Raw genomic sequence first — 72,089 nt, 5'->3', positions numbered from 1 at the left:
AGCTATGCAATGGAATTCCTTCTTTACAGCATTTCTCCAACTTACAAGCTGACCTCAATGCACTGTTTCATTGGGCAACTATGTGGCAAATGAGGTTTAGTGTTGATAAATGTAAAGTTATGCACTTGGGGGCTAAGACTATGCATGCATCATACATACTAGGTGGAGTAGAACTGGGGGAAACCATAGCGGAGAAGGATCTGGGTGTTCTGGTAGATCCTAAGCTTAATAATAGCATGCAATGCCAAGCTGCGATTTCCACAGCAAGCAGAGTCGTTTCTTGTATTAGGAGAGGCATGGACTCTAGAGAGAGAGAGATATAATTTTGCCCCTGTACAAATCATTAGTAAGACCTCATCTGGAATATGCAGTTCCGTTTTGGGCACCAGTTCTTAAAAAGGATATAGGGGAACTGGAGAAAGTGCAGAGAAGGACAACCAAACTGATAAGAAGCATGGAGGAGCTCAGCTATGAGGAAAGATTAGAGGAACTGAATTTATTCTCTCTTGAGAAGAGGAGATTAAGGGGGGATATGATCAACATGTATAAATACATAAGGGGTCCATATAGTGAACTTGGTGTTGAGTTGTTCACTTTAAGGTCAACACAGAGCACAAGGGGGCAATCTTCACGTCTAGAGGAAATCAGATTTCGTCTCCAAATACGGAAAGGTTTCTTCACCGTAAGAGCTGTGAAAATGTGGAATAGACTCCCTCCAGAGGTGGTTCTGGCCAGCTCACTAGATTGCTTTAAAAAAGGCCTGGATTCTTTCCTAGGTGTACATAATATAAATGGGTACTAAAATTTTATAAGGTAAAGTTGATCCAGGGAATATCAGATTGCCTCTAGGGGGATCAGGAAGGAAATTTTTTCCCCTGCTGTAGCAAATTGGATCATGCTTTGCTGGGGTTTTTTCGCCTTCCTCTGGATCAACTGCAGGTATAGGATTGTGTATATGGGATTTTATGGTTGGGTTTTCAATACTGTTTTTTTTTTTTTGTCGTTGGTTGAACGGAATGGACTTGTGTCTTTTTTCAATCTGGCTAACTATGTAAAACTATGTAAAAGGGCAAGCGGAGACCGTAATAAATGGCGGGGGCAAGCGTGGGTGCGAGGAGCGCCTGTACTGGGGGTGTGTGGAGGCATTCAGGTGGAAGCACAGACACCCGAATGCCTCAACCCGACAGCCAGGGTCTGCCTGTTAGTTTTACACACAATCCTGGTGTATACCAAAAATTTGGAGGCTTTAAAAACCCTTACATCATATGGACCACACAGCAGGGGGTTTCACACATAAACGGTCACTGCAACGGGATCAGTGCTGCCTATCAGTGCAGCGCCATCAGTGCCCATCAGTGCTTCCTCATCAGTGCCTATCAGTGCCACCTATCAGTGCCCATCAGTGCCGCCTCATCAGTGCCCATCAGTGCTGCCTATCAGTGCCCATCAGTGCCGCCTCATCAGTGCACATCAGTTAAAGTGAAAAATTACCTGTTTGCTAATTTTTGAAAGTATGAAAAATTGGGTTTTTTAAAAAATGTTCAGTCTTTTTTCATTTGTTTAACAAAAAAATTATTTTGTTGAATAAATACCACTAAAAGAAAACTCTATTTGTGGGGAAAAAATTATAAAAATCTCATATGGGTACAGCGTTGCATAACCGTGCAATTGTCATTGTGACAGCACTGAAAGCTGAAAATTGGCCTGGGCAGGAAGGGGGTAAAAGTGCCCTGTAGACAAGTCGTTAATAACAGTACATATATCCAGTGTACAAACAGGTAATATCAGCAAGGGCTCAACTAGAGTCCTGGTGGAGTTGTGCACATATACTCAGGTATTTATGGGTATTAGTAAAGCTACCTCTAAAGGAATGTTGCTGAAATGTCCACTAGAAGGGGCCCCTGAGGATGATGGTGATGTGGCGTTCGTCTTAGTGTTGGGGACCTGAAAGTAAGATCTGCCTTGATGATGAGACCCTCCAGCCATTGTCCAACCAGCCTGGAATGCAGCTTCTCACTAACAAACTGTATTGTGGACCTGGAACTCATTGTCAGCCTACTCTGCACTTAGTCCATAGCAACGTCTAACCTGTCATACAGCCGGACCTCTAACTACTAGAGTTGAGCGGACACCTGGATGTCCGTGTTCGGCGGGTTCGGCCGAACTTGAAAAAAAAGTCCGGGTCCGTGTCCCGGACTTTTTTCGAACTTTACCCGGACACCGAACCCCATTGAAGCCAATGGGGACCCGAACTTTCAGGCACTAAAATGGCTCTAAAAAATGTAGTTAAGAGCATGGCAAGTGCTCTTAAAAAAAATTCCCCTTTAAATTTGTAATTTTTAAATAGCAGATTAGAACAGCAATCTGTAGTAAAATATAGCTGAACGCTGCACACAACAGACTGATAAAAATATATTTGTTTCTCCCTCCTCCTCCTCCTCCTCAGTGGGCTCAAGTGAGGGCAAAAAGATCGTTCACTGCACCACCCCCCACACAGCAAAATCGATGTAGATCGCTAACGGACGATTGTTCTGTCCTGTGTTTCCTAATCTCTCCCTGCCTAATCTCTCCAGCCTGTCCCTAAAATGCTCAAATATCTTTCCCTGCCTACACTCCGACCTGTCCCTGCATTCTTTTCAGCACAATGTTGTTTTTCCCTGTCTGTCCCTAATCAGCAGCAGCCAGCACCGTTATGATGTGTGCTCTCTCCCTACACTACAGCAAACTGACGCACCGCGCTGTGTCTCTAGCTTATAAAGACCTGGGTCACATGCTTCAGCTGGCCAATCACAGCTCCTAATACATTACAATGGCTGTGATGGCGCACATCAGTTAAACGCTTGTTGAATGGCTGTTGAAAGCCCGCCATTAAAAGCGCGCTATTACATACAAAACAGGAAATAAAATTACCGAACACGGATTTTAAACCCGAACATACAGTAAAGTTTTCGGGTCCGTGTCCGGGTAACAAAAATCCAATTATCCGGTACGGACCCAAATAATACAGTCCGTGTTCGCTCAACACTACTAGCTACCAGAAGTGGCTTTCGGATGCCTAACCTGGCTCTAGCCTATGCTGGTTAATGAGCACTAAGTTAAACCAGCTATAGAATCCCAGACCAGTAGGCAGCTGCATATAAACTCTATTGCAATAAAGAGGTTCACCTACTAACATACAGGACGTGACCACTACACACACACAGTGTGTCACAGACCTATCTGGCATAGTACGTGTGGTGTGGGATAACAATGCCTGGAGTTTGCATGTTCTCCCTGTGCCTGTGTGGGTTTCCTCTGAGTACTCTGGTTTCCTCCCACACTCCTCCCAAAGACATGCTGGTAGGTTCATTGGCTCCTGTCTAAATTGGCCCTAGTATGTGTATGTATGAATTTAAGCTATTGAAAGAAGAATTCCAGGGCCAATCCTATCAACACCACATCCCAGATGAAATATCAGAACACAAAAAAAAGGGGGAAGCGGGACTTAATAGGTGTTGAGCTCCCCTGCCAGGTACTAATGGATCGCAACTGTATATATATATATATATATATATATATATATATATATATATATATATATATATATATTTTTTTTTATGAATAAAGATTAAAAAGGCTCCAATCAATGGAGACATAACATAGGGTAAAAGAACAATCTATGACACTAAATCACATTGAATAGAGAATATAACCCATCACACAGCCCCCCCCCCCCCCAACAAAAGGGGAACTTGGGGGTACCACCACAATAACCATCAGCCAGGACAAGCGAATAGCCAATGACTCAGGGGACAGGACTTCACTGACGCGTTTCGCCTTGTGGCTTCTTCAGGGTGTGTTTATATAAGGGCTTCAAATGTGTTAAAGTGAGTAGATAATATTGTAGTCTGTTATAGGAAAATCAATGGGGCTCACAGCGAGCAGATGGAAAGGACACTTGCAGCCAAAGTATATGACCGGGGCAAAGCAAGTCCCAACATAGAGGTATGGAGGCCCACCTCCCAGATGTCCAAAGGCACGGTGGAGGGTGAAGAGGAGACCACAGCCTTTCCCGTTAAGTTGGATATCACACAGCTTTCAATCGCTAATGTCTGAATTAAAAAAAGATTAGGGGAGAGTCCATACATACAAGATGAGGCATCAATTGATAGGGGGAGGCTAGAGGTGTTAATATCCAATGGAGTACACCTCAATATAATAATGCTGGTCCACCCCAAAGAGAGAAAACGGGTTCTGTGCTGGCAAAAATCCTCTTGTATTGATTTTCCTATAGCAGACTGCAATATTATCTACTCACTTTAACCCATTTGAAGCCCTTATGTATACACCCCTGAAGAAGCCACAAGACGAAACGCATTGGAAGGAGTCCCGTCCCCTGAGTCATTGGCTATTCAGTTGTCCTGGCTGATGGTTATTGGGGCGGTATCCCCAATTCCCCTTTTTGTTTGGGGGGGCTGTGTGATGGGTTATATTCTCTATTCAATGTGATTTGATGTCATACATTCTTTTATTCTATGCTATGTCTCCATTGATTGGAGACTTTTTAATCTTTATTCAATAAAATTATATTTTTATATATACAGTTGTGATTCAGTAGTACCTGGCGAGGGAGCTCAACACCTATTAAGTCCCACTTCCCCCTTTTATTTGTTTTATGAATTTAAGTTAGGGACCCTAAATTGTAAGCTCCTTGAGGGAAGGGACTGATATGAATATGAATGTACAATATACTGTATATGTAAAGTGCTGCGTAAATTGATGGCGCTATATAAGTACCTAAAATAAATAAATAAGGGAACAGATATACTTCTGTCAACAGTCATTAATACACAAATATACACCCAGAAGCTATAGGCAACCGTACTAAACTATTAACATAGGCACTTGCCACATAATCCCTGCTTCTGATCTGGAAGCAACAGTTCTTTGATGGAGACATGTGATCTCAACACCTCTATCTATCTCTTTCTCGCTCCACTTGATCCCTCTGGGGTTTCCAAGCCAGCCTCCCAGAGACAGGAGGTGATGATAAATAATTATATGTAACTCTGTGATAGCTAAGTTATTCATTAAAAATATCAGTAGAGGGCAGCAGATCTCTACAATTATATTCTTAATTTTTTTTGTATTCTTTGTGAGCAGGAACACATAACAAACATGTAGTTGGGGGATTCTTAAATTTGGCTGCAAAAGTGGAAATATGAACCACATGATGTAACACTGCAAAACCACCAATAGATGTCAGTGCAGCATCAATTATCAGGTAATAATATTATTTTTTACCACTAGAGGGCTGGAATGAAGAACCATGCAGCAAATCCCGAGAAACATACACAGGATTCAGGAGGGTCACACAGCGGAATACATATATTAACCCCTTTACACCTAGGGGTAAAAAAAAAAAAAAAAGGTTATGGTAGTAGCAGAAAAATATACAGTTACATTATTATTTATTTATTTTTACTATTTTAGGCCACTTTTTCTTTGATAATATCTATAAAAAAAAAAAAAAAATCAAGAGACATCCATTACCAATTCGTCCTGAAAAACGCGCCTTATAATCCACCTGGATGCACAAAGTAGGTGTGGTGATATCAACAGGCTTACTAACACATGTCAAAGTTGAAAAATTGGGCTTAGGCATTAAGATTTTTTAAATTTTTTTACCCCTAGGTGCAAAGGGGTTAATATATGTATTCAGCTGTGTGACCCTCCTGAATCCTGTGTATGTTTCTAGGATTTGCTCCATGGTTCTTTTTACCAGCCCTCTAGTGGTAAAAAGAATAATACTATTACCTGATAATTGATGCTGCACTGACATCTAGTGGTGGACTAGTCCCGGCAGACTAAATTACACGGGACAGGGTCCTACTTGCTGGGATTGTCCCGCCAAAAACGGGACAGTTGGAAAGTATGCTCTTTATACATGTACATGCAAATATGGACAACACTTTGTGAACACCTGACCATTACACCTCTATAAGCTTTTGGACATCCCGTTCCAAAACCATTTAGAGGGCTGTCCACAAACTTTACATAACCTGATCCCTATGTAAGCTGCTGTCTTCTGGGTCCGGTGCCAATCTGCTGCTTGCCTGCATATCAACCACAGAAAGTCACCTGCTAGGCACTGCATCTACCATCCAAACCCTTGATAAAGTCACATGTTTTGTGATGCAGCGCGTCGGGAGGAGCTGGGTGACGTCACTTCCTGTCTATGGTCGAGACCGGAAGTTCAGTGTTTGATAAGCTGTTCATTACGGGGACCCCTCGGTCCTATCTGGGAATACCAGCCCCTGTATCTGTGAACTCTTATGGAAGTTCTCTATGTTTTTTATTAAATTAGTTTTTATATACTACACTATAGAGCAGTGATGGCGAACTTGGCACTCCAGATGTTTTGGAACTACATTTCCCATGGTGCTCATGCACTCTGCAGTGTGGTTGAGCATCATGGGAAATTTAGTTCCAAAACATCTGGGGTGCCAAGGTTCTCCATCACTGCTATAGAGTATTCATCTGTCTTTTCATTAGCTGACTACTACTTGCCATGGAGTTATTAAGATTGCCATTTATGGATACATAATAATATTTCCAACCTATTTGATGATCGTTGCCACGGAGTGAATCCCATGATTAACCACTTAAGCCCCGGAAGATTTTACCCCCTTCCTGACCAGGGCCTATTTTGCTATTTGGCACTGCGTGACTTTAACGGACAATTGCGCGGTCGGGCGTGTGTACCTAAGTGAATTTTCCCACAAACAGAGCTTTCTTTTGGTGGTATTTGATCACCTGTGCGATTTTTTGATCATGCGCTATAAACTAAAAAAGAGCGTAAATTCTGCAAAAATAACAATATTTTTCACATTTTTTATATGAAATTCCCCAAAAAAATGTAAAAATCAAAATTTTTTAACATTTTAGGCCAATTTGTTCTCTGCTACATATGTTTGGTAAAAAAATCGCAAAAAAGCGTATTTTGATTGGTTTGCGCAAAAGTTATTGCGTTTACTAACTAAGGGAAAGATTTTTCTCATTTTTGTTGGGGTTTTTTTTAACAAGTAATGGCTGCGATCTGCGATTTTTTTTTGCTGGACTGCGACATTGCGGCAGACAGATCGGACCCTTGACTGACATTTTTGACACTTTTGGGGGTACCAGTGACATTACTGCAGTAATCAGTGCTATACATATGCACTGTTACTGTAAAAATGACACTGGCAGTGAAGGGGTTAACTTTTTTTTTTAGAGGGAGGGGTTAAGTGTGTCCCTAGGGGCATGATTCTAACTGTGATTGGATGTGGCTTGAGGTGTAAGAACAGAGATCAACGGTCCTACATAGTAGAACCGTGTGATCTCCATTCTTACACAGGGGAGAATGGCAGGCGGCTTTGTTTACATTAGCCGCCTGCCTTTCTCCCGGTGTAACAGAAGATCGCGAGTGCCCGGCACACGCGCAGGGAGGTCCGTGACCGAGCGGGAGCGTGCCTCCGGCGGCGCGCGCTCGCTCCCTAGTGCCTCACAGGCTAGCGACGTAGACCTACATCGCTTTGCCTGTGAGGGGCTGACTGCCACAGTAAATAGTCGTGCGGCGGTCGGCAAGTGGTTAAGATTACTTTATATAAAAACGCTTTATTTTTAACCGGTTGCCGACCGCCGCAAGTACATATACTGCGGCGGTCAGCCCCGGCCAGGCAAAGTGACGTATGGGTATGTCACTAGCCTGTCACTGGCTTGTGAGCCAATAGCAGGCGAGCGCGCGCCCGCGGAGGCACGCGCCCGCCCTGGCTCATTCCCTAAGAAGTCAATGCGTGTGACCGGCGGACCCGATGTACGCCGGTCACTCGCGATCGTGCGCTGTGAAGGGAGAAAGGCAGGCGGCTAATGTAAACAAAGCCGCCTGTCATTCTTCCCTGTGTAAAAACGGAGATCAAACGGTTCTACTATGTAGGACCATTGATCTCTGATCTTACACCAGTAGCCATGTCCAATGACAGTTAGAAACACGCCCCTAGGGACATACTTAACCCCTCCTTCCCCAATAAAGTTAACCCCTTCCCTGCCAGTGTCATTTTTACAGTAACAGTGCATATGTATAGCACTGATTACTGCAGTAATGTCACTGGTACCCCCAAAAGTGTCAAAAATGTCAGTCAAGGGTCCGATCTGTCCGCCGCAATGTCGCAGTCCCGCAAAAAAAAAAAAATCGCAGATTGCCGCCATTACTCGTTAAAAAAAAAAAAAAAAAACAACAAAAATGACAAAAATCTTTCCCTTAGTTTAGGTACAGCGTCGCACAACCGCGCAATTGTCCGTTAAAGTCACGCAGTGCCGAATCGCAAAATACCCCCTGATCGGAATGGGGGTAAAATCTTCCGGGGCTTAAGTGGTTATGGTGAGCAGCCATTGCACTTCATGGTGGATAGTGTTTGTTGGGATTCCACACTGGTGACACCCTTATCATCGGACGTTATTATTCACGTCTTTCTGGGTTTTCGGTCATTTTTTCACCATTTTGATTCACCTAATTTATAGACTTTCATAACACATTTATTTTTTAGATACCAGTTAAATGTTTTAGTGATTTCTATTATATTGTATTACATGTTGGGATTAGTCCATCACTGTGTTCATTTTGCATGATATGCACTTTTTGACTTTTATATTCATTTATAATTTGTAGTTTACACTAATTTGTATATTTATATATATTTATTTATAAGTATATTTATTTAAATATGTATGTATTATATTCTCACATTATTTTCATGCCTTAGCGCCTATTATTTTTTATTTATTACCTGCTAGGCACTGCTGCCATTCACAGTCATTTTCAATGACTACAAGGTGTTGTCTGACTGGGCAAGGTGAATATTTTAATGCCAAATTCCCACCTCTTCACCTCCTCCAATCAGAGAATAGTTTGTATTCATTGAAAAAAACACAAGGATATCTCTGAATGAGGCAGTGTCGAGCAAGCAACCTCCAGTGATTATTCCAGATAAGCAGAATGTAAGTACTTATGTTTGGTTTCAGGCAGGATCAGCATATAATACAAAACTTTGGGAGCCGAATCCAAACCCTATTGAAATCAAATATTACAATTCAGTTCTGGACATTTCCATGCTAATAGGCAAGGGATTGTCAAACAAATGTCATGGGGTCTGGGCAGTGTCCTGGGGAAAATGTACCAAAGCAAAAAGCATATTTGGTCAATGACATCACAAGGATTACCATGAGGTCATTGATCCAAAACAGTCAAGTCCATATTTGGTCAATGACCTCACACTTAGGACCTGCACCTTTTTTTATATCACCTGTCACTTTCCAAGGCTGTCATTTACGGATGTGTAGTTGATGGGATCATAGGTGTCAGCAGGTTTTTTCTTTCGGTTGGTTGGCAGGCATCATTCATTGTGATGGACATGACCTGAAGGGCTTGGTATGAATTATGGGGAACCCCACATCGTTTGGCCATATCTGCCATTTTGATTACATAGCTGGGGATTTTTTGGCAAGTAAATGAATGGGACCGACGATGTGCCAGATTGCTAAGAATGATTGTCTGTTTCCTTTAAAGCAGGCATGTCCAACCTGCGGCCCTGGGGCCACATGCGGCCCGGAACCCCAGGCAATGCGGCCCACTGCCCCCTGACAATTATTTTTTTTTGCTGGGGAGGAAGGAAGTTGGGTTGGGGGCATGGCCACAGCGGCTTCCAACTAAAGGTAGGCAGAGGCTGTCTCGGAGGGGGGGGGGGGATGTGTGAGCATGCACAGTGTTTCCTGACTCCTTCCATGACTCCTACCACCATGACCACTTCAAATCACTGAAGTGGTCATGGTGGTTAGAGTGTTCCTTTATTATCTCTCAGAAGAAGTAAACCTCTGTATACTGATTCCATTTAATTTGATCATCCTCTAGTTGTGTTAAATTAGTGTGGGGGGTGCGGCCGCGCGGGAAGGGCGCGGCGGCATTTTATTACTTGTATACCTTAACTATAGTATATATTTTATATGCAGCCCGAGAAAACTTCTCTACACTCAATGTGGCCCAGAGAAGCCAAAAGGTTGGACACCCATGCTTTAAAGGGTGAGAAGTGGACAACCAAAAAAAGACAATTACCCTCTGTGCTCTTCTTTCATCAACCCCCCCCCCCCCCCCCTTCTTATCTGCTTCCTCCTCTTTTGCTGCTTTGTATAATCTGTATGGCTTGATATAGTTATGTTTTTCTTTAACAAACTGTGCACAGCACATTGCGATTACTGCATTTAAATCAATTTTATTTATTCAAAATTAACAATGGAACTCAATTTAAAGGACATTTACAATTGTATAATGGTTTAAATCCCAGAAAAAGATACTCATGAAAATCTGCTTCAATAGTCTTTATTGGTTTTTCAACAGAACAATATCATAAAGAGTTACAAAATAGCAAAATGACTGTAATATCGTTGTTTACATCCAAAAGCACCCTATAATTGTTACAGGTAAGCAGCGGAAAGCGTACGCCAAGTATCAAAAAATGGGTCGAAGGTATACATTGTTTTAAGCTTATTGATAATGCAATGGTCAACAGATAAAAGGAAAACAATAGACATAAAACATGCTAAAGAAACATAAAGTCTAATAGGAGCAGCAAACCATAACACCAGACTCCAGATAGGGAAGCCACTTGCATAAAACGACCAATATAAGATGTACCTAAAATGAGGATATTCATCCATCAAAAGGTGAAACGATAGGACTACACGATATGAAGCATTGTTGGTAAATAAAAATAAAGGGGAAAAAGAGAAGAGTTAGACCGCGTTCACACTGGGGCGACCTGTCAGGCGACCTGGTCGCCTGACAGGTCGCCATAGGTCGCCTGCCATAGAGAAGCTGTGGACCCGTTCTAATAGGAGCGACACAAGTCGCTCCGACTTAGAAAAAGGGTCCGGAGCTTCTTTGGGGCGACCCGGAGCGACCTGCATTGACTTCAATCATATGAAGTCCGTGCCGGCCGCTCCGAGGTCGCGGTGCGAGCTGCGCACCGCGACCTATGAGGTCGCCCCGGCAAGTAGCGTTGCCCCAGTGTGAACGGGGTCTGAAGGGAGAAAAAAAGTGAAAGGGGAGAGGAGGAAAGAGAAGTGAAACAGAAAAGAAAAGAATCCTGTCTATCCAGAAGCTCCCCACCGACCACATATCCAATTGCCATTAAACATTCAGTATTTGTAAATTAGAAATCCAGGGCTTCCATATCCTATCAAAAAGTGCTTGTTTATCCGGTAGGAGGCTGACAATTTTTTTTATTAAAGCGTAACTCCACTTTTTTTGAAAAAAAAGCATTCCCCTCTGGGTGATCTGTGAACATTACAAGGATTGTAACAAACTTTGTTGCAGATTCCTACCTTTTGTTATTCTGAAGAAATCATTGTTTGTTCCTCTGTGCTAAGTGGGTCAAATGGGAGTGGTTTCATAATTATCTATCAGCTGTAGCAGCTGCAGGGCTCTGATGAGGAAATCTGCTGGGCCTGCATCCCTTTAGACATGTTCCTATTGGGAGTATATAACCAAATATGACATTTTTGTTGCAGGGGATGCCAGAAATCTGACTTGTATCTTAGTGCAGACTTCTAGGAAAATTGGTGAGCCAATCACACAAGCAGGAAATGATGTTTCTGGGGGTGTGGTCAGTATACATTCTGTGTACAGAACAGCTCCAGGCGGCCATATTACATTTTCAGAAAATTACAACAGCTGCAGATTAAAAAAGGAAAGGTCATTTTTAATAACATTCAATTACAATATGATTTGTTTTGCAATTGTATACACTATATTGTTTTTTTCTTTATTTGCTATTTTTTTTTCCCCCTTAAAGCTTAATCCAGGTCAACTTGCACTTCAACAGGGCCAAGTGGACTACAGGGCTCTTCCAAGCCTTTGCAATGGCTATCTTGGCCGCTAAAAATATAAAGACAATTAGATTCCGTGTATGTCTCGGGATGCTATCTACTTGTATGTTCACCAGCACAATCAGAGTGTCCCTAACAATATTAAAGCGGAGTTCCGGCCTCAAATACCTTTTTTAACTAAAAATACCCCTATAATACTAATCCATCGCCCTTTACAGAATCGCTATTCTCATACTTACAAGGTCTACAGTATTGGATTTTAGTCAAAATCTTACTTTTAACCTCCCTGGTGGTATGATTATGTCAGGAATTCTGTACCAAAAGCGGTACAATTCTTTTCATGGAAATTTGGCGTTATGTATTATAGGCCTACAATTCTTAGTAATTACTGACTTAAACCTGACCAAAACAAGAGTCTAGTAGACATCCCAGATGTGATAAATTTGAAACACGTGAATTATAATCGAATCAATAATATTATTTTATTATTTAATATATAATATATATAATAAAATTATATTATTGATTAGATTATAATTCATGCATTATATATTATATATAGATATATGTGTGTGTGTGTATATATATATATATATATATATATATATATATATATATATATATATATATATATATATATATATATGCGCATATATATATATAAATATACACACCGGTATATATATATATGCATATATATATATATATATATATATATATATATATATATATATGCATATATATATATACCGGTGTGTATATTTATATATATATATGCGCATATATATATATATATATATATATGCGCATATATATATATATATATATATATATATATATATATATATATGCATGCATATATATATATATATATATATATATATATATATATATATATATATATATATATATATATGCATGTATATATATATATATATATATATATATATATATGCATATATATATATATATATATATATATATATATATGCATATATATATATATATATATATATATATATATATATATATATATATATATATGCATATATATATATATATATATATATGCATATATATATATATATATATATATATATATATATATATATATATATATATATATATATATATATATATATATATGCATATATATATATATATATGCATATATATATATATATGCATATATATATATATATATATATGCATATATATATAATATAAAATGTGTTTTGTGTAACGTTTTTTGTTTTTTTTTTTAAATTTCCCTCCCTAGTTCCGCTCCCATGCAGCATTGCTGCTGCAGGGAACGGAACTAGGAAGTGATCAGAGTGACGGAGACCGACGGAGGAGCGGCGGGACTCTCGGCTGGCGGTCACAGCAATGAGAGATCATCGCTGGATCGCCAGGATAAGGTAAGAGAACACCGCTGCGCTCTCTGCAATCCACCCCGAGCGTGACTCGGGGTTACCGCTCCTGATATGAAAAACCAACCCCGAGTCACGCTCGGGATTACCGCTAAGGAGGTTAAAAACGCTGTCTGGGCGCGGCCATCTTGGATGTGGGCATCTGAAGCCGCAGTGTAATCTGCTGTGTCCTTCTTCCTGATTCCAGGGAGTGTTCTGGGAGTTCTTCCTGATTCCAGCCTCCTGGGAGTGATGACAAACAGCTCCCAGGATGCAATGCAAAGGCAGAAGTGATGTCGGTGGCCGCGGCCACAGAGGGGGGAGAAGGAGAAAGTACAATCAAAAATGCCCTGAAAATAAGGTAAGGGACCCCCGAAAAAAAATGAAAATGCCCAATTGTTGATCAGCATAGCGAGCACTCCAGGAATCACTAAAGTTGCAAAATAGGCCAGAACTCCGCTTTAAACAATGTAACAGAATATATCAAATAGTGGACACATCCCCAGAACAGTCTAACCTTAGGGCATGTCCACCAAATATGAAGGGGTGTCCCCACTGTCCACAACCACGAAAGTGTGAGGAACCTGGAAACAGTTTTGAGAGGCTTCTGGAACGGTATACCACCTAGAGTAAACCCTATGAAAATCTATTTTTGCTATCAAGCAAATGCGATTGTACATTCAATTTGCGATTAAATAGTATAATGAAACATTTTGGCAAAAATATACAGCTGAGAAGACCAGCACCTGAGGCCAATATGGCAAAGACCTCAACAACCACCATGTATTTCCCTTTAGTACTGAGATAGGCAGGGATCGTGGCAATCCAGACACTGAAGAACACCAGCATACTAAAGGTGATGTACTTGGCCTCATTAAAACTGTCTGGTAATGTCCTCACCAGGAAAGCAAGGACAAAGCTTATAGCTGCCAGAAACCCCATATAACCCAACACAGAGTAGAACCCAATAACTGATCCTTCATTACACTGAATGATGATCTTGTCCTGATAGGAGTGAGTGTCCATTTCTTTAAAGGGGCAAGAAGAGGACAACCAAATAAGACATATTATCACTTGAACAGAGGAACACATGGATACTATGGAACCCGGAAGTTTGCTTCCAATCCATTTCCTCCAGTAGCTGCCAGGTTTGGTGGCTTTGAAAGCAATGTAAACCATGATTGTTTTAGCAAGAAGAGAGGAGACAGCGATGGAGAAGGTGACTCCAAATGTCATGACACGGAGTGTACAGGTTATATCCAAAGGCTGACCAATGAACACAAACACACAGAGGAAGCTCAACAAGATGGAGACAAGGAGAACAAAACTCAGATTTCTGTTATTAGCTTTGACAATGGGGGTGTTCAAATAGCATATAAAAATCCCCATTACTAATACAGTCACAATACAGAGTAAAGCAGAAAGTGTTAGAAATGCTTTAGAAATGCCATCAGTGTAGGAGAGAAATTCCACCAGTTTTGGAATACATTGATCCTTCTTCTCATTAGGCCATTCATCCTCTCTGCACTTCATACAGTTCTCACTGTCTGCCAACAGCAAAAGATATTATTATTATTATACAGAATTTATATACAGGCGGTCCCCAGGTTTCAAACAAGATAGGGACTGTAGGTTTGTTCTGAGGTCGAAATTGTTTGTAAGTCGGAACGGGTACATTTTTTAAGAGTAACTCCAGCCAAAAGAATAATTCTTACGTTTTTTGGATAGCATAGGTAATGTTTGTTTCGCTATCTGTACCCCTGTTCAGAAGATTTTACCTCACCTTCTGTCCCTATAATAACTGGATTTAGAAAATTTTGGGGTTGTTGTGGAAACAAGGATTGGTGATAAAGCTTCAGTGGAGACCCCTTTTTCCCATGAGAACTCTTACAGGAGCGAATTTCCCTTCCTAGGGATATATTTCCTCTCACTTCCTGTTGTCACCCTCCGTTTGTAAGTAGGAGTGGTTTGTAAGTCGGATGTTTGTAACCCGGGAACCGCCTTTAGTGGCAACAGTTTGCGTGGCACTTTACAACATGAGGGCAGACAGTAAAGTTACAATACAATGCAAAACAGGAGGAATCAGAGGGCCCTGCTCGTTAGAGCTTACAATCTAAGAGGGAGGGTCAAGTGATTCAAAAGGTAATAACTGTGGGGGTGGGGGGGGGTGAGCTAATAGAGAAAATAAATGTACAATTGTTAGGTGGAGGCAGGACAGGTTAGGCGTCTCTAAAGAGAAGGGTTTTCAGGGATCACTTACAATTGGATAGAGTAGAAGATAGCTGGACAGATTGGGGTTGGAAGTTTCAGACGATACGAGAGGCTCGGGAGAAGTCCAGGAGGTGAGCATGGGAGGAGGTGACGAGGAAACTAGAGAGTAGGAGGTCTTGGGAGGAACAAAAGGAAGGAGTAGGTTGGTATTTTGAGACTAGGTTAGTGATGTAGCTGGGGGCAGAGTTGTGAATGGCTTTGTAAGTTATTAGAATTTCTAATTTAACCACTTTTGCGCAAACCAATCAAAATACGCTTTTTGCGATTTTTTTTTACCAAACATAGGTAGCATAAAACAAATTGGCCGAAAATGTTAAAAAATTTAGATTTTTACATTTTTTTGGGGGGGAATTTCATATAAAAAAAATGTGAAAAATATTGCTATTTTTGCAAAATTGACGCTCTTTTTTTGTTAATAGCGCATGATCAAAAAATCGCACAGGTGATCAAATACCACCAAAAGAAAGCTCTGTTTGTGGGAAAAAAAGGACGCCAAATTCGTTTAGATACAGCGTCGCACGACCGCGCAATTGTCCATTAAAGTCACACAGTGCCGAATCACAAAATACCCCCTGGTCAGGAAGGGGGTAAAATCTTCCGGGGCTTAAGTGGTTAATTGGTTGGGTGAGTGGAAGCCAGTTGAGGGATTGACAGAGAGGGGTAGCAGACACTGAGTGGTTGGTAAGGTGGAAGAGCCTGGCAGCAGCACTCATGATGGGCTGAAGGGGGGATGGCCAATGTAAAGGTAATCCCGTGAGGGGGGAGTTGCAGTAGTCGAGGTGAGGGATGACCAGGGAGTGAACCAGGAGCTTTGTGGTGTCATTGGTTAGGAAGGGGCGTATTCTGGAGATGTTGTGGAGGTTGAGGCGGCATGATTTGGACAGTGATTGGACATAGGACCAAAAGGATAGATCAGAGACAAGGATTACACCTAGAACCTTGGTATGCGAGGTTGGCCTAATAGTGGTGCTATCGATCTTGACCAAGAAATCAGGGGAAGAGGCAAATGTGGGATAAAAATTAATGAGCTTGGTTTTGGATAGATTGAGTTTGAGGGAGTGGTGTGACATCCAGGCTGATATGTCTGTTAGTAAATAATTGATACGTGAGGAGACTGAAGGAGTGAGCTTAGGGGTAGAGAAATAGATTTGGGTGTCTTTAGCACAGAGATATAAAAATATAACATTTATTTCCATGTGATTAAACAGCCATTTATAGAAGAACTAATGTTTTAATTTCCAATACTACTATGTTTTTTGCCATAGTTTCAGCAAGGATTCAATTTGGGCATGGTTGGTGTTTCTCAGTACTAGACTAGACCATTTACAACAGGGCCTCATCAAACATCCTTTGAAGACCCTGGTTAGGTAAAGTATATGGCTTCTCTATACTCCTAAACTGATCTGTTTTTGTAAAATGTCCCCTTGTCCTTTTCGCTAAAAAATTCCTGGTGATGCGTTATTGCAAAATGTATTGAGGTCCAGTGCAGCGACATCATTTCCGGTTTCGTCACGTCTGACCCGGTGGAACGCAGGTGGAATGCACGCAGAAGCGTTTCAAATTATCCAGACCTATTGAGTGCTTGCCGTTGTGAGGCATAGGCAAATGTGAGTTTTTATGATTTGGTTTTAAACTTTTTAACCACTTGCCCACTGCTCACATTGCTGCTACTGCAGCAATGTGGCTCGTTATCGTCCAGCGACGTAGACCTGGACTCCTCCCCCTGTAGGCGACGCTCGCGCGCCGCTGGAGGCGCGCTCCTGCTGTTTTCAGTCACAGCGGGAGTCGGGCCAGGGGAGGAGCGGCGGCGATCACCGCTGCTCTTCCCCGATCGTCGGGGAATCGAGTGAGTAGATCCGCCCGCTTGTGTAAACAGAGCGGGCGGATCTCCTAAGTGACAGGCAGGGACAGATAGCATGGTTCAGCATAGCTGAACATCCGATCTGTCCCTGACTCACTCAGTCACCTCCCTCCCCCCCACACGTCAGTAAGCACCAGGCATACATTAACCCCTCCCTCTCCAATAAAATTAACCCTTTCCCTGCCAGTGTCATTTTTACAGTAACAGTGCATATATATAGCACTGATTACTGCAGTAATGTCACTGGTACCCCCAAAAGTGTCAAAAATGTCAGTCAAGGGTCCGATCTGTCCGCCGCAATGTCGCAGTCCCGCAAAAAAATCGCAGATCGCCGCCATTACGCGTTAAAAAAAACACCAAAAATGACAGAAATCTTTCCCTTAGTTAGTAAACGCAATAACTTTTGCGCAAACCAATCAAAATACGCTTATCGTGATTTTTTTTACCAAACATAGGTATCAGAAAACAAATTGGCCAAAAATTAGATTTTTACATTTTTTTGGGGGGGAATTTCATATAAAAAAATGTTAAAAATATTGTTATTTTTTTCAAAATAAATGCTCTTCTTTTGTTTATAGCGCAAAAAGTAACAATCGCACAGGTGATCAAATACCACCAAAAGAAAGCTCTGTTTGTGGAAAAAAAAGGACGTAAATTTTGTTTGGGTACGGCGTCGCACGACCGCGCAATTGTCAGTTAAAATCGCACAGCGCCGAATCGCAAAAAGTGGCCTGGACTTAAGAGAGCAAAATCATCCGGTGGTAAAGTGGTTAAGGAAGGCTGCTCCAGGTGTTGCCTAATGGTTGTTGGTATGAAATTTCTACCATCTCTCTTCTATATTACCCCTGATGGAAGGATTGAACTCTTCCTGAAATGTGTCGGGTTGAAGAGGAAACACTTTCATACCTTGCCTATATCTGTATATTAAGTACTTTGCTGTTATCATTCTAAACCTCTTTTTAATCATTTGTCATTGTTGTATATTTTAGATGATGTAATAAAATGTGTTGCTTTTACGTAATCCATATCGTATAGTTGTCAGTGGCCTTTAACCGCTTCAATACCCGACACTTTCACCCTCTTCCTGCCCAGGCCAATTTTCAGCTTTCAGCACTGTCGCATTTTGAATGTCAATTGTGCGGTCATGCAATGCTGTACCAAATTAAATTTGTATCATTTTTTTGGAGACAGATAGAGCTTTCTTTTAGTGGTATTTAACACTAGGGTTTGTATTTTTTTGCTAAATAAATGAAAAAAGACCGAAAATTGAGAAAAAAAAAAAGGTTTTTCTTCGTTTCTGTTATAACATTTTGTAAATAAGTAATTTTACTCCTTCACTGAGGTGCGCTCATGAGGCTGCACTGATGGGCACTGATGAGGCAGAACTGAAGGTTACTGATAAGGTGGAACTGATGAGGAGGCATTAATATGCAGCACTGAGGGGCACTGATAGGTGGCACTGATATGCAGCACTGATGAGCACCGATAGGCAGCACTGATAGGCGGCATTTATAGGCACTGATAGGCAGCACTGATGGGCACTGATTGGTGGCACTGCTGGGCAGCACCAATGGGCACTGATTGGTGGCACTGATGGGCACTAATGAGCAGGCATGGATGGGCACTGATAGGCGGCACGTATGGGCACTGATAGGTGGCACTGATATGCAGCACTGATAAGCACTGATAGGCAGCACTGGTGGGCACTAATAGGCGGCACTGATGGGCACTGATAGGCAGCACTTATGGGCACTGACTGCCATTGATGGGCGGCACTGATGGGCACTGATTGGTGGCATTGATGGGCACTACTGATAGGCAGCACTGATGAGCAGGCACTGATGGGCATTGAAAGGCAGCACTGACTGGCATCACTGATAAGCACTGATAGGTGGCACTGATGAGCAGGCACTCATTGGCACTGATAGGTGGCACTTATGGGCACTGATAGGTGGTACTTTTGGGCCTTGATAGGCAGCACTGATGGGCACTGATTGACATCACTGCTGGACTCTGTTGGTGCTGCATTGATGATCAGTGCCCTGATTATCTGGGCAGATCTCCCCTGTGAGGAATTGTTGCTGATCAGCTCTCCTCTCGCGAGGAGAGCCGATAAACTGGCATTTCCTTGTTTACATGTGATCAGCTGTGATTGGGTAAAGGGCCTTGTCAATGGCCCTTTACTGAGATCAGGGATAGGCTGTGTCCCCGGCAAGCGTGGCATCAAATGACATCATCCCAGAACAAGAGAGCCACCTTGCATCCATCATTTTACTATAGGGAAGGCGGGAGGTGGTTAAAGTACCAATTTTTTTTTTTTTTTTTTTGGGGGGGGTAATCCCTTGTTTCTATATTGTGTTTTTGTGCAATAAAATACATTAAACTGTATTTTTCCCCAAAAAATTGCATTTGAAAAAACAGCTTTACAAATATCACGTGACATAAAAAATTGCAGCACCAACTATTTTATTCATACAAAATATGTAATGTTTCGGGGTTCTAAGTGATTTTCTAGCAGAAAATACTGATTTTTTACTTTAAACAAAAAAGTGTCGGAAAAAGGAATGGGAAGCTAAATTTCATCTTTTACCACTTAAGCCCGCACGGAGGTGTCCGTGAACGAGCCGAGGCGGGACCCCCCCCCCTTCGGTGGCGCGCGAGCTCGCCCGCTATTGGCTCCCAGGCTAGTGACGTACCGGTACGTCACTTTGCCTGGCCGGGGCTGACCGCCGCAGTATATGTACTTGCGGCGGTCGGCAACCGGTTAAGGATGTATTACATGTAATAAACAGACTTTAGTAAAAGTTCTAAATCTTAGTGCTGGATATTTTCCTGATAAGACGCTGGTGAACTGTCTGTAGTTGGTTTGATCCCTTATCTCTTTATACAAGATGGTTTCCTTCCATGTTCCAAAAACGTGCATGCTAAAAATACTAGTATTGCATTTTCCCGTATGTCATTTCATACCCCATAGATTATCTATTCGAGAATGATTATAAAGTGCTCTCATTTATGCTGCAGCTTTCCCACATCTGTTAATCTCAGTGCAAAAACAAAACCGTTCATTGATTAGAACTCTGCATAAAAGAATTAGGTATACCGGTCTTATTGGATATCTCCCCTTCTGAACATGGGATGCAGTCATAGCAGCAAGAGTGGCTTGAAGACTGTAACTTCTTTCTGTATCCAGTCAAACAAACATCTGAGCACCGGGATTCCAACTTCTAAAAGGAAGCAGAGAAATAAAAAAAAAACTTTACTTATGTGAAAGATAAGAGATACAGTAAGCGGGTCTGGGACAAGGTATGGGCAAGAGGGTAGGTGGGCCTGGGTGCTGTGGTATCATGTGAAGTGGAGGGGCACCACAAGGAGAATGATTTCCAATGAAAGAGGGAATTTGAGGGGGAGGGGCGGTAGGGGGTATGTATTGTTCTGGGTGGGGAAATTTGGGAGGGGGGGCGGGCATGCTGGGAGTAGCGATTAAGGGGGATTTGTGTTGGGAGTAAGTAGAGGGGAAAAAGATTCATGCTAGGAGGGGAGATTTAGGGGGAATTTGTGCTCGGAGGGGGGATTTAAAGTGTGGAGGGGGAGCATATGTACTAGGAGGGGAAATTTTAGGGGTAGAGGTTTTGCTGTAGGATGAGTGATTGTTTTATGCTTAGGAGTAAGCTAGCAGATTAGTGCTCAGTGTTTTTGTGGGGGATTTTTGTTGACATATAATGCTCATACATAGTTACATAGTTTGTGAGGTCGATAAAAGACATCAGTCCATCCAGTTCAACCTATGATGTGTGTGTGTTTGCTGTTAACCGTACATTGTATACCCATTTAGAGTCGGTTCACACTAAGGCGACACGACTCTGTACTACTTCGGGGGCGACTTGTGCATTGCCATGCACCACGACTTCGGAGAGACTTGCATGGACTTCACATAATGGAAGTCTATGCAGGTCGCTCCGAGGTCGCCCCGAAGTAGCACAGGACCCTTTTTCTAAGTCGGAGCGACTTGTGTCACTCCTATTAGAACGGGTCCTGTAGCGGTCAATGGACAGCGAGGGAGCGTGACTTGTCAGGCTGACAAGTCGCGCTAGTGTGGATCGACTCTTAGGATATATACATCTTATACATCCTATACATCTTAGGGGGGGGGAGGGGGGCATAGTTTGGTATGTTTGCCCTGGGCTGTAGATGACCTTGTTCTGTTACTGACAGTAAGAGTGTGTTAAAAAATAATACTGCATTTCCTCATCCATTGCTTGAGGGTCCAGTTGGCTTGCAAGCCCCTTACAAAAAAGATCGGTCTTAACCAATCTAACCAATCTAAAAATCTCCAAATAATAGGATGATTGCCACACAGATGCCCCATAGTTATCTATGTATAGTATGAGGAGAGATTCCCACCAACTCCCACATATCATCCCCTACACTGGGAAAATCCATGCCATCTCCGGCTCCAACCCTCAGCTGAAATATAATTCTAGTCTTTGGTCATTGACTTATAATATGTTATGTTTCCCTACAACATAAAGACTGATTGATATGAAGACCAAGAAACAAACTAGGACAGCTAAGTAGACTATTTGAGATAACACAGTTGGTTAGTTTGTTTTGGATAGGGTGGAGAGGGATTAGAACCACTCTCAGGTATTTATTGCTGTCTTTGGCCTTGTTTGGGCAGATTTACCCTCTATGTTCTTCTTGTTACCGCTATCACCAAAAGCGAAAAAAAATCCCAAATTTTTGGGTTGTCACCAGAACAGAATTAGAGGGGAAATCTTCCAATGAGGACACCTATTCTAGAGACCCTGTTGACAATCAGGTATTTCCTCACCTTGGAGGGACTTCTTCCTACCTCCTACTTTGGCTATGGGACAGAAAGTGAAGGTAAATCTCCCCAAACTGGGCACAGATGGCAAGAAAAAAAAAAAACTGTCAGGAGTTATAACCCTCTGTGCTCTATCCAAAATGAAAAGAAAAGCAAGTTTTGCCTTTGTGTTCGACCATTTTTTTGTTGTGATTTACATATAATTTGAATCTTTTTATCCTGGAGGACAGGAGTAATTCACCATTGAGAACCTCATAATCTCTATTACATGAATATGAGAAGAAGAAATGATCCTTAAAACATTTTTTTTTTTTTTATTTCTTTCTTTACTTACTTATGACTTATTTAAGGGAAGAAAAGGCTAATATAACATGTGAAGCAATATACAGTAGTTTATAGGTAACATTAGGAAATGTCATTGCTTGGCTATACTGTAACTTTAAGCATCTGTTGTAAAAACTGGTAAATGGGCAGCCAATGTCATCAAAATATTACATGTGGTTCTCCTCACCGTGTTTTGGTATTCATTCCATTTAATTTTTGTAGAGTTAATAAGAAGTTGGTCTTCTTCTTTAGCCCATGGTGTGTACAAACCAACATCAGTAAAACTTATTTTAAAGCTCCTAGACTTTATCAAATTTACGATTTTGTAGTGGAAGGGAAATTCACCATTTTCATCAAAAAAGGTCTTTCTATCCGTCATCTTAAATGGATTTTTTATTTGTTTCATATATTTATACAACTGGAGGACAAAAATAAAACTTCAAGCAAGGTAAAGCCAGAGATGTATAGTAACTAAGTAGAACTACTTCACTACTGTACTTAAGTACGGAAAGGCGGTATCTGTACTTTCCTAGAGTAGAATTTTTTTCTCCTACTTCCACTTTTACTTCACTACATTTTTTCGATGATTTCAATACTTCTACTCCGATATTTCTTTTTTGTGCTGCATAGTTACTCGTTACTATTATAAAAATTACCACTGCCAGAACAGTAGATGGCAGGTTTCATGAAGCTCAAAACATGTGTATTATCAGCGCATACGAAAATAAATGCTACTGTATGTATAAATAAAAGCTGCATTTGAAATAATAAAAAACAATATGATGTTCAAACTTTTGACTTCTTTCTTTAATAACTACATAACACAGTTCTTGTACTTTTACTTTCAGTACTTGAGTAGCAACATTTTAAAAAAAAACTACTTGCAATACTTAAGTACAAAAAATGTTGAATACTTTAGTACTTCTACTCAAGTCACTTTTTGATTGAGCACTTGTACTTTTACTCAAGTATGGGTTTCGAGTACTTTATACAACTCTGGGTAAAGCTGAAGTCATCATAAGGTCTGATGAACCCCAAACTGTGGAAGGAATGGGGGATTAGTACTGACCCCCCCCCCCCACTCTTATTTTCCCGAGAATTCCCAAGATGGTAACAAAAAGTATTCACAAGTCGGCAACATAAATGGTCGGATTTAAATCTCATGTTTGTGGTGGGTCCTTAGAGAAGACATTAGATAAACCAGAGTACACCTTGAAGCACATTTAACAGAACATAGGACAGTAACGAAGAAATGCAGAATTATCATAAGCCTCCACTAGCAAGGTCATGAGACAGGGTTTGCAACAGTGCAGGGTTCACTACGAACTGGCAGTCTGTGAATGGGCCAAAACATTGGACCTGTTTGCCCACCCAAAACTCCTGCTAGAAGCATGAGAAAGTATTTTTTTTATTGAGTTATTACTACTGCCAGTGGGTTGCTAAGACACTAACAAACACACACAGTCATTGGTTTCTAAGCTGTCAACAGCCTCTGGTGTCTAAACCACCTCCATCCCACTACCTTTTGCCTGGAAAACAAGCTGGTGGGCATTCCAATTGCTCAATGATATGAGCCAGCTTTCACTGCTACTGTTTACATCCAGCTGCGGGTTAGGGGCTGTCATTTCAGGAGGCCACCAGGAGAAGATTGTGGAACATGGCCAGCGTTTTTCTATTGGTGGGTCAAGGGGATCAACATTCATTGCGATCAACATGGATCCACATCACTGGATGTCAAAGGAAAAGAAACACATCACAAAGCAGACCCATGTGCATGAAATTAGATGAATGGCATCCTCAGCTTAGATGCGTGGCCTAGCTGGAGTCCAGGCTGAGGCTGCCATTCATCTCACTTCATGCACATGGGTCTGCTTCATGATGTGCAGCTTATGGACCTTTCCTTTGACATTGCTGCAGCTTGGAACTAGGATGAGCTCCCTGTCACTGTTTGCACTCCGGGCGGTTTAGTTGGGCTATACCTCTCTACACGAGTCTTTATGGGTCACATCCCTGGATGACATGATTGATGATGAATTTACACCATGGGACTTTTTTTTTTTTAAAGGACTCATCTTCTTGCCCTAGTGGATGTGAGGGTCTGTTGAAATCTGTGGGAGTTATTAAAATCTGGAAACCCCCTTTTAAAATAAGGTGACCCCTAGATCTAGATATTTGGTCACTCTACACATCTGAGAAATGGGTACATAGTAACTATGGTTACCTATTCACAAATAAACCCAGACACCAGACATTTGAAAAAAAAAAACAAGTCCCAAGGTGTAAATGTCAATAACGATATCCAGCAATGTAGATCCATCATCAATTACAATGAACAATGACCCTTCCAACCCATTGAAAAAAAAAAAAACATAACGGAAAGGGATCCTGCGCAAGGAAGATGCCATTTTGCTTGTTTGAGGAGTTAAAACAATGGGTACACGAAACGCTGATGAATGATAAGCTAATGGCGATACTCACGGATACTCAGGACAAATTATTACGCACATGGCAGCCCTGGTTGGACCAGTTTCCATTGTTGTGCCCACTTATGCATTTTTTGGACTCATACAATGCTTGTGCTCTGCTGCCTTAGCCATGGACTCCCCATAGGTGAAGGGGGTCCCATCAACTCCCTCACCCTCATCCTCCCCTCCTTCTTCTTGCTTCTATCTCCTTTTTTCCTTTCCTTTTCTTCTTCTAATGACACATTTTGATCAATATTATCTGTTGCTCTCATGGCGGACCAACCTTTTAAGCACTGGCCATTACTTAGGAGAACTCCCATGATAGCCCAACTAATTCTTGGCTTGTCCTTTAGGCCATTGGGGTATACATGCCGACCACAGGTGGTGTCGTGATCGCCATTTTTACTGTGTTTTAAATTTTTTTTTTTTGCAATGCCTATTTTTTATTGTTTAAAACTGTATCTCTATTCATCTCCTTGCTTTTGTTGCTGCTAGTTCATTATGGTCTACAGTAGGCCCATTTTTCAGTGCTGTGGATGGCCTAGTCTCATGCCAGTTGTTACTGTTGTATGTTACTTGCTTTTTCTGTATGCACATTTTTTTCTTAATAAAAATATTGTGAAAGAAAAAAAAATCCACTGACCTAATGACACAATTTCTCTCAATGGACACTCACCACATATGCAGCTCAGGGGCCCCACAGCTAAATGTAAACAAAGGGGCTGGATAAGCCAGTGATGCCATTGACCATCGACCGACTGTGCTCTGCGACTGAGTAGCGTGTGACTTTCTTGTGACTGAGTAGCGTGTGACTTTCTTGCGACTGAGTAGCGTGTGACTTTCTTGCAACCGAGTAGCGTGCACCTTGGAGTAACCGTCTGTCAGGGAATACCTTACGACTGGTGAGTACCTGGGAGGACTGGTGAGTACCTGGGAGGACTGGTAAGTAACTTAGTGACTGGGGAGTATCTTAGCGACTGATGAGTACCTTAGCGACCGGAGAGTACCCTAGGTTTAGTACCAGGGGAGATTTTGGTAATGTTGGTAAGGAATAGCAAGTCTTTACTAATTATCCCCATAAAGTAGAGGGTAATAATGTCCGACAGGATTGGGGATGCCACTCAGTGCACTTCTTGCTGCATGTATGCGTTCCTTGATGAACCAATCAAGGGTGAATACTGCTGTGCAAGATGTGAGCGACTTGTTTCTCTGGAAGCCCAGATCCTGGATCTAGAGAACAAAGTGGCAACACTGCGTAGCATCAACAACCTGGAAAGGAGCTTGGACATTACCCATCAGGCTCTGGCAGGGGCCAGCATAGAGGAGGGTGGAGACGTGGAGACGCAGGCATCAGAGGTAGGCTGTTGGGTGACCATTAGGAAGGGTAGAGGGAAGAGCACCAGGGAGGCCAGTCCTGAGTTGGTACACCCCAACAAATTTGACAAGCTGCATGTTGATGGGGATATCTGCTCAGGGGTGGCAGTGCTGGAGCAGGCGCCCTCCCCCAGCTGCCAGGGGAGCTGCGGCTCCAGGAAGGAGGGGGGCAGTGACTCAGGAAAGGTTAGACAGGTTGTGGTAGTTGGGGACTTAATTATCAAGAGGACAGAGAGGGCAATCTGTCAAAACGATAGTGGTAGCCGAACAGTATGTTGTTTACCGGGCGCTGGAGTTCGGCACATCGCGGATCGGGTTAACAGATTATTGGGCAGGGCTGGGGACGACCCAGCGGTCCTGGTGCATGTGGGCATCAATGACCAAGTGAGAGGAAGGTGGAGGATCCTAAAGAACAATTTCAGGGACTTAGGGAATAGATTGAGGAAAAGGACCTCCAAGGTGGTTTTCTCTGAAATACTGCCTGTACCTCGAGCCACACCAGAGAGGCAGAAGGAGATTAGGAACTGAACAAGTGGCTGAGGAACTGGTGTAGGAAGGAGGGGTTGGGGTTCCTGGAGAACTGGGCTGACTTCTCAGTTAGTTACTGGCTCTTTAGTAAGGATGGGCTGCACCTTAATGGGGACGGTTGGCTGTGGTGGGTGTGTGGCTGGCTGGCACCCTGTGGTTGCTGGGTGGCTGGATGGTTGGCTGGCACCCTTTGGTGGCTGGCTGGCTGGCTGGCACCCTGTGGTGGGTGGGTGGCTGGCTGGCACCCTGTGGTGGATGGATGGCTGGCACCCAGTGGTGGGTGGGTGGGTGGCTGGCTGGCACCCTATGGCGGGTGGGTGGCTGGCTGGCACCCTGTGGTGGGTGGCTGGTTGGCTGGCACCCTGTGGTGGGTGGCTGGCTGGCTGGCACCCTGTGGTGGGTGGGTGGGTGGGTGGTTGGCTGGCTGGCTGGCACCCTGTGGTGGGTGGGTGGGTGGCTGGCTGGCACCTTTTGGTGGATGGCTGGCTGACACCCTTTGGTGGGTGGCTGGCTGACACCCTTTGGTGGGTGGCTGGCTGGCACCCTGTGGTGGGTGGGTGGGTGGCTGGCTGGCACCCTTTGGTGGCTGGCTGGCTGGCACCCTTTGCTGGCTGACTGACACCCTTTGGTGGCTGGCTGGCTGGCACCGTGTGGTGGGTGGCTGGCAGGTACAGGCCCAGGGCCGGTGGGTGGCTGGCAGGTACAGTCAGGCAGGGCCTGTGGCTGGCTGGCTGGTAGGCCTGTGGGTGTGTAGGACTGGGTGGCTGGCTGGCACCTGGCAGCTGTGGGTGGTGGGTGGCTGCAGGGGCTGTGTTACACATGCACTGTGTCTGTGACTTGTCTTTAATAGAACTAGAAGATCACTCACTGTCCCAACCGACTGTGCACAGCATGCAGAGCAGACTCCACTTGGCCGCGGCAGGTAAAACACACTGTAACGAGGCTGAGGGAGGCGGCCTTAGAAGGGCGCAGAAGCTACCCAGTGCATGGAGGCGCATGGCGCAACATACACGATAACGTCATGGCAATATCGGCAATATCGGTAAATCCAAAGGCCGATTCCGATATATCGGGGAAAGTGCATATCGCCCCTCGATATATCAGTGTTGCCGATAATCGGTCGATCTCTAGTTTGTATACAAAAAAAAATAAAAAATTAAGCTAAAAATACTTGACCAATCGTTGGACTGTATTGTTTTACCTGCTTAAATCTGTTGATATTAAAACTCTGATTAAACTTCTTACAAAAATGTATAGCTTCAGCCATAGCCTCTACTGCAACATACACTCGTTTAGAGTCTCTGATAAAAAGACTTTTCTTCATTTTCGGAATATAGTCCATTAATGAAACTCCACAATCGACAATACTAAGATTTAGGAAATGAACATTTTTCCCATTTTGAGTTAATGTTTTATTGTATGATGTAATGATAAGTTCATCAATCAGTGGCCTTGTTTTAGAATGTCTTGACAATAGCTTGTTATCAAACGGACTTTCATCTTTCAGAATTTGCGGATTTAAAAGATCTAAAATTAAACTTGTTACAAAACTATAGAAAATATTTGTTATAATGATTTCACCTGAAGCCCAGGCTGGGGGAAAGATAAATACACTCTTCTTTATGAGCTTAGTGTATTCTAATAGATAATCACCAACATTTCTTGTAAAGGATCCACAAAGAATTAAAACGTTACAATGTACTTTAGAAAGTGTGTCTTCCCACCAACCAAGCGCAGCAGAATTCACAGTAATTCTTTTTTCAAAAGCCACACAAATCTCCTGGGAGCTCAAATATCCCTTCAAAATTTTTGCCTCGTTCTCTCCAGTACCATTGTCCGAAAAAAGTATTCCAACCCACGTCCAGCCAAAATGTTTCACTAGTCTGGTGACTGCCAAATAATGGACATGGTCACTCTGAGTGGTCCTGAAGACATGCGGGTAAAGCCGTCTGTCACTTAATGAGTAATCGGTGGCTCCATAGCTGATCTGACAAGAGTGGTTGTAAACCTCAGACATTAAATATGAACAAAGCATATCCCTCTATAGTGTGTACTTGTCTCAATACCCTCTATATAGCATATAGAACAAAATATTGAGACTGTATGTATCTTAGATGAAGAGGAATTCTCTAAGGATATCAGTAATCAGTAGGGTGCTGTGTTGACAAAACATTTTGCACATTGGACTTTTTCGGGTGACATCAAGGAGAACAACACACTGAACCTCCTTGTTGGTGAGCTTGATGGTGTGGTGATCTATCCACCTGAACCACCTGATGCCTGTTTGTTCTGCTGTGGGCCATCTGTGGTTCCTTTCCTGTCTCTGTACCAAACAATGCCATCTCTACTTTTTTGACTATATGTTCTTATGTTCACCTCAATTTCTCCTGAAGAAGCCTAGTGTGTGAAACATGTTGAGATGTGTCCTCCACCCTCTATCAACACAGGACCCTACTGATGACCTTGGAGAATTTCTCTTCATCTAAGATGTATACAGTCTCAATAGTTTGTGCCATATGTGTAGTAAATAGAGGGTGGGTGGGGCTGTACATAAGTTGTTCCCTTGTTGTCTATCTTTTTTTGGCTATAGGTGGCTACATTATGCACAAAATTGTGCAGTGCTTTTACCATTTGATGTTTTAACATGTTTTGTAAAGTAAAATAATGTGGTTTTATTTTTACAAAGCTGTGTTGTGTCTTTTTCTGAGGGTTTAACCACTTGCCGACCGCCGCCCGACTATATACGGCGGCGGTCAGCCCCTCCCAGGCAAAGTGACGTATCGGTACGTCACTAGCCTGGAAACCAATAGGGGGCAAACGCGCGCCCCCGGAGGCGCGCTCCCTCCCCTGCTCGTTCCCTAAGAAGCCCGCGCGTGTGACCGGCGGACCCGATGTCCGCCGGTCACTCGCGATCGTCAGGTGGAGAGGGAGAAAGGCAGGCGGCTAATGTAAACAAAGCTGCCTGTCATTCTCCCTGTGTAAAAGCACAGATCATACGGTCCTGCTATGTAGGATCGTTGATCTCTGCTGTTACACACACAGCCACATCCAATCACAGTTAGAAGCATGCCCCTAGGGACACACTTAACCCCTTCCCTCCCAGTGTCATTTTTACAGTAACATTGCATATGTATAGCACTGATTACTGTAGTAATGTCACTGGTACCCCCAAAAGTGTCAAAAATGTCAGTCAAGGGTCTGATCTGTCCGCCGCAATGTCGCAGTCCCGCAAAAAAAAAATCGCAAATCGCTGCCATTACTCGTTAAAAAAAAAAACAATAAAAATGACAAAAATCTTTCCCTTAGTTAGTAAACGCAATAACTTTTGCGCAAACCAATCAAAATACGCTTTTTGCGATTTTTTTTTACCAAACATATGTAGCAGAAAACAAATTGACCTAAAATGTTAAAAAATTTAGATTTTTACATTTTTTGGGGGGGAATTTCATATAAAAAAATGTGAAAAATATTGTTATTTTTGCAAAATTGTCGCTGTTTGTTTGTTTATAGCGCATGATCAAAAAATCACACAGGTGATCAAATACCACTAAAAGAAAGCTCTGTTTGTGGGAAAAAAAGGACGCCAATTTCATTTGGGTACAGCGTCGCACGACCGCGCAATTGTCTGTTAAATTCACGCAGTGCCGAATCGCAAAATAGGCCCTGGTCAGAAAGGTAGTAAAATCTTCCGGGGCTTAAGTGGTTAAGCACATTTATAGTCCCATTTTCTCTTTACTGTTGAATTTTATATTTATTAGGAATGTGGTGCTTCGTATACCCATGAACATCATCCTATGCAAGTTGTACATTCATTGTCAGCTGCCTTTAAAGCAAACACTAGAGGGTGTTTTGTGCAAAAAGTTTAGCCCAGTATTACCAATAACATTATACATATATACACTATATTGTCAAAAGTATTGGGACACCTTCTTTACACGCACATGAATTTTAATGGCATCCCAGTCTTAGTCCGTAGGGTTCAATATTGAGTTGGCCCACCCTTTGCAGCTATAACAGCTTCAACTCTTCTGGGATGACTGTCCACGAGGTTTAGGAGTGTGTCTATGGGAATATTTGTCCATTCTTTCAGAAGTGCATTTGTGAGGTCAGGCACTGATGTTAGACAAGAAGGCCTGGTCTCTGCACTAATTCATCCCAAAGGTGTTCTTTTGGGTTGAGGCAGGTCTCTGTGCCTGCCTCTCAAGTTCCTCAACCCCAAACTCGCTCATCAATGTCTTGTTTGTGCCCTGGTGCGCGGTCATGTTGGAACAGGAAGGGGCCATCCCCAAACTCTTCCCACAAAGTTGGGAGTATGAAATTGTCCAAAATGTCTTGGTATGCTGACGTCTTAGGAGTTCCCTTCACTGGATCTAAGGTCCAAGCCAAACCCCTGAAAAACAATCCCTCACGATAATCCCCCCTCCACCAAATGATTTGGACCAGTGCACAAAGCAAGGTCTATATAGTGTTCTTAGGGTCATAGTCAGCATTTTTCTTCTTCCAAACATGGCAAGTCCCCCTCCTCAAGAAGGCACATGTACAGTCATGCAAAGAACATCTAAATGATTCAGAGAAGGATTGGGAGAAAGTGTTGTTGTCAGATGAGACTACAATTGAGCTCTATGGTATTACCTCGACTCCGTGTTTGGAGGAAGAAAAATGCTGACCATGACCCTAAGAACACCCTCTCTATAGTCAAGCATGGAGGTGGAAATATTGTGCTTTGTCGCTGTTTCTCTGCTAAAGGTATAGGCCGACTCTGCAGCATTAAGTGGCCAATGGACGGGGCCATGTATTGTAAAATCTTGAATGAGAACCTTCTTCCCTCAGCCAGAACACTAACGATTGATCGTGGATGGGTATTTCAGCATGACAATGACCCAAAACATACCACCAAGGCAACAAAGAAGTTGCTCAAGAAGAAGCACATTAAGGTCATAGAGTGACTTAGTCAGTTTCCATAGGTGTGCGCAGCCTATTGCATTAGCGTGTGCACCTCAAAGCTCAAACAGACACACCTTTCTCCGCAGCCCCAGCTGAATGGGGCAGTGAATGAATGGGAAGTGCTCTGTGCTGAGCAGCTTCCTGTTCATTCTCAAACTGAAGCATAGTAAACACAGTTTACTTTGCTTCAGTTATAAATTAACACAGTGAGTGTGTTCCTTTAGAAAAGGAAGGAGCTTGTAAATGACTAATTTATCAGCGCCTTCCCCCACTCTCCATTCTGAAATATCCCCTGTAAGAGCCAGAGGGGAGAGGAGAGGAAGGAAGCCAGCAGCACTGCAGGGATGGATGGGGGGGGGGGGGGGGCGCAACATAGGGGAAGTCCAGGCAATAGAGGGAATCAACCCCACATGCAGTGATTAGGGTACCAGGCACACCCCCTGCGCACACCTATAACCAGTGTTGGGGGTAACTAGTTACAAAGTAACTGATTACAGTAACTACATTACTTTTTTTTGGTAACGAAGTAATGTAACTAGTTACAATACTAATATTGGTAACTACACTACTTTACTAGGCTATAGGAGGTAACTACACTACTTTACTAGGCTATAGGAGGTAACTACACTACTTTACTAGGCTATAGGAACGCGCTTCCCTGCGTTACCCAAGCCGTGCGATACAATCGTTATTTTGAAGAATAGAGAGGGACGAAGTTTATGACTTTTTGTTGCACTTTATGTTTTATTCTGTTTTTTCAGGTTTTGTTCTCATGTTTCCCAAAGCCTGTGTTTATACAATAAACTCTATGCAGAAAGAGTGTCATATATCTTCTTCTACACGGTCAATTAAGAAAGAGGAAAGTAAAGTAATAAGTAGTGAAGTTACTTTTCAAATGCAGTAACTAGTAAAGTAATCTCTTTACAATTTAAAGAAGTAACTAGTAACTAGTAACTAGTTACATTTTTTGAGTAACTACCCCAACACTGCCTATAACAGTCTCCAAACCTTAATCCTATAGAAAATTTATGGAGGGAGCTGAAACTTCAAATTGCCAAGAGACAGCCGAGAAAACTTAAGGATTTAGAGAAGATCTGTAAAGAAGAGTGGACCAAAATCCCTCCTGAGATGTGTGCAAACCTGGTCACCAACTACAAGAAACGTCTTACCTCTGTGCTTGCCAACAAGGGTTTCTCCACCAAGTACTAAGTCATGTTTTGCTTTGGGATTTACATTCTTATTTTACTCACTGAACTGAAGCTCAATTTAAAACATTTGTATTGTGCTTTTTCTGGATTTCTGGTTGATATTCTAAGGGTTATTTACTAAAACTGGAGGCTGCAAAATCTGGTGTAGCTCTGCATAGAAACCAATAAGCTTCCAGGTTTTATTGCCAAAGCCTAATTGAACAAGCTGAAGTTAGAAGTTGATTGGCTACTATGCACAGCTGCACCAGATTCTGAGTGCTCCAGTTTTAGTTAAGCCCCTCCTCTGTCTCTATCATTTAAAATACACCTATGATAAAAATTATAGACCCTTCATTTCTTTGTAAAATGGGAAAACTTGAAAAATCTGCAGGGAATCCAAATTTTTTTTCCCACCGTAGTTTACCCTGTTTATGGGAAGCACACCGAGAAAGTTCTGTAACTGCCATGTTCCGAACACTCGTCCAGACAAGATTCAATGTTGGATTTCATGCTGCTCAATTTATTGAGGAATGGATGAGAGATGGGCTCTAACTCTTGGCCAGTCTCTTCTGGAGATGTCACCTGAGAAGGGTCCTTGCCTCCTGAAGTGGTCATAGATTATCTAGACCAACCGGTTCTAATGTCTGTGTCGGTATTACTTTCCTGACATCAGAAAATCAGCCCAATTTCAACAAGTCCACATGCTAGGTGACTGCTGTAAGCAAGCTTCCTATAACTGTTTTGTTGGTCCTTAGGTGGTTCAACCAGGTGTTGTACAACCTGGACATATGATTTTGTATCTGGATGTAACTCAAACTGAGTACTATGAGAAGGGATACAAATTATTTTCCTTGCAACTAATATTTTGGATTTTATTAGAAATGATACATAATCACTCTGATCTAAAAAAAAAAAGGACACGTTTTCCAGATAGTGTAGAGTCCAGTGTGTAAAGATCTTATCGCCCTTGCTGGGTTTTGCAGCCTACATGTCTTAAGTTGTCCACCCTGGTCCGCACACATGCGTGAAGGACCTGTTAGGTGATCATTAGTAGCCATATGTTAGTCCCCTCAATCTCTAAAGCCTCGTACACACGAGTCGAAATTCGGCCGGGAATTTTTTGTCCGACGACCGATCTGCCGATTTTCGGCTTGTTAGTATGTTAGTATGATGCTTCCGACAACCGACTCCGACTTTTCGGCCGAAAAAAATCTGGTGTGCAGGCTATAAAATGTTTGTCCTCCGTCAAAACACGTCCGATTTTCGTGCAGTCAGTACAGATTTCGACAGGGAAAAATCTTATGAGCAAGACTGGGCATGCTCAGAGAAGAAAGAACACAAAGAAAGCAAACCAACACATGACATCACTTCTGAAGTAGAATTTTGTCGGGCGGGAAAATTTGTGTGCAGTCTAGGCACATTCCAACCAACAAAACACCACTCTGGACAAAAGATGGACGACCGGTCGGCGAAAATTCGTTGCGTGTGTACTAGGCTTAAACCTAAGCTGTCTCTTCAAATTCTAAATTTGGACATCTGTCTACTCTGTCATTTATGACTGAATGAATGAATCAATTATCTATAATATTACTGAATTAAAGTGGCTGTAAAGGCCAAAGGTCTTTTTTACCTCCATGTATTTAATACATGGAGGTAAAAAAAACATTTGTGTGCTGCTCCCCCCCCCCCCAATACTCACCCCTCTCGATCCAGAGATGTGCATGAGAGCCTCGGCTGTCCCAGAATTCCCTCTCCTCATTGCCGTCAATCGTAGCCAGTGAGCCAATGAGGAGAGCAGTGGGCGGGGATGAGCCACGGCTCTTTGTGCCTTATGGACACCGAGAGCAGGACTCGGAGTGAGCAAGCAGCAGTGTCCCCATAGCAAGTGGCTTGCTATTGGGGGCACTGGTCAAGAGGGAGGAGCCAGGAATGCCAGCGAGGGACCCGAGAAGAAGAGGACCAGGGCTACTCTCTGCAAAACCATTGCATAGAGCAGGTAAGTATGACATGTTTGGTATTATTTTTTTTTTAAAGCTGAACCTTTAATACCACGTTAAGAAAATATCTGTCATATCATTCAATTTACACAATTTTTATGTCACAAGTTTACATGCACTTTACCTTTCACAGACTGGAATGTTATAATCTGTGTTGCTGTCTCTGTGGATTCAGAACAGTATTACAAAAATTAAAGTAGTTTTCACTGACCTGTGTGTATTTGTACAGTCCGAGGATTTCAGCTATTGGGATTGTTGTGGATGAATAGTGATCTCCAATAATACCAGCCAGCTCGCCATGTCCTGTACAGGAATAATTAGGAATTGTCTTCCCTGGTCCAGATAAGATCTGCAGAACACTCTGTACAGCCTTCCTGGGTTCCATCAATGAGTCATATAGATGGTAGCCAAGAGTGATATTGGGTAAGATGTCTGGATCCTGATTAATATTATCAATTGCAAGAAGGAACGCTAGAAAGTTTAGGTAAGTCCAGAGAGATGGACTTCAAAAAAAAGTTTACTTTAGTTAACAGTCTATATTCTGTATATGTAACAACCTATATACTGTATATGTAGCAATCTATATTCTGTATATGTAACAACCTATATACTGTATATGTAACCAGGGCCGGACTGGCCTACCGGCACACTGGGAACGTCAGGGGTGGCCGGCCCAACATGTACATTGCGCATGCACTGCTGCCGCTCGGGAAAGCCCATATGCACTCAGCCATTCTCGGGCAGATGGTGCATGCGCAATGATGTGTGGTGCCATTTTTAAATGTAAGGCACCTCGGGGGTGGGTAATTAAGACCCCTGTGCAGCCTCTGCATCTCCTACACCATGCCTCCAGCCCTGCATCTCCTGCACCATGCCCTCAGCCCTGCATCATGCCCTCAGCCCTGCATCTCATGCACCATGACCTCAACCCTGCATCTCCTGCACCATGCCCACAGCCCTGCATCTCCTGCACCATGTCCACAGCCCTGCATCTCCTGCACCATGCCCTCAGCCTCTCCATCTCCTGCACCATGCCCGCAGTCCCTGCATCTCCTGCATTATGCCTGCAGCCCCTGCATCTCCTGCATCATGCCCGCAGCCCCTGCATCATGACTGCAGCCCCTGCATCTCCTGCACCATGTCCGCAGCCTCTTCATCTCTTGCACCATGCTCGCAGCTTCTTCCTCTCCTGTACCATGCCCGCAGCCTCTGCATTTCCTGCACCATGCCAGCAGCCCCTGCATCTCCTGCACCATGCCAGCAGCCCCTGCATCTCCTGCACCATGTCTGCAGCCCCTGTATCTCCTGTACCGTGTCTGCAGACTCTGCATCTCCTGTACCATGCCCCCAGCCCTGCATCTCCTGCACCATGCCTGCAGCCCTGCATCTCCTGCACCATGTCCTCAGCCCTGCCTCTCCTGCACCATGCCCTCAGCCCTGCATCTCATGCTGCATCTTCTGCACCATGCCTACAGCCATGCATCTCCTGCACCATGCCCTCAGCCCTGCCTCTCCTGCACCATGCCCTCAGCCCTGCATCTCCTGCTGCATCTTCTGCACCATGCCTACAGCCATGCATCTCCTGCACCATGCCCGTAGCCTCTGTATCTCCTGCACCATGCCCACAGCCCCTGCATCTCCTGCACTATGCCCGCAGCCCCTGCATCCCCTGCCCCATGCCCGCAGCCCCTAGCTCTCTCACCAATTCCCCCCTCCTCTCTTACTAATAACCCCCAACTCTCTCATCAATTCCCACCTCCTCTCTTAATAATAACCCCCCAACTCTCTCACTGTCCCCCTCTCCTCTCTTACTAGTGTCCTACCCCAGCTCGCTCACTATCCCCCCTCCTCTTTTACTAGTGCCCCCTCTGCTCTCTCACTATTTCCCCCTCCTCTCTTACTAATGCCCCCCCCCCCAGCTCTCACCAATTCCCCCCTTCTCACTTACTAGTGTCCCCCCCACCCCAGCTCTCTCACAAATGCAGATTGATTTGAATTCTTGTGCTTTTTTAAGCACAGTGCTGCTGAAGCTCCGAGTGTCAGGACTGTAGCATGGAGCCAAGGAGTTTCACAGCACTTCACTCAGCTCTGTGCTACAGTCCTAACAAGCTGGAAAGAAGACACCTCCAGTCCCCAATTAAACAGGTATGTGGGAAGTTGTGGCACTGGGATCCAGGATACCCACCAGCAAATATGGGTCATGTCCCCCCTGGGTGCCTGGCGCGACACAAAAAAGGATCCCTCTTACCTTTCACAAGTGAGAGCCTACATCAGGGCAGCTTAGAGGCAGGATCAGGAGCTGCCGAGAGCTGACATGAGAGGGAGTCGCCGACTTTAGGACTGCTAAGAGGCAGGATCGGGAGCCGAAGACGGGGGCGAAGTTAGGAGGAGGAGGGGGGAGCAGAGATGGCCAGCCAGATTTTTCAGGACTTCAGCCCAGCTCCGCGGATTCTGGGATGGTTGGGAGGTATGCTATTGGGGTTACAGTGGGGACACTCCCTCAGACCCAGTGAATCACATATGGAAACATGTAAGAGGCAAAACTAACAGATCAGGCTCCCCTGATAAGCAGATGGAGTACAACAATGCTTTATCCTAGCACCTATCTAGGAGGGTGCTAAATATATTACCCTCAACCTCCCCAATAAAGATTTAACCCCCTGATCACCCCCTGATCACCCCCAGTTAACCCCCAGTTAACCCCTTCAATGCCCTGTCACAGTGTCACTTTTATAGTGTAAAGTTTTTTTTTCTGATCACTATTATTAGTGTCACAGGTGACATTAGTTAGCGTTAACTCTAGCTAGCATCAGTCTAGGACAGCACAGATCCCCGCCGCATAGTGAAAGATAATTTAACCCTTTGATTACCAGTAACACACACATACACACACTAAACACCTCCATTACTAGTATAGTATCTGAACGGATCAATATCCCCAATAATTTAGGGTTCCCAAAACACAGCGTTAGCAGGATCGGTCACGACACCTGCCAGCACCTGCGTTTAGCCCCTCTGCCCAGCCCACCCCACCCCACCCAGGCAAGTGCAGCAATCAATAGATTACTGTCACTTCCAAAAACACAGCAGAGCCTCACATCCAAATTCGTCCCTTGCCAGAGAATTCGGCTGGAAACCTACGTATAACGGTTTCCGAGTTTAAAACTTTTCTGGGCCTTTCCCTTAACATGGGCATAACTAAAAGGAGTGAACTGCGTTCATATTGGTCCACTAACCCAGTCCTCCATATGCGCGTGTTCTCTGCATGCATGGCCAGGGGAGATGCAAGAAAATTCTGCGGTTCATGCACTTCAGTGACAATGAACTCTGTCGTCCTCGGGGAGACCCTGGATATGATTGACGCCATAAAATTCGGCCCCTCGTAAACCACTTCAGTCAGCGGTTTGCAGCCTTGTTTACTCCCCAACAAGTTATCTGTGTTGATGAGTCCCTGATTAAGTTTACTGGCCACCTTGCTTTCAAGCAGTTTCTCCCCAGCAAGCGTGCCAGATACGGGGTCAAGCTGTATAAGCTGTGTGACAGGGCCACAGGCTATACAGTTAGTTTCCGTGTTTACGAGGGAAAAGATAGCACTGTGGAGCCCCCCAACTGCCCAGACTACATAGGGAGCAGCGGCAAGATTGTGTGGGACTTGTACGTTTTATTCAAGCGTGCCACTTTTTAGTCAACTTCTTCAATTACATATTGGCACATGTGACACCGTGCGACCTAATTGCAGGAGCTTCCCCCAACGGCTTGTAGATTCCCGTCTTAGTCGGGGGGCGAGAGCCTGCTTGAAAACGGACAAATTGCTTGCAGTGAAGTGGAGGGATACACAGGATGTTTTCGTTCTATCCTCCATTCACGCAGACATGACGGTCCAAATTCATACGGCAACTGATGTTTTGGAGAAGCCCCTCTGTGTCCACGACTACAACCTTAATATGGGAGGGGTGGACGTTGCTGGACTTTGAGCGGTTATACCAGGATGATGCCTGCAGATTTAGGCATCATCTCAGTATCTTTTTTTACAGCCAGCGGTTGGCTTACATGTAAAAGCGATCCTAGTGGATAATTAGCCACTAGACTGCTTTTACAAGCAGTGCGCGGGGACTCCCCCCCCCCCCCCATCCCGCCGCCTTCCGCGGTTTTTCTCGGGCTCTCCTGTCCCACCGAGTAACCAGAGAGTGCAGCTGGTGGTTCAATTATCTAACCATAGAGCTGATTGGAGACAAGAATGGCTCCAATCATCTCTATGGCCTAAGATACTCGAAGCTACAAGCATTTCATGACTTCTGTTTCACCAGAAATAAACGGCGCCATTGGGAAATTGGGAAAGTATTTTATCACACCATTCTTGGTGTTGTCAGATGCTTTAAGGTCAGAAGAGAGATCTAGAGTCTAAAAGACCCCAATTTTTTAAAAAATAGTACCTGTCACTACAGATTGCTATCATAGGGAATATTTAAATTCACTGTGATAATAATAAAAATGATTTTTAAAAAAAATGAAAGGGAAGGTGTAAAAATAACAAAAAGCAAAATAAATTATTAGAAAAAAAAAAGAAATTCAAGCACCCCTGTCCCCCTGTGCTTGTGCACAAAGGTGCACGCAAGCGTCAGTCTAGTGTCATATATAAACAGCAATTGCAGCATTCATGTGAGGTATTGCCACAAACGCCAGGTCGAGGGCAGTAATTCTTGCAGTAGACCTCCTCTGTGTACGGGACCAGTGGCGGCTGGTGCTCAAAATTTTTGGGGGGGCGCAAACAGAAAAATGTAATAGGCTTTGCTTAGTGGCAAAAAACGCTGTAAAAAATTGCGTGACTCTGAGGTCACAAAAGTGTGAAAGGGGCCTTCAGCAATCAAGGTATACTGTGCCCCCTTTCAATGCAGAGTGACCAGCGTGCCCCCTTACAATGCAGAGAGACCAGCGTGCCTCCTTTCAATGCAGAGTGTCCAGCGTGCCCCCTTTCAATGCAGAGTGACCAGCATGCCCCCTTTCAATGCAGAGTGACCAGCGTGCCACCTTTCAATGCAGAGTGACCAGTGTGCCCCTTTTCAATGCAGAGTGACCAGCATGCCCCCTTTCAATGCAGAGTGACCAGCGTGCCTCCAGTCAACGCAGAGTGACCAGAGTGCCCCCTTTCAATGCAGAGTGACCAGCGTGCCCCCTTTCAATGCAGAATGACCAGCGTGCCCTCTTTCAATGCAGAATGACCAGCGTGCCCCCTTTCAATGCAGAGAGACCAGCGTGCCCCTTTTCACTGCAGAATGACCAGCATGCCCCCTTTCAATGCAGAGAGACCAGCATGCCCCCTTTCAATGCAGAATGACCAGCGTGCCCCCTTTCAATGCAGAGAGACCAGCATGCCCCCTTTCAATGCAGAATGACCAGCGTGCCCCCTTTAAATGCAGAATGACCAGCGTGCCCCCTTTCAATGCAGAATGACCAGTGTGCCCCATTTCAATGCAGAATGACCAGCGTGCCCCCTTTCAATGCAGAGAGACCAGCGTGCCCCCTTTCAATGCAGAGAGACCAGCATGCCCCCTTTTAATGCAGAATGACCAGCGTGCCCCCTTTCAATGCAGAATGACCAGTGTGCCCCCTTTCAATGCAGAATGACCAGCGTGCCCCCTTTCAATGCAGAATGACCAGCATGCCTCCTTTCAATGCAGAATGACCAGCCTGCCCACTTTCAATGCAGAGAGACCAGGGTGCCCCCTTTCAATGCAGAGAGACCAGCGTGCCCCCTTTCAATGCAGAATGACCAGCGTGCCCCCTTTCAATGCAGAGAGACCAGCGTGCCCCCTTTCAATGCAGAATGACCAGCATGCCTCCTTTCAATGCAGAATGACCAGCCTGCCCACTTTCAATGCAGAGAGACCAGGGTGCCCCCTTTCAATGCAGAGAGACCAGCGTGCCCCCTTTCAATGCAGAATGACCAGCGTGCCCCCTTTCAATGCAGAGAGACCAGCGTGCCCCCCTTCAATGCAGAGAGACCAGCATGCCCCCTCTTAATGCAGAATGACCAGCGTGCCTCCTTTCAATGCAGAATGACCAGCGTGCCCCCTTTCAATGCAGAATGACCAGCGGGCCCCCTTTCAATGCAGAATGACCAGCATGCCTCCTTTCAATGCAGAATGACCAGCGTGCCCCCTTTCAATGCAGAGAGACCAGCGTGCCCCTTTCAATGCAGAGAGACCAGCATGCCCCCTTTTAATGCAGAATGACCAGCGTGCCTCCTTTCAATGCAGAGAGACCAGCGTGCCCCGTTTCAATGCAGAACGACCAGCGTGCCCCCTTTCAATGCAGAGAGACCAGCGTGCCCCGTTTCAATGCAGAACGACCAGCGTGCCCCCTTTCAATGCAGAATGACCAGCATGCCTCCTTTCAATGCAGAATGACCAGCGTGCCCCCTTTCAATGCAGAGAGACCAGCATGCCCCCTTTCAATGCAGAATGACCAGCATGTGTAACGCTCCGGCGTTTGTTTAGTGAACTGGATTTGCAGCTGCAGAGTTTCCACTCAGTAGTCGTGCAGAGATGTGTTGAATCACCATATCCAACTCTCCAGACTCATCATTGTGGCCCAGCCTGCCTCAGCATGCAAATATACAGGCACTCATATAAGATGTTCCTGGAGTGATAGGTTGTATACGATAGTATAGAGGTGATGTGCTGAAAGGACAGGCGTGAGTAGTGATAGCAATGATAGGCACTCAATAGTAATGTTCAGGAGTGTTAGCAGATGGTGATAGATAGTATGCAGATAGGTTTAGCAATCATGTACAATTAACAGGTGGTAGGGGACAGCAGATGAAGTGTACAGGAATTGCTAACTCAGTGCAAGGATATAGATGGTAGTAGACTCAAGAGCTAGCAATCTATGTAACAGTGCAGATGATAGAAATAGTAATGCATAGATAGCAACAGTCTTTAGTATACAAGAGTAGATAGTGTAAGTTGATAGGAAGGAATCCCCTGCGGGGTACATATCACTAGTTGGTTTTAGAGAGATGAGGGGTCCGGTAATGAGGAGAAGGATCGGTAGCGAGATACAGGATCAGTAGCGAGATACAGGAAATAGCTGGAGGCTTCGGCAGCGTCAGACAAGGCTGTGTAACAAGCGGTTTGCACGAACACCTTGTGAGTGAAAACCGGCGATTGAAATAGCCGCTCAGAGCGGCGCCTAGTGATGACGTCACGAGATTTAAAGGGACAGGTAGCTATATGCGGAAGAATTGGGCTGAAAGGGTACCGAAGGTACCAGAATCTTACAGTACCCCCCCTTAAGCCCGGCTCCGGAAGGCCTATAGCACTGGTCTCTCCGGGTATTTGGAGTGGAACCTTCATATAAGCCTGGGAGCGTGAACGTCAGAAGTATCCAACCAGGTGTCGTCTTGGGGTCCATAGTTTTTCCATCTTATGAGATATTGGAGTTTCCCTCTGTGGATACGAGAATCCAAAATCTCCTTAATCTCAAATTCTTCTCCGCCCTCAACTTGTACTGGAGGTGGAGGCGAGATGGTAGGTCTTATTCCTTGGTTGGGAACATGTGGTTTCAGTAGCGACACGTGAAAGATGGGGTGTATTTTAAGATCTGCCGGTAAGGTGAGTTGAACTGCAGCTCTCCCAATGAGCTTCTCAATTGGGAAAGGTCCTAGAAACAAAGGCCCAAGCTTTTTACTGGGGATCTTTAACCTTAAGTTTTTCGTAGATAGCCAAACGAGATCCCCAATAGCATATTGAGGAGAAGGTCTTCTACGGAGGTCGTAGTACCTTTTTTGTTGGCTATGGGCATGTGAGATGGTGGTGTTAAGTAAACCCAGAGAGTCTTTTATTTGGGTAAGATAGTCAGAGGCTACTGGGTTACTTGATGGCAGGATGCGTGGTGGAAGAAGTGTGGGATGAAACCCATAGTTTAGGTAGAATGGACTTTGCTTAGTAGTACTGTGGGTTGCGTTATTGTAAGCAAATTCTGCCAGAGGGAGGAGGTCCACCCAATCATCCTGTAGGTATGAGGTGTAGCAACGCAAATATTGTTCAATGCACTGGTTGACTCTTTCAGTTTGTCCATTGGTCTGAGGGTGGTAGGGAGAAGTAAGTTTTCGCTCAATTCGTAGTATATGACATAGAGCTTGCCAAAACTTGGAGGTGAACTGTGAACCTCGGTCAGATAAAAGAGTCTTTGGAATTCCATGTAGCTTGAACACATGTTTCACTAGTAATTCCGCTGTTTCCTTAGATGAAGGTAGTCTGCGAATAGAAATGAAATGTGCCATCTTTGTCAGATGGTCCACTGACACTAGAATGGTAGTAAATCCTTTGGAAGGTGGTAATTCTACTATAAAGTCTAAGGACACAACTTCCCAAGGAGCTTTGGGTATTGGTAGACTGCAAAGTAGACCAGATGGTTTTGTAGTGTCAATTTTGGACCTTGCACAGATGTCACATGAGGAAACAAATTTTTGTACAGACGTCTTCATATCAGGCCACCAAAATTGCCTGGTGAGCAAATTGAATGTCTTAGTCATACCCATATGTCCTGCCATAGGTACGTCATGTGATAATTCCAAGATCTTGGTACGCATACCAGGAGGTATGTAGAGTTTGTCGTTAAAGTAGAGGAAGCCTTCTGCATCAGCACTTAGTTGTGGTGGTGGTGAATCCAGTCCTATACTGTGCAGAATCTCTTCCTTCAAGGAACGAACAACACCAATAATACGGTCATGGGGTATTATAGGAAGTGAAGGGATTTCGGCGCAGTTATCTTCGGTTAGCCGTGATAGCGCATCCGCTTTTTTGTTTTTGTCTGCAGGCGTGTAGGTCACTAGGAAGTTGAATCTTAGGAAGAATAATGACCAACGTACCTGCCGGTGGGAAAGAGTCTTGTTGGTCTGAAGGTATTGGAGATTCTTATGATCTGTATATATGAGTATTGGCAATCGAGTACCCTCAAGTAAATGTCGCCAATTTTCTAGTGCCAATTTTATGGCAAGCAACTCTTTTTCACCCACTGGGTAATTCACCTCTGGGCTACTTAGTGATTTAGAGAAAAAAGCAACTGGGTGGAGTGGTGAAGTATTCGTTGGTCGTTGGGAAAGAACTGCTCCTACAGCCATATTTGACGCATCTACCTCCAGGATGTATTGAAGGGATGGGTCTGGATGGCGTAGTATGGGAGCAGAATGAAGCTTGATTTTAACAAGCGGAAAGCTTTATTTGCTTCTTCAGACCATTTGAATGGTTTCTTTACACTTGTAAGTTGTGTGAGTGGTCTCACAATGGAAGAGAAGTTCTTGATGAACTTCCTATAGAAGTTTGAAAATCCAAGGAATCGTTGTAATGCCTTACGAGTTGTTGGTACAGGCCAATCCAGTATACATGATATCTTGCTCATATCCATCTTGATACCGTTCTTAGATATGATGTATCCTAGGAATAGTGATGTCGCGAACCGAAAATTCGCCGTTCGCGAACGGCAAACGCGAACATCGGCAAATGTTCGCGAACCGGCGAACCGGGCGAACCGCCATAGACTTCAATAGGCAGGCGAATTTTAAAACACACAGGGACTCTTTCTGGCCACAATAGTGATGGAAAAGTTGTTTCAAGGGGACTAACACCTGGACTGTGGCATGCCGGAGAGGGATCACGCAAAAAAAAGTTCTTAAAAATTATAATTTTTTGATAGAGAGCCAATTATTGGAAAAATTAAAAAAAAATTAAAATAAAAAATTTCTTTGGATTTAGCATCTGGGGGGTCTAAAAAGTGTACCTGTCAAGTTTCAGCTCTGTAGCATGTCCAGAACCCCTAAAAAACAGCATTTTTCTTATATTTTCAGGAATACGGCTTCTCTGCGGCTGGCTTTTTCTCTTGCAGGCATTTAGCGGGCATTTTTTTAGGCAGGCATGTCATTTTTTGTATTTAGTGTCTGGAGGGTCTAAAAAGTGTACCTGTCAAGTTTCAGCTCTGTAGCATGTCCAGAACCCCTAAAAAAACAGCATTTTTCTTATATTTTCAGGAATACGGCTTCTCTGCGGCTGGCTTTTTCTCTTGCAGGCATTTAGCGGGCATTTTTTTAGGCAGGCATGTCATTTTTTGTATTTAGTGTCTGGGGGGTCTAAAAAGTGTACCTGTCAAGTTTCAGCTCTGTAGCATGTCCAGAACCCCTAAAAAACAGCATTTTTCTTATATTTTCAGGAATACGGCTTCTCTGCGGCTGGCTTTGTCTCTTGCAGGCATTTAGCGGGCATTTTTTTAGGCAGGCATGTCATTTTTTGTATTTAGTGTCTGGGGGGTCTAAAAAGTGTACCTGTCAAGTTTCAGCTCTGTAGCATGTCCAGAACCCCTAAAAAACAGCATTTTTCTTATATTTTCAGGAATACGGCTTCTCTGCGGCTGGCTTTTTCTCTTGCAGGCATTTAGCGGGCATTTTTTTAGGCAGGCATGTCATTTTTTGTATTTAGTGTCTGGGGGGTCTAAAAAGTGTACCTGTCAAGTTTCAGCTCTGTAGCATGTCCAGAACCCCTAAAAAACAGCATTTTTCTTATATTTTCAGGAATACGGCTTCTCTGCGGCTGGCTTTTTCTCTTGCAGGCATTTAGCGGGCATTTTTTTAGGCAGGCATGTCATTTTTTGTATTTAGTGTCTGGGGGGTCTAAAACGTGTACCTGTCAAGTTTCAGCTCTGTAGCATGTCCAGAACCCCTAAAAAACAGCATTTTTCTTATATTTTCAGGAATACGGCTTCTCTGCGGCTGGCTTTTTCTCTTGCAGACATATATATCAGTGGTGGGTGGGCAGTGGCACAGTACACTCTCTGTGGACCTGACAGCAGTCACTGGCACCCAGGCAACTGCAATTTAAAAAATATATATATATTTTTTTACTTTGCAAGCTGCTGTGCCACCTTATATATCAGTGGTGGGTGGGCAGTGGCACAGTACACTCTCTGTGGACCCGACAGCAGTCACTGGCACCCAGGCAACTGCAATTTAAAAAAATATATATTTTTTTTTACTTTGCAAGCTGCTGTGCCACCTTATATATCAGTGGTGGGTGGGCAGTGGCACAGTACACTCTCTGTGGACCTGACAGCAGTCACTGGCACCCAGGCAACTGCAATTTAAAAAAATATATATTTTTTTTTACTTTGCAAGCTGCTGTGCCACCTTATATATCAGTGGTGGGTGGGCACACAGTGGCACTGCAGTGGGCACAGTACACTCTGTGGACCTGACAGTCACTGGCAGCCCAGGCAACTGCAATAATAAAAAATATTTTTTTTTTTTCAATTTATTGCAACAAGATGCTGTGCCACCGTATATATATCAGTGGTGGGCAGTGCACTGCAGTGGGTACAGTGCACTCTGTGGACCTGACACAGCACTCACTGCAATTATGACAGAGGAAAAAAAAATATTTTTTAAAATGCCAGGTACTGTGCCTGTGCCACCCGAAATGAGTGTGGTGTGCACACAGTACAGTCTGTGGTAGGTCTGTGGCCTCTCACACACAGCGGGCAGGCAACTGCAGTGTACAATAGATATATATATATATATATATATATATAGGAAAAACTCTATTACCAGTTACCAGCCCTTAAAAGGGCTTTTGGGGACGCTAAATATATATATATGTATATATATAAATAAAAAAAAAAACCTCAATTACCAGCCCTCAAAAGGGCTTTTGGGGACACTAGATAGATAGATATATATATATATAAGAAGAAACAACTCAATTACCAGCCCTTAAAAGGGCTTTTGGGGACGCTAGAAATATATATATATATATATATATATATATATAAAAAAAAAATTACACAAATACCAGCCCTTAGAAGGGCTTTTTGGGGTGCTGTCCTTACAGCAGTAGTGGACCAAGAACACTGCAAGACCAGGAACACTGACTAACTGTCCCTAGCTTAACAGCAGCAGCAGCAGCTCTCTCCCTACTCTCACTACACACACTGCTTCAGAATGATCTAAGATGGATGCTGCCCTTGCTTATTTATAGGAGGTGGGAGGGTGTGGGAGGGAGGTATGCTGATTGGCCTGGAATGTGTCTGCTGACTGTGATGTTCAGGGTCAAAGTTTGCCTCAATGATGATGTATAGGAGGCGGACCGAACATCGCATATGTTCGCCTGCAGCGGCGAACGCGAACGTTCGAAGTTCGCCGGGAACCGTTCGCCGACGAACCGTTCGGTACATCTCTACCTAGGAATAGTACTTCTTCCTTATGAAATAGGCATTTTTTTAATTTTACGTATAAGTTGTGTGCGAGTAATCTGGATAGCACAAGTCTTACATGTCTTACATGTTCGGACAAGGACTGAGAATAAATGAGTATATCATCCAGATATACCACAACACAAACATCAAGTAAGTCTCTGAAGATGTCATTTATGAATCGTTGAAATGCTGCGGGAGCATTACACAACCCAAAAGGCATCACTAGATATTCGAATAATCCGTATCTGGTTCTGAATGCCGTCTTCCACTCATCCCCATTACGGATTCGGATGAGGTTGTATGCCCCTTTTAGGTCCAATTTTGAAAAGTAGGTAGCTCCGCGCACTTGTTCAATGAGTTCGGGAATGAGAGGTAAAGGATAGCGATCCTTTATCGTAATGGCATTTAATTGCCTATAGTCAATAATAGGCCTGAGACTTAAATCCTTATTGCGGACAAAGAAAAGTCCTGCAGCTGTGGAAGAAGTAGAGGGTCTAATAAACCCTTTCGCTAAATTCTCATCCAAGTATTCCTTGAGATGAGAAAGTTTATCCTGAGAAAGAGGATAAACATGACCGAAAGGTAGTTTACTATTAGGGAGTAGATCAATAGAACAATCGTAGTCCCTATGGGGAGGCAATACTTGAGCATTTTTCTCAAGGAAGACTTCTGATAGATCCTGATAACATGGTGGTGGTGAAATTTCATCTGACACCATGGACAGGATTTTTTTATATGATTGAAGGTTACACGTGGTCTCGCAGTAGTGAGAGGGGAAGGTTAAAGTCTGTGTTTTCCAATCAATGATTGGTTGATGTATGTGTAACCAGGGAAGTCCCAAAATAATGGGAAAATGGGGTGAAGGTAATACATCAAAAGTGGTGGTCTCAGCATGAGACTCATTAGCAGTAGCAAGGAGTGCTTGTGTCTGATTGGTAATTGGACCAGAAGATAACGGAATACCGTTAATAAAACTAACAGAGACAGGTTTAGATTTTGAAATAATAGGTATTTTATTTAAAGCAACAAAACTAGTGTCAATGTAGTTCCCAAAAGATCCTGTGTCGATCATAGCCTTGGTGGTGATCCTATTATGGTCCCACTGTAAGGTCAAATGAATAAAAAGATAGGGATTAGAAAAAGAAGTCGTTGATCCCCCCAGCAAGACATGTGAACACTCACCCTCTTTTTTGCGGACAAGGGGACAGACGCTTATCAAATGATCCGGGGAGGCGCAGTACATGCAGAGATTTTCAGATCTTCTCCTGGCTCGTTCAGTAGACGATAATGGTGGGCGTATGGTTCCTACCTCCATAGGAGTAGGGTCAACGGGCGAAACCCGAGAAGGATTGGATAATGGTACTCCCATTTTCTCAGCCTTTCTTTCTCGCAGTCGCCTGTCAATATTGATGCTGAGTTGTATTAAGTCATCCAAGGTGCCAGGTAAATCCGCTCGGGCGAGCTCGTCTTTAACGGCTTCTGATAACCCGAGTCTGAACTGGGTTCGCAAAGATGCATCATTCCAACCTGAATCAAGGGTCCATCTTTTGAACTCTGCTACGAAGTCTTCAACAGGTCTCCTTCCTTGTTTTAAAGCCCTCAATTGGCTGTCAGCAGTACTCTGCCTATTTGGGTCTTCATATAGGCTAGCGAGTTCTGCTAAAAATAAAGGATAGGAGTTAAGAAGAGGGTCATTTTTCTCAAGGAGAGAGTCTGCCCAAGCCCGTGGATCACCCGACAAATATGAGATAGTGGTGCAGACTTTAATTTGGTCTGTAGTGTAAGTACGAGGTTTTAGATTAAAAAGCAATTGACATGCGTTTTTAAATTCACGAAATTTTTTTCGATCACCTGTAAACACTAGAGGAGGGTTTATTTTGGGCTCACGAGGTTGAGCAGCAGTGAGCTGTGAAATACGAGCTACCTGCTGTCTCAAAGTCTGATTTTCATTTTTCACTTCGGTAAGGGAAAGGATTAGTGCATCTACCTTTTGTGTTAGTTGTAACACATGAGTGGCTAATTCTGCTTAATCCATTTTTTATTTTTTCTGGATCGTGCAATCTGTAACGCTCCGGCGTTTGTTTAGTGAACTGTATTTGCAGCTGCAGAGTTTCCACTCAGTAGTCATGCAGAGATGTGTTGAATCACCATATCCAACTCTCCAGACTCATCATTGTGGCCCAGCCTGCCTCAGCATGCAAATATACAGGCACTCATATAAGATGTTCCTGGAGTGATAGGTTGTATACGATAGTATAGAGGTGATGTGCTGAAAGGACAGGCGTGAGTAGTGATAGCAATGATAGGCACTCAATAGTAATGTTCAGGAGTGTTAGCAGATGGTGATAGATAGTATGCAGATAGGTTAGCAATCATGTACAATTAACAGGTGGTAGGGGACAGCAGATGAAGTGTACAGGAATTGCTAACTCAGTGCAAGGATATAGATGGTAGTAGACTCAAGAGCTAGCAATCTATGTAACAGTGCAGATGATAGAAATAGTAATGCATAGATAGCAACAGTCTTTAGTATACAAGAGTAGATAGTGTAAGTTGATAGGAAGGAATCCCCTGCGGGGTACTTATCACTAGTTGGTTTTAGAGAGATGAGGGGTCCGGTAATGAGGAGAAGGATCCGTAGCGAGATACAGGATCCGTAGCGAGATACAGAAAATAGCTGGAGGCTTCGGCAGCGTCAGACAAGGCTGTGTAAAAAGCGGTTTGCACGAACACCTTGTGTTTGGAAGGATTGGGAAACAGAGATTTCGGGCACAGGAGTTTTGTTAAAAAGATTTCTTTTATTCAACACAGAACTAAATATTTTAAAATCATAGAAAAATACAGGCAAATAATTGTGTATTAAGGACACAGTGAGACCACACAACAATGGTCTATGTTGTACAATATCTCAGTGCATAGAACTTATAAAAGTCGGTTTACATACAGTTCAAAGTACAAGATCATTAGTAGTCATATAATCCTTGGAAACGTATTGCTTGTTATCAGAAGAACCGCCGACGGACACCCAAGCAGTATGGTGCCGGTCAGCAGGGTCGACTGAAAATATAAGTTAACATTCACCATGTAATATATGACCTTTGCTCGACATGTTTCGCTTTCTTAGACAAAAAAGCTTCATCTGGAGCATATCATTTCTTTTGTCTGTGTGAGAAATAACAGTATTTAGATAGATTACATATATGTGTTACCTTATTTTCAGTATGTTATAATTACAATTGCATATCATTTATCTTTCCTTTTAATTACATATAATCGTCTTACACATCTCAGATAAGTCCTTCTATTTTTGCAATATTAACACAATATAACATTGGGTCTTAAGTTGCATTCAGACACTAGAGGAGTTTAGGGGAAAGAACGGAGGTTGCCAATAGTGAGTATATGTGGGGATCCATGCTGTAATTATAGTATAAGCATATATATCCTATTTATATACCTGGTAAATGGACAGAAAGATGTATACATACCTGTACATATAGTAATCAGGCACATATCTCAATTTCCATAGAGAATTCTTTAACGAGGAGGACTGTGCGTTTTGGGAAACTCAAAAAGGCAATGTATAGTGACATAGTAGTGAGGGTAGTCACTCCATGTCTCATATCTGGGTGGATGAGAGCAGAAAAACAATGTTTGTCAGAGTAGTAAGCGTTTTAATTCTATGATATCACTTTAAGGGAAAGCCCATAGGAATGCCAAACCATAAGCTCAAATGTTCTAAAGTGGTAAAATCTGTATGCCTCATGCTTGTTATAAGAGTGTGTAAGTACCCATAGAGCCCATAGAACATCTGCCCTAAAAGGGGGGGGGGGGGGGGGGCAACAGAAAAGACACATAGTCATTCTGGACCGTAAGAGAAGACAGGTGCCATGCGTTTATAAACGATTACACACTAACATATAGAGTTTACCCATTCGTATATGGGCTACCCCTGTAATAAAATATATATCATGTATACTGATTTGCTTTCACACACATATGTGAAAATGTGTGTGTAATCAATTTCGTATCCGGCCCACCCTCCTCTATAATAGTAGGGGGGTGACCAGGGTTATATATAGATAAGCAGTTGCTACATGAGGTCCAAGATGAGTACATGCAAAGCGTACTTAGAATAAACATAAGTAATAAACATAGTAGTAAATATATATAGAGTGCCACCCAAGATGATAGATCGCTATGCAGTACAAAAGTTCCAAACATACACAGACACCTTAGCAATGCTCACCAAACTTAGGAAGGACCAGAGCCTAAATGTAGGGAGCATGTCTCCTCTGCTTGTATGTCGGCTGTTAAGCACAGTAAGATTAAGGTGAATTCCCGGATATCACAAAAGTGTAATGTTACAGTATTCATACTGGCCATATAAAGCTTACCCCTTGCCACGCTGTTCCCAGCTTCCGCACAGTCCTCACCGGATGGGGAACCTCCACCATACCAGGGCTTGTAAATGGCGCCCTTAAGTAGCATGGATCCCGGGTGGTTCGTCAAACGGACGTCACCGCCCCGGCCACTCCCACCGGACATCGCTCGAGAGCTAGCAAGAGGTCCTTGAACTTGGCCTCACGTTCTGTCCATCTACTCCTATGGATAGATATGAGACCATAAAGGACGTCTATATGTTCATAAGGAACTTGACGTATAAACATATCTACGACCCAGAAAGACAACGCAATACACAAGATAAAGAAATTTCAGAAAAAATAAAACATTATACAATGCAAGAATTCCGTGTTCTACGGGATCTAATCTTACTATTGGAGGAAGGCAGTCTTCCGGATTCCCAGTCCCCCGATCAACCTATACAAACAAAGACAGCAAATCCAAGACAGGTCCCCTTCAAACCAAAATCCAATAATTTCCCTGACTTGACTACAAATCCTAACCTTTTGGCTTTTCTGACCACAGTGGTAGGTGAGATTAAAAATTGTGAGCTAAAATCAACACAAAATAATCTTTCTAAACAACAACTACAGATGCTTAACAAACTAAGAAACCATACAGACTTGGTTATCAAACCCTCAGATAAGGGTGGTAACCTAGTATTGATGACTCGAGAGGGATACGAAAAAATGTGCCTTAATATCCTCTCAAATCGTACATGGTACAAAAAGATATCCCCATCGGTTACTACAGAATTTAAAGCAGAGTATTTGGACATGATTGGACGTGCATATCAATTGGCTCTTATAGACAAAGACTGTTATAATTTTCTTAACAACAAATTTCCGAGACAGGCGACATTCTATTCACTCCCAAAAACCCATAAAAATTTAACTTCTCCACCGGGGAGGCCTATTGTATCGGGCATTGGAAGTTTAACTGAAAATGCGAGTCGTTTGATCGATTATTATTTACTACCACACGTAGTGCGGTTACCGTCATACGTCAAGGACACACTCGAGTTTTTAAAAATGATTGAAGATATGGTGGTTCCTCCCGACGCCCTGCTCGTGACTTTGGATGTGGAGGCATTATACTCCAGTATCCCTCACGAGCAGGGCGTCGGGATGATACGCACGTTCTTATATGAGCAAGATCATCACACTTGGCCATTTTGTGATTTTATTTTGGAACTTCTATTGTTTATTTTGAAACACAACTGGTTTACTTTCAACGGGTCCCACTACCTCCAGGTGCAGGGCGTGGCCATGGGCACTTGTTGTGCCCCGGCCTACGCCAACCTGTACCTGGGGGGGTGGGAGCGACAAATCACATCAGATGAAAATTTATCCCATTTTTTTTTCCTCTGTGGCAATCTGGTTTCGTTATATAGACGACATTTTTGCTGTCTGGACAGGTTCAAAATCAATGCTAGATGAGTTTATTGCCCAACTAAATATAAACGACTTCAACTTGAAGTTAACATCTACCATCAGTGACTCGAGTGTTAATTTCCTTGACCTAACGGTACTCAAACATGTGGATGGACACCTGACGACTAACCTATACAGAAAGGAGACGTCAGGGAATGTAATATTACATGCGTCTAGCGCCCACCCAGGGGCGCTTATACGTAGTATTCCATACGCCCAATACATACGCCTACGGTGTAATTGCACATCTGATAAGGATTTCAAAATACAGGCTAACCTTTTACGAGAACGCCTAATGGCTCGTGGATACAGTAAGCGTCTGTTGAGAACAGCTTTTAACAAAGCGTTTTCTCAAAATAGAAACAGCCTCATCTTTAGAGCCAAACCTCCAAATACGCAATCGACAGTTAAACTAATAACCAAATACTCTGCTCATGAAAAAGTATTGAGAGATATTCTTGAACGGAACTGGCATCTTCTTCGTGATGATCCAGTTATAAACAAATACGTGGGCAAACATCCCCAAATTGTTTTCAGGAGAACAAGATCTTTAAGAGATCAACTAACAACAAGCCACTATCAACCCATTAGAAATAAAGTAACAACAGGTAGAGGTACTTATAAATGTCGCAAATGCGCTTTATGTCCTTGGATAGAGGAGAATACTGAATACACTTTACCTAATGGGGAGACGTTTGCTCCAAAATTTCGAGCCGACTGTAGCACACGTGGAGTGGTATACATGATGCATTGCACCTGCGGTATGTTCTATATAGGTAAAACTATAAGAGAGCTCCGCCAAAGGATAAATGACCATGTGTACGTATCAGCAGGGGGAAGGATGATCACGCCCGTGAGCAGACACCTTGACCTATACCACAGGTTCAATCCCAAAAAGGCAAGATTTTATGTGCTTGAGGTTATCCCTCAAGATCCTCGGGGTGGCAACTGGGACAAAAAAATTCTCCAGAGAGAAACTCTCTGGATAGAGCGTCTCAATGCCACTTATAGACCTGGGTTAAACGAAACACAGTCGTACAAACCCTTTCTGTGAAGGTTTCCTTGCTTACCTAATGCCAACAGATCTAATTGACCTCGAGTAGTATACTCGGGTTACGATAATGGCCCTCTGTGGGATATATGGGTCAGGGTGTCGGCTTGGTTTTGGCGTGATCATCCTCCCCCCGTATATACATATATTCAATTATTCTGATACCTCTTCACATTAAATAGGTCTTATGGCACATATACCCCTCTTCCTTTCTTATGTATAACAAACAGTTTTTTGTGCTATAATCCCTATCTCATCAATACTATGATCTTGAGGATTTATAATAAGTCAAAATATGCAGCTTTCTCTTGGGGTTTGAAGTATGGAAGTGTTTCTAGTAGGGGGCAGTTCAGCCCCTGTTCTTTCATTAGGGCTGTTACTATTGAAGCCCTTACTAGTGGTTAATGTCAAAAAATAAACATGGTTATAGAATAATTTTTGATAAACAAATATGTTACCGATATATATCTCCTGGTTTCACCAGGAACATTTTTGTACCTTAGTGAAATTTGCTTTTATATCTGTATTTTTTAAATATATAATTTCTGTCCTTGTTGTGTTGTTTTTTCATTTCAGGCAATTAGAATTCTGATGTAATTGCGGACCGATCCTGTGGGGGCAGTGTGGGTAAGCATGGAGGTCGGCCTCATCAGTGAGATATGTGCGGCCAGATAGGCCGCAGGTCAGTCCCGCCCCTTCCGGGCGGAACTTCCTGTGGCACCTGAGCGGACTGCGGAGGCACTTCCTGCCTCTGTATAGTCTGCATACACCTGTGACTAAGCCGAGAGCCTCGCCGGGGTGTCCCCGCGCTAGCTCTCGAGCGATGTCCGGTGGGAGTGGCCGGGGCGGTGACGTCCGTTTGACGAACCACCCGGGATCCATGCTACTTAAGGGCGCCATTTACAAGCCCTGGTATGGTGGAGGTTCCCCATCCGGTGAGGACTGTGCGGAAGCTGGGAACAGCGTGGCAAGGGGTAAGCTTTATATGGCCAGTATGAATACTGTAACATTACACTTTTGTGATATCCGGGAATTCACCTTAATCTTACTGTGCTTAACAGCCGACATACAAGCAGAGGAGACATGCTCCCTACATTTAGGCTCTGGTCCTTCCTAAGTTTGGTGAGCATTGCTAAGGTGTCTGTGTATGTTTGGAACTTTTGTACTGCATAGCGATCTATCATCTTGGGTGGCACTCTATATATATTTACTACTATGTTTATTACTTATGTTTATTCTAAGTACGCTTTGCATGTACTCATCTTGGACCTCATGTAGCAACTGCTTATCTATATATAACCCTGGTCACCCCCCTACTATTATAGAGGAGGGTGGGCCGGATACGAAATTGATTACACACACATTTTCACATATGTGTGTGAAAGCAAATCAGTATACATGATATATATTTTATTACAGGGGTAGCCCATATACGAATGGGTAAACTCTATATGTTAGTGTGTAATCGTTTATAAACGCATGGCACCTGTCTTCTCTTACGGTCCAGAATGACTATGTGTCTTTTCTGTTGCCCCCCCCCCCCCCCTTTTAGGGCAGATGTTCTATGGGCTCTATGGGTACTTACACACTCTTATAACAAGCATGAGGCATACAGATTTTACCACTTTAGAACATTTGAGCTTATGGTTTGGCATTCCTATGGGCTTTCCCTTAAAGTGATATCATAGAATTAAAACGCTTACTACTCTGACAAACATTGTTTTTCTGCTCTCATCCACCCAGATATGAGACATGGAGTGACTACCCTCACTACTATGTCACTATACATTGCCTTTTTGAGTTTCCCAAAACGCACAGTCCTCCTCGTTAAAGAATTCTCTATGGAAATTGAGATATGTGCCTGATTACTATATGTACAGGTATGTATACATCTTTCTGTCCATTTACCAGGTATATAAATAGGATATATATGCTTATACTATAATTACAGCATGGATCCCCACATATACTCACTATTGGCAACCTCCGTTCTTTCCCCTAAACTCCTCTAGTGTCTGAATGCAACTTAAGACCCAATGTTATATTGTGTTAATATTGCAAAAATAGAAGGACTTATCTGAGATGTGTAAGACGATTATATGTAATTAAAAGGAAAGATAAATGATATGCAATTGTAATTATAACATACTGAAAATAAGGTAACACATATATGTAATCTATCTAAATACTGTTATTTCTCACACAGACAAAAGAAATGATATGCTCCAGATGAAGCTTTTTTGTCTAAGAAAGCGAAACATGTCGAGCAAAGGTCATATATTACATGGTGAATGTTAACTTATATTTTCAGTCGACCCTGCTGACCGGCACCATACTGCTTGGGTGTCCGTCGGCGGTTCTTCTGATAACAAGCAATACGTTTCCAAGGATTATATGACTACTAATGATCTTGTACTTTGAACTGTATGTAAACCGACTTTTATAAGTTCTATGCACTGAGATATTGTACAACATAGACCATTGTTGTGTGGTCTCACTGTGTCCTTAATACACAATTATTTGCCTGTATTTTTCTATGATTTTAAAATATTTAGTTCTGTGTTGAATAAAAGAAATCTTTTTAACAAAACTCCTGTGCCCGAAATCTCTGTTTCCCAATCCTTCCAAATGCAATTGATCAATTGAGGATAGGGGCACACCCTAAATTGGATACGTCATGGCCAAGATGGCTGCTATCTGTGGACACATGACTTGTAAAATAATTCTGATATAAAGGTACGAACACCTTGTGAGTGAAAACCGGCGATTGAAATAGCCGCTCAGAGCGGCGCCTAGTGATGACGTCACGAGATTTAAAGGGACAGGTAGCTATATGTGGAAGAAATGGGCTGAAAGGGTACCGAAGGTACCAGAATCTTACAGCGTGCCCCCTTTCAATGCAGAGTTACCAGCGTGCCCCCCTTTCAATGCAGAGAGACCAGCGTGCCCCATTTCAATGCAGAACGACCAGCGTGCCCCCTTTCAACGCAGAGAGACCAGCGTGCCCCCTTTCAATGCAGAGAGACCAGTGTGCCCCCTTTCAATGCAGAATGATCAGCGTGCCCCCTTTCAATGCAGAATGACCAGCGTGCCCCCTTTCAATGCAGAATGACCAGCATGCCCCCTTTCAATGCAGAGAGACCATTATGCCCCCTTTCAATGCAGAATGACCAGCGTGCCCCTTTTCAATGCAGAATGACCAGTGTGCCCCCTTTCAATGCAGAGAGACCAGCGTGCCCCCTTTCATTGCAGAATGACCAGCATGCCCCCTTTCAATGCAGAATGACCAGCGTGCCCCCTTTTAATGAAGAGAGACCAGCGTGCCCCCTTCAATGCAGAGAGACCAGCGTGCCCCTATTCAATGCAGAGTGACCACAGCGTGCCCGCTTTCAATGCAGAGAGACCAGCGTGCCCCCTTTCAATGCAGAGAGACCAGTGTGCCCCCTTTCACTGCAGAGAGACCAATGGGCCCCTATTCAATGCAGAGTGACCACAGCGTGCCCCCTTTCAATACAGAGAGACCAGCATGCCTCCTTTCAATGCAGAGAGACCAGTGTGCCCCCTTTCAATGCAGAATGACCAGCGTGCCCCCTTTCAATGCAGAGAGATCAGCGTGCCCCCTTCAATGCAGAGAGACCAGCGTGCCCCTATTCAATGTAGAGTGACCACAGCGTGCCCCCATTCAATGCAGAGTGACCAGCGTGCCGTGCCCCCCTTCAATGCAGAGAGATCAGCATGCCCCCTTTCAATGCAGAGTGACCAGCGTGCCCCCTTCAATGTAGAGAGACCAGCGTGCCCCCTTTCAATGCAGAATGACCAGCGTGTCCCCTTTCAATGCAGAGAGACCAGCGTGCCCCCTTTCAATGCAGAGAGACCAGCGTGCCCCCATTCAATGCAGAGTGACCAGCGTGCCGTGCCCCCCTTCAATGCAGAGAGATCATCATGCCCCCTTTCAATGCAGAGTGACCAGCGTGCCCCCTTCAATGCAGAGAGACCAGCGTGCCCCCTTTCAATGCAGAATGACCAGCGTGCCCCCTTTCAATGCAGAGAGACCAGCGTGCCCCCTTTCAATGCAGAGAGACCAGCGTGCCCCCTTTTAATGCAGAATGACCAGCATGCCCCCTTTCAATGCAGAATGACCAGCGTGCCCCCTTTTAATGAAGAGAGACCAGCGTGCCCCCTTCAATGCAGAGAGACCAGCGTGCCCCTATTCAATGCAGAGTGACCACAGCGTGCCCGCTTTCAATGCAGAGAGACCAGCGTGCCCCCTTTCAATGCAGAGAGACCAGTGTGCCCCCTTTCACTGCAGAGAGACCAGTGGGCCCCTATTCAATGCAGAGTGACCACAGCATGCCCCCTTTCAATACAGAGAGACCAGCATGCCCCCTTTCAATGCAGAGAGACCAGTGTGCCCCCTTCCAATGCAGAATGACCAGCGTGCCCCCTTTCAATGCAGAGAGATCAGCGTGCCCCCTTCAATGCAGAGAGACCAGCGTGCCCCTATTCAATGTAGAGTGACCACAGCGTGCCCCCATTCAATGCAGAGTGACCAGCGTGCCGTGCCCCCCTTCAATGCAGAGAGATCAGCATGCCCCCTTTCAATGCAGAGTGACCAGCGTGCCCCCTTCAATGTAGAGAGACCAGCGTGCCCCCTTTCAATGCAGAATGACCAGCGTGTCCCCTTTCAATGCAGAGAGACCAGCGTGCCCCCTTTCAATGCAGAGAGACCAGCGTGCCCCCATTCAATGCAGAGTGACCAGCGTGCCGTGCCCCCCTTCAATGCAGAGAGATCATCATGCCCCCTTTCAATGCAGAGTGACCAGCGTGCCCCCTTTCAATGCAGAGAGACCAGCGTGCCCCCTTTCAATGCAGAATGACCAGCGTGCCCCCTTTCAATGCAGAGTGACCAGCGTGCCGTGCCCTCCTTCAATGCAGAGAGATCATCATGCCCCCTTTCAATGCAGAGTGACCAGCGTGCCCCCTTCAATGCAGAGAGACCAGCGTGCCCCCTTTCAATGCAGAATGACCAGCGTGCCCCCTTTCAATGCAGAGAGACCAGCGTGCCCCCTTTCAATGCAGAGAGACCAGCGTGCCCCCTTTTAATGCAGAATGACCAGCATGCCCCCTTTCAATGCAGAATGACCAGCGTGCCCCCTTTTAATGAAGAGAGACCAGCGTGCCCGCTTCAATGCAGAGAGACCAGCGTGCCCCTATTCAATGCAGAGTGACCACAGCGTGCCCGCTTTCAATGCAGAGAGACCAGCGTGCCCCCTTTCAATGCAGAGAGACCAGTGTGCCCCCTTTCACTGCAGAGAGACCAGTGGGCCCCTATTCAATGCAGAGTGACCACAGCGTGCCCCCTTTCAATACAGAGAGACCAGCATGCCCCCTTTCAATGCAGAGAGACCAGTGTGCCCCCTTTCAATGCAGAATGACCAGCGTGCCCCCTTTCAATGCAGAGAGATCAGCGTGCCCCCTTCAATGCAGAGAGACCAGCGTGCCCCTATTCAATGTAGAGTGACCACAGCGTGCCCCCTTCAATGCAGAGAGACCAGCGTGCCCCCTTTCAATGCAGAATGACCAGCGTGCCCCCTTTCAATGCAGAGAGACCAGCGTGCCCCCTTTCAATGCAGAGAGACCAGCGTGCCCCCTTTTAATGCAGAATGACCAGCATGCCCCCTTTTAATGCAGAATGACCAGCGTGCCCCCTTTTAATGAAGAGAGACCAGCGTGCCCCCTTCAATGCAGAGAGACCAGCGTGCCCCTATTCAATGCAGAGTGACCACAGCGTGCCCGCTTTCAATGCAGAGAGACCAGCGTGCCCCCTTTCAATGCAGAGAGACCAGTGTGCCCCCTTTCACTGCAGAGAGACCAGTGGGCCCCTATTCAATGCAGAGTGACCACAGCGTGCCCCCTTTCAATACAGAGAGACCAGCATGCCCCCTTTCAATGCAGAGAGACCAGTGTGCCCCCTTCCAATGCAGAATGACCAGCGTGCCCCCTTTCAATGCAGAGAGATCAGCGTGCCCCCTTCAATGCAGAGAGACCAGCGTGCCCCTATTCAATGTAGAGTGACCGCAGCGTGCCCCCATTCAATGCAGAGTGACCAGCGTGCCGTGCCCCCCTTCAATGCAGAGAGATCAGCATGCCCCCTTTCAATGCAGAGTGACCAGCGTGCCCCCTTCAATGTAGAGAGACCAGCGTGCCCCCTTTCAATGCAGAATGACCAGCGTGTCCCCTTTCATTGCAGAGAGACCAGCGTGCCCCCTTTCAATGCAGAGAGACCAGCGTGCCCCCTTTCAATGCAGAGTGACCAGCGTGCCGTGCCCCCCTTCAATGCAGAGAGATCATCATGCCCCCTTTCAATGCAGAGTGACCAGCGTGCCCCCTTCAATGCAGAGAGACCAGCGTGCCCCCTTTGAATGCAGAATGACCAGCGTGCCCCCTTTCAATGCAGAGAGACCAGCGTGCCCCCTTTCAATGCAGTGAGACCAGCGTGCCCCCTTTTAATGCAGAATGACCAGCGTGCCTCCTTTCAATGCAGAATGACCAGCATGCCCCCTTTCAATGCAGAATGACCAGCATGCCTCCTTTCAATGCAGAATGACCAGCGTGCCCCCTTTCAATGCAGAGAGACCAGCGTGCCCCCTTTCAATGCAGAGTGACCAGCGTGCCCCCTTTCAATGCAGAATGACCAGCGTGCCCCCTTTCAATGCAGAGTTACCAGCGTGCCCCCCTTTCAATGCAGAGAGACCAGCGTGCCCCGTTTCAATGCAGAACGACCAGCGTGCCCCCTTTCAATGCATAGAGACCAGCGTGCCCCCTTTCAATGCAGAGAGACCAGTGTGCCCCCTTTCAATGCAGAATGACCAGCGTGCCCCCTTTCAATGCAGAATGACCAGCGTGCCCCCTTTCAATGCAGAATGACCAGCATGCCCCCTTTCAATGCAGAGACACCATTATGCCCCCCTTTCAATGCAGAATGCCCAGCGTGCCCCTTTTCAATGCAGAATGACCAGTGTGCCCCCTTTCAATGCAGAGAGACCAGCGTGCCCCCTTTCATTGCAGAATGACCAGCATGCCCCCTTTCAATGCAGAATGACCAGCGTGCCCCCTTTTAATGCAGAGAGACCAGCGTGCCCCCTTCAATGCAGAGAGACCAGCGTGCCCCTATTCAATGCAGAGTGACCACAGCGTGCCCCCATTCAATGCAGACTGACCAGCGTGCCCCCTTTCAATGCAGAGAGACCAGCATGCCCCCTTCAATGCAGAGAGACCAGCGGGGCCCTTTTCAATGCAGAGTGACCACAGCGTGCCCCCTTTCAATACAGAGAGACCAGCGTGCCCCCTTTCAATGCAGAGAGACCAGCGTGCCCCGTTTCAATGCAGAATGACCAGCATGCCCGCTTTTAATGCAGAGAGACCAGCATGCCCCCTTTCAATGCAGAGAGACCAGTGTGCCCCCTTTCAATGCAGAATGACCAGCGTGCCCCCTTTCAATGCAGAATGACCAGCACGCCCCCTTTCAATGCAGAGAGACCAGCATGCCCCCTTTCAATGCAGAATGACCAGCGTGCCCCCCTTCAATGCAGAGAGATCATCATGCCCCCTTTCAATGCAGAGTGACCAGCGTGCCCCCTTCAATGCAGAGAGACTTACCTGCAGCGGCGGCTTCTCCTCAGTTCCCCGCCTCCTCCTCGGCCAATGGAATGCGTTTGCCCGTCTTCTCCTCAAGTCCTCCCACCTCCTCCTCGGCCAATGGAATGCGTTCGCCTTCCGGCCAATCAGGAAGCGGGTCTTGGACCCGCTTTCTGATTGGCCAGGAGGAGAATCTGTGTGTCAATAGCAAAATTTCATTCGCTATTGTCACACAATGGGTGGGCTCGGGGCGCACTGCTCTGCGCCCTGGGTCCACCCTTTTCTGTAGCCTATTAGAGCCTCTGGCTTTAATCAGGTGATTAAAACAAAAAAAACATTGAACTCCATGCGTCCGGTGCCCCACATGTAGATTAGGGTGCTGGAAGCATGGACGGGGGGGGCGGCGCCCCCAATGCACCAGCCGCCACTGTACGGGACCCTGAAAACCAATCACCACCTTCAGGCTTTCTAAGGGCATAAATTGTTGATTTCACTCCTCACTACCTACCACAGTTTTGAAGGCCATAAACCCCCCCCCCCCCCCAAATGACACCTTTTCGAAAAGTAGACATCCCCAGGGTATTTGTTAAGATGCATGGTGAGTGTTTTGCAGCTCTCGTTTATTTTGGAAAATGAAGAAAATAAAGGAAAATGCATTTATTTTTCTCTTTTTTCCATTTTTTCGGGGGGGGGGGGGGGGGGTTATGCTTTCTTGGCATTTCATGGCCTCTGAAACGTTGATAGGTAGTGAGGAGTGAAATCAACAGTTTATGCCCTTGGAAAGCCTGAAGGCGGTGATTGGATTTCGGGGTCCTGTACGCGGCTAGACTGCCAAAAAGCCTCACACATGGGGTATCCCCATACTCAGGAGAAGCAGCAGAATGTATTTTGGGGTGTCATTTCACATATACCCATGGCATGTGTGAGAAAAATATCATTTAGTGACAACTTTGTGTAAAAAAATAAAATAATAATTTTACTGAAACTTGTGGCAAAATATAAAATAGTCCATGGACTCACCATGCCTCTTAGCAAATAGCTTGGAGTGTCTACTTTGCAAAATGGGGTCATTTGGGGGGGGGGGGGTTTGTGTTATCTTACAATTTCAGGGCCTCCGAAACTGTGATAGGTAGGGAGGAAGTAAAATGTGCAATTTACGCCCTTTGAAATTTTGAAGGTGGTGGTTGGTTTTCAGGGTCGCGTACACAGCTAGGCTCCAAAAAATTTTCACACATGTGGTATTCCTGTACTCAGGAGAAGCAGCAGAATGTATTTTGGGGTGTCATTCCACATATACCCATGGCATGTGTGAGCAATTTATCTTTTATTGACAACTTTGTGTTAATAAAAAAAAAATGTAACTTTCCCAAAACGTGTGGCAAAATATAAAATATTCCATGGACTTATCATGCCTCTCAGCAAATATCTTGGGGTGTCTACTTTCCAAAATGGGGTCATTTGGGGGGGGGGGTTGTGCTTTCTTGACATTTCAGTGCCTCCGAAACCGTCATAGGTAGTGAGAAAAGGCAATGAGAAATGTATGCCCTTTGAAATTCTAAAGGTGGTGATTGGTTTTCGGGGTCCCGTCTACAGCTAGACTCCCAAAAAGTCTCACACATGTGGCATCCCTGTACTCAGGAGAAGCAGCAGAATATATTTTGGGGTGTAATTACCCCCCCAACCCATGGCATGCGTGAGCAATATATCATTTTAATGACAACTTTGTGTAAAAAGTCATTTTTCAAACACCTGTGACAAAAAAATTAAATATCTAATGGGCTCGACATGCCTCTCAGGACATTCCTTAGGATGTCTACTTTCCAAAAAGTGGTAATTTGGGGGGGGGGGGGTTGTACTGCCCTGCCATTTTAGCACTTCACGAAATGAGATAGGCAGTAAGAAAGTAAAAGCTGCATAAATTCCAGTATTTACACCATAGTTTGTAGACGCTATAGCTTTTGCACAAACCAATAGAAATACGCTTATTGAGATTTATTTTGTATAAGACATGTAGCTAAATATATTTTGGCCAAAATATATGACAAAAATTGAGCATATTGGATATTTTTAAAAAGACAAAGTAGAAAATGTTATGTTTTCTCAAATATTTTGCTCTTTTTTATTAATATCGAAAAAAAATAAAAAGAGCAGATGTGATCAAATACCACCAAAAGAAAGCTCTGTTTGTGGGAAAAAAAGGACGTGAATTTTGTTTGAGTACAGCATTGCATGACCGCGCAATTGTCAGTTAAATTCAAGCAGTGCCAAGTTGAACAATGTGGCCTGGTCATTAAGCAGGAAAATCCTCCGGTCTTAAAGTGGTTAAGAGTGACCAGTGCCCCCATCAGTTAAGAGTGACCAGTGCCCCCATCAGTTAAGAGTGACCAGTGCCCCCATTAATGCAGAGTGACCATTGCCCCATCAATGCAGAGTGACCAGTTCCCCCATCAATTAAGAGTGACCAGTGCCCCCATCAATTAAAAGTAACCAGTGCCCCCATTAATGCAGAGTGACCAGTGCTCCCATTAATGCAGAGTGACCAGTGCCCCCATCCAATGCAGAGTGACCAGTGCCCCCATCCAATGCAGAGTGATCAGTGCCCCAATCAATGCTGAGTGACCAGTGCATGGGGATTAGAGCGCCGCCTGACTACACAGAGCAAGTCATAAGAAGTCCCGCCTTCTGGACCAGCTCCTATGATAGACATCACCAGTGTGCTGTCTATCATAGGTAGTAGCTGGTCCAGGAGGTGGGACTTTTTATGACAGCGGCCCCGCCGGGTAAGCAGAAGAACTTTGCTTTTTGTAATCAGACGGTGCTCTCCCCCCCCCCCTTCCCCTCTGGAGGCAGCCCAACTATAGCCCCCAGCGGAACCTCTGGTAGGGCTGGCCCTGGGTGCCCCCCTGCCCCTGCTCATGGTGCACCCTCCTAGCATCGGCCCTGCAAAGCGGGGACAAAATCGGGGACAGATTCCGGCCGGGGATGGTGTCCTCAGTCCGGGCACTGTCCCCGGTAAACCGGGGACGTCTGGTCAGCCTAATATAAACACACACATATACATACACATATATAAGCACACACACACATATATAAGCACACACACGCACATACAGTATATAAGCACACACATGTACACACACATACACACACATGTACACACACACACATGTACACACACACATGTACACACATACTTTGTGGTTATGAGTAAGCGAGTGTAAACTCGTGAAACGTGTCAACCTTTGTCCTTTTCCATGATGTATTGATGTCGAGTTTGGATTTACAGTGGTGAATAAACTTCACATGTTTATTTAAAAAACGGCGCTGTACTGTACCTTAGCTTCCTTCCTGCCGGGTATTGCACTCTAGGGGGAGGCAGAGAGTACAGCACACACTGTGCTCTCACTTACCTATGTGTGACAGTTCTGCTGAGGATCGAGGAGCCGTCTCAGCCACCCCTTGCCTTTTCCTCCTATTCAGGCATACAGGGGGTCCTCTAGGGCTCCCTGCAGCATGGGGCCTGGTTGCCATGGCGACTCCAGCAACCCCTATAATTCCGCCCCTGGTGTGTGCTACCAGCTATCCTCATTCCCTAGACCAGAAGGTCTAAGAGCATTTAGGGTGTAGGCAGTTCCTCTCCATGGGTGGCTATACTATATCCTTTCTTCTAATCAGCGATGTAATGGTATATGGGTCTGTCCTCACTCTCTCCCACTATCCACTCTCCTCTCCTCCAGTGGGTGATATGGTTATACAAGAAAGCAACTCCTCATTGTGTAGTATTCCAATTAAAATGTATTAAATAAAAAAAAGTAGTAACTCACATTTAAAATCGATTAAAACAGCATCAGAAACCATAAACTTTCGTGATTGGCTGAAAACCAGACGTGATGTACCCAACTCCTTCCCGACTATTTGTCTCACAGCCCATGTGACTTCATTAAGGGTCTGATGCAGTTGTTATCGATTTTAAATGTAGCACTGCCCCCTAGGGAGCTGCTGATATTGGATTCTCCTGGGTTACCCATAGCAATAGTCTGTAAAACCTATCACTTTATCGCTTGGCTCAGACAATGAACAGTCCAGGGGATTTGGTTTTTTGTGTTTTATTTTAGAACTTGGATGGGAGAAGGGATGAGTGGGATACTCCAACTTGAACTATGCACAATTTCTGAGGACAACTGACTGTTGTGTGTGCGGAGCAGACCCCTGGCAAGCTTCCCGGTACTCACAGACACTCACTTGTCAGTATCCTGGGCCTCCTGGCTCAGCATCACACACTTGGTCCACTAGGCCGACTGCCTGTGACCACCTTCCTTGCTGACAAGAGAAGAGACAGCCGTCACCCTCCTCCTGGGACCTGGCTTCCCGTCCAAAGATGCCCTGTCACATGTGCCCTCGGCTTTTATGACCTATCCCAGAATGCACCACTCTTGTGCCAACCCACTGGGACAGCCACAAAAGCCTGTGTGTCACTGGCTGGATTTCCTCCACTGTCCAACAGGGTCACCCATTGGATACAGTGGGGACACTCCCTCAGCCCAGAGAAATCACACCCTGGACACATGCAACAGGCAGAACTAACATTCAGGCTCCCCTGATAAGCAGATAGAGCTGCTAAGTTTTTACCAACCTAGCATCTACCTAGGAGGGTGCTACATCAATGTGAGTTAGGGTTCTTTCGCACAAGCAGGCGGATGACAGCTCCATCTCTGTTATCTTTGCAAAGACAGACCTGTCAGATGCCCGCTCTCCTCTATGGGACATCGGATGAAAACAGACCACCTGTGCATTTTCATCCCATCCTATCCGATCCTCCAGACGGATGGAAAATAGGGTTTCCATCCAGATTTCACGGACAGGATCGGATCGGATAGCAGCAGGTGTCCGCTGACATCCGCTGCTCCATAGAGGTACATGGAGCATCCGATCAGGTCTGTCTGAAAAACTGAATAGCTTTTAGCAAAATAGTTCCAAATGTATTATATAAAAAAAAAAAAACACGTAGTAAGGCCCCTTTCACACGGGCTTTCCGTAGTAAGAAAAAAAAAAAACAGGGGTTGGTCTAACTTAAGAATTTTGCATAGTGCCACTGGGATCACCATAAATATGGCAGTCCTTCCCTTGGCTCTGAAACCATATGCATACAAAGTGTGAAAGGGGCCTTACTACGTTTTTTTATATAATAAATATGGAACTATTTTGCTTCTTAGCAGGTAAGTTACATACCGGTATGTCTTTTCTTCAGGTGCACATAGTTGGGTTTTTTTTGCCTTCACAGTGATCACTCCTCCAATGATCAAATCTCCATCCAGAGAATATTGGAAGTCATCAAACACGTCAGTAAACTTCAGGGTACAGGCTTGATCTGGTGCTCCTGATTGCCTGAGTGTCATACATTGGAGGATCACACAGACCTGGATGATGTAGGTGTATGATACGACCATAGCTCTGATCACTGGATGAATTTTTTAAAATTGGTGAAGTCTTTAATCCGTTATGTGTGACACAGACGTCTGCAGGATACCAGTGACAGTAGAAAGAGCTGACTCCTATCCCCCTACATTTATACAGTTCAGTGCCATACATCTCTCATTGTCCTGAATACGGTGACATCGTCTTCTATCTACTTTTTTTTTCTCGTTTATTTCTTAGTGGGTAATTATGGTCCTCTATTATTAATATTATTTTAAAAACTCTAAGAACACAGTTTTCCTTTAAAAGAAACTCTAGTCAACAAGAAAAACTAAACATTTTATATGTCAGATAAAGTGCACATTAAAAAAAAAATACACAGGTGCTACAATATAATATCAAAATTATTCTTTCACTTACAATAGCAATCCATATACCTGTTCTATAGAACTGTTTTATTAACTTAACCACTTCTGGACCGGAAGATTTTCCCCCTTAAAGCGGAGTTCCACCCAAAGGTAGAACTTCCGCTTTAAATACTGCTGACCCCCTGACATGCTACATTTGGCATGTCATTTTTTTGGGGGGCGGGGGGGGGGGGGATTTGGGTACCTGGATTTGACAGGTACCCGCTTCCACTTACGCTCGGGCCGCCTAGGTGAGCAATGGAGTCCGCAGGGTGGAAAGCCCATGTGAAAGAAACCTTATAGAGTCTACAATCAATGGTGCCAATCATTGAAAATTGACCGCACTTAATCACACCTGATGTACCAATGACCTATCTAAATTCTTGAGACCCTAAAATGTCAGAACAGTACAAATACCCCCAAAATGACCCCTTTTACCCCAAGGTATTTAGTAAGAGACATAGTGAGTTTTTTTGAAGGTGCAATTTTTTGCCAACAATAGTTTGGGTAATGATAATGAGAATTTGTTTTCCCCCACAAAATGGTCATATTAACAAGTTATTTCTTACACATGGCATAGATAAACTTGCAATTACACCCTAAAATATATTCTGCTACTCCTCCTGAGTATGGCAATACCACGTGTGTGAGACTTTTACACAGCCTGACCACATACAGAGGCCCAACATCCAAGTAGCACCTTCAGGCGTTCTAAAGGCATAAATTACCTATCACATTTTTGAAGGCCCTGGAGCACCAGGACAAAGAAACTACCCACAAATGTGTCCATTTATAAGATATTTGTAAGGCATAGCATGTACATAGCAACAATGACACCCCAAAAATACATTCTGCTGCTCCTCCTGAGTATGGCGATACCACATGTGTGAGACTTTTACACAGCCTGGCCACATCCAAGTAGCACCTTCAGGCATTCTAAAGGCATAAATTACACATTTCATTTCATGAGTACCTATCACATTTTTGAAGGCCCTGGAGCACCAGAACAATGGAATTACCCACAAAATGGCCCTATTTTGGAAGGAAAACACCCCAATGTATATTCTATGAGGCATAATGAGTCTTTTGAACATGTCAGTTTTTTCCACAAGTTTATGGAAAATAGTTTATGGAAAATGTGGAAAGAAAATGAAAACATATTATATATAATATATATATATATCGTTACATATATATGTTTATAAAGTTTATGCATAAAAAAAAAATATATATATATATATATATATGTGTGTGTGTGTGTGTATATATATATAATTTACATTTTTTTTAGCATCATTGTATTCATGGAATTTCTATAATTTAGCCATTTTGGCCATTTGTAATATGGGCAAATGAGTCATGAAGCAATTACTTCCTGAAGTCCATCTGCCCTAATTTTAGGCATAAAGGCAGGAGGGTGTGCTTAACCGAGTAAACCCATCCTCCCATCCTGAAGACTCCTGGGATGTATGACATTCTTTGCCTAGGCATGGAAACAGGAAGTAACTAAAAAAAAATTACAAACAGTTTAAAACAAGTAAATATAATATAATTTCCTATCTATTTACTAATGCTAGCAGCATAAGGATTCATAATTGTCAATGTTGATTAGGAGTGTGAAGTTCCATTTTTAACAATCATCTTACACTGCACCCTGATTGGGCAAAGCTTTACCATATCAGGGGGCAGAATGCACTATGCACTCAGTGTATTGCAGGATGTTCATCTGGATGAACACCCGGGGAACACCCTGAAAATTCAGTTGTTTCGCGAGCAGCCAGACAGGCAAATATTTGGCCCAAACTCATGCTCGGGCCGAACTGTTCGCCCATCCCTAGCTACTGCTAGGCTGTTACCAGCCTGTCAGGGTCCAGATCTGAATCTACAAACTCTGTTGTGCTTGGCAATGTTTTGCTCTTGCTGAGCCAACTGGAATGCTGAACAGCTCCCTGAACAACTCCTTGAATGATCCTGCTTTGAACCTTGAATCCGTTGCTTCTGCAATGAACTTCCTATTAATGCCATGCCTTTGCACTTCCTGATTGGCAAACTATTGTGCTCCCTCTACCCAGTAGCTATCTCTTGTCAGCCCTGCTGCAGTACCTTTCTTTGCTACCGCTCCTTATCTATCCTTGGCTTTTTCTCAACTACGCTTCTGCTTGATCCCAACCTGCAACTACTATTTACCGACCTTTGGCTTGTTTATTGACTAACCATCTGTTTATCTCTTCCTGTTATATCTGCTACTGGACCCCGGCTTGCTCACCTCCTGGTGGGGCGATCCTGAGGACCACGATCTGATACTAACATGCTGCAAAACCCATCTCCACCATCAGGAGCTCTGGTGAACACTGATTAGTACCTCTGCACCTCAGGTAAGCCCGTGTCATCTGCCATGGCGACCTGCTTCTGTACTTATCAAGCTGGTCGGTGGGTGCTTCGCTTATTCTATAGCTGATGGCCTCCAATCCTGACTCCAGATCACGACGTGCTGTTCTCCCAGCACATCATCTGGAGCCAGTAATTCATTAGATAAGGTCAATCTCTGAGCAATTAATAATTGCCTCACACAGCCAATCCCTGAACAGCTACCATCAGAGGTATGGCTTGAGGAGATCAGAAATGTTTGAGAGCACGTCCAAGAACTCTTTCTCCCTTGGGGCTTCTTCTTGGGAAGAGGCTTTTGTGAAAAACTGCTATTAGGACTTGACCCTAGCATGAGACATTTTCTGAGGGTACGAAAACACTCCTTGTAGTGCACATCTGAAGGGAAATCAGCTGAACAGAGGAAATCTTGCCTGAAGAGGAGCTGGGTGGGAGATGCTGTCTGACCTAAAAAGAGGGATCTTTGCCCATGAACTCAGGTTATTTGCCTGCAGAGCAGGGCCGGTGCTAGACTACTTTATGCCTTAGGCAAGACCAGCTACTTGTGCCCCTCCCCTCCCCCCCCCCAAAAAGGGAGGGGGTTAAAAACTCCTCTATGTGACCCTGATCTGATGGTTCCTCCATGTTATGCTGTCATACCCAGTGATCCCCATATTCATCCATTTCACACCCGGGGACCCTAATGTCCCTCCTTGTCACACCCAGGGACTTTGATGTTTTTCCATGTCACATCCTGTGGCCCCAATATTACTCCATGTCATGCTGTCATACCCACTGACTCCGATGTACCTCTATGTCAGATCCTGATGTTTTTCCATGTCACATTTGGGGACCCTGACGTTCCTCCGTGTCACACCTGGGGACCCTGATGTTCCTCCGTGTCACACCTGGGGACCCCAATCCCCCATGGCACACCCAGGGAACCCAATTCCTAATGGCACACCTGGTGACCCCGAACCCCTGTTAAACGCGGTGGCTCCTGGTGGAGGGAAAAGCAGCAGTCAGAGAGCTCCGCACGTCCTTCATCACCAAACTCCTCAGACCATTCTGGTGCCTCGTCACTTCTGCCCCAGTAAAGGTTCCGCCCTCCAGTGCCGAGCTCTAGCTCAGGTTCAGCTCTCCTCCGCTCCCTGCTTAATACCGACCCAGGGAAATAAACGGCTGCCCACCAGCTCAGTGCAGAGAGTCACTTCCTGCCCGGGGTTAAGGCCACTCAGCTCCACCTGAAGAGGATCATTATGCAGGCAGCACTCTGGGGGCTCCCTTCTTACCTTTTGGGGCCCCTCCAACAGTGGTGGAAAGCCAGGGCCTGGTAGTTCCACCACTGCCCAAGACACTTGGCATCTTCTGCTGTCCCTCCCCCACCTCCGCCCCTCGCCTCAGCTCACGATAATCATTCATGATGGAGAATTCATGATGGAGAGAGAGTGCCAACTTCTGGCTGCGCCCCTAGGTGGCAATGCACCCTAGGCGGCTGCCTAGTTTGCCTAGTGGAAGCACCGGCCCTGCTGCAGAGCCAGATTCACTAACAGTGAAACACTGTGACTCACGAATTTATCTGGTTGCTCTCTGTCTATCAGCATCTATTTTAGAGGTTGCTTTCAAAGGACTTACTGCTGATTCAGCATATCTGTGCTCCATTTTGTTTTTTGTTTTTGGGTCTCCTGCACCTCTAAAGCATCTCCCCAGTTTGAGAACTGCAGTAAAAAGACCATAGTGACTAGTGCATGATTATTGTTTTGGGTTTGTCGGTGAGCTGTTGGACCCAAATACAGGCAGGTAGCCATGGGACATGTAGGAGAACCCAAATATTTCCAGCGGCTCCATATGGAGTTAGTACTACATGTGAGGAATCATCTGGGATTTCTTCTGATCCATAAGCATCATGACTGATGACCACATCCATGAATTAGAGAGCCAACATAGAACCCAACACCACCAAGTGGTGTGAGATGCAGAAAAGTTGACTGGGGTTAATTGTAGTCATGGACATTCCTGGGGCCATCTCGGAGGGCGACCAGGTCCACCAGGCG

General features: G+C 44.4%; 1 protein-coding gene across 1 annotated transcript; it reads right to left on the bottom strand.

Moving 5' to 3' along the window:
- Positions 1-13,943: 13,943 nt before the first annotated feature.
- Positions 13,944-67,296, bottom strand: LOC309550042 (vomeronasal type-2 receptor 26-like; the record flags this gene model as incomplete). The annotated part of the gene is made up of 6 exons (XM_082250510.1): positions 13,944-14,854; positions 20,540-20,663; positions 22,776-23,006; positions 28,157-28,942; positions 35,295-35,586; positions 67,079-67,296. 6 exons carry the CDS (start codon positions 67,294-67,296, stop codon positions 13,944-13,946), a joined length of 2,562 nt encoding a protein of 853 aa, XP_082106636.1.
- Between the last annotated feature and the right edge of the window lie 4,793 nt (positions 67,297-72,089).

The sequence above is a fragment of the Pelophylax lessonae genome, assembly GCF_965119305.1.
Source record: "Pelophylax lessonae genome assembly, chromosome: 1".
NCBI classification, from domain to species: Eukaryota; Metazoa; Chordata; class Amphibia; order Anura; family Ranidae; genus Pelophylax; species Pelophylax lessonae.
The sequence above is the reverse complement of the archived record's forward strand: the minus strand, read 5'-3'. Positions and strand labels throughout refer to the sequence as shown.